Genomic DNA, 72089 nt, shown 5'->3' with positions numbered 1-72089 from the left:
AGAACTAAGGTTAGCGAATCTTCCTTTCCTTGATGTCCCTCAAACTCGTACAAAGGCACCTAACGCTCCCGGCCCGATGATGGTCGCTCCTCCGGCGACAACCTCCCGTAAACTCCATCATCGTCGTGTGGCTGAGAAAGACACGATGTTCCCGGCCTCCTATCTTGATTGAAAGCGAAGCTATCTTTGCTCGAATGAAAGAAGGGAATAGCGAATAAGAATAAAAGAAGATAAATGAAAAGAGTGATGAGTTCAAATTACCAATCTCTTCCGTCCTGTAGGACAAGTGACCCTCAAAGCCCGGATAGGGTGTACGCGATCCCACTCTCGGCCCGCTCGGGTGCTCTCTCGGTGATGACCACCTCGTCAGCGTTGGCTTGCCTCTGGCCTCCTCCTCCTCGACAACCTCCTCCTCGGCGACCTCGTCCTCAGCCGAAGTGCCACTACGACGGTAAAAAAGCATGCTCTAACGCCTCCTCGAGTGTCACGAGAAGGTTAAAACCGTGTCCACGTCCATGGGACCCCTCACAGCGTAGAAGCCTCGTCACTGCATAATTAAAGTGAATTTGGTGCGCGTCAAATGACAAGCCTTAATTAAGGATTTCGAGCTTTCAAAGCTTGATAATCGCTCTTTTTCTCGCCATCTTTGGCCATTTTCCTAAAAACCCGACCATTCGTGGTAATATAGGTCAATTGATTAAATCTAAATTGAAGCCTAGTCATGGGTTTGAGTCGAATTTAAATGCATTCAGTTATAATGATGATTATGCCTAGAAAAGTGTCCTGAAAAAGCCGTCACAAATCAAAATTCTGAAATAGTAGGAAGTTTGCCCATCGTACAAAGGATTAAATATCAAGTTTCGCCATAAAATGGGAAATCCTAAGGCTATTTTTTGAAGCAATTTACGTTGGTTGTGGGCGAGTCTCAATTTCACTTAAATGCTCAAGACTAAATGAAAATTCGAAATGAACATATGGTTATGATCATATATTGCCAATTATCCATATACCATGTCATTTTTGCAAGACAAAATCGTTTGGGAAAAGCCCTTTAAATTTTAGAGCATTTTTTAGGGTTGGAAACCCTAATTTGTCAATCCAAATTGATCAAATATGGAAGATTAATGCAAAGATAATACACATACCTCGATTAGTCATGGCAAATGCAAGCTTTTGATCAAATTTTGGCGAGTATTGTTGGAATGAGGGAGTATTAGACGAATTTTGTTTGAAATTATGAATAAAACAAGACTTTATGGGTTTTTACCCCAGAGGCAGAAGCCACACTCGGGAAAGGGCCTTGCGGAGTGCTGCGCTCTTCCAAGAGATGCAGCTCTTCTGCACCTCTTCCTCAGTTTCCCTCAAAATTAATTTTTCGAAGATTTCATTATAAGTTCGTTATCTGTGGGCCATTTTTGGTGGCCTCTTCCTCAAATACCATATATCATATATTTGGTCCGTTTGATGTTTCTTCTTCTCCAGGACCATTTTTAAACCCAATTTGTGAAGCTGTTGCGATAAACATCAAGACCTCGCTTGCCACAACAAGCGAGTACCCTCACAGTGTTTGACACACCTGCAATACATTCCCCCAGCGAGTTACGGGCGGACAATTGTCCCTCTCAAGGCGCGGAGGTCGATTTGATTATGTTCCCCCCAGCGAAGTTCAAGGCAGTAATTTTCCCTCTCCAACACGTGGAGATCAACATCAACATCAAGTTTTGCCCAAGTTTGTTTAAAAAGCGGGCGAGCAGATTTCCCCGGCGAGTTCTGCGCGTCTGCTTTGCACTCTTCGATTTCACGTTATTGCCTTCCTTTGGAGTCTCAGGAATCTCAGGTATAGTCTCTTCTTGTGGGTGGCGAGCCTCATACGTGGTCTAATGGACTTTAAACGACCCTCCCCGTGTGAAAGACTACAAAATGTTCTAGAGCAGTCGGGTGTGCTCGAGACCCCCTTGAGGCCTCGGTCGCCATAGTCGTCAGGTTGTAATCTTTGATTGACTTGATGGCTATATTTTGACTTTAGCCTTGTCAAGCCTCAATCAAAGTGGGGGCTGCTGTAGATACCTTATTTACGCACCTCACATGAAGCCACCGGTGATGATTGGGCGCGTGTTTGATGCGGGCGATTTATATGTGATTCGTAAGTTTGTCAAGTAAGCTCAAACACTTGTGTCTACCTCATAATGTCATCTATGGCGCGTCGGTCAATTGTGATGAATTAGAGTACATTTGGGTCGAGGTCAAAAGCGTCTTCATTTTCTAATAACTTAGTTTTAAAATCAGGAGTGAATATTACGGAATGTTCCGGATACTTCTATTCCATATTTTCAATCTTTTTTAATCTCTTTGGCAAATTATATCCGATATTATATAAAATATTAAAGAAATTGAGATCAAACCGCAATTCCATAATAGAAACGCGGAAATCTTTCTTAGTAGGAGAAAAAACCACTTAGGAAAGGGCCGCGGCCAGAGTGCTCGCCTCTTCGAAGAGACGATGGGCTACTGCGCCTCTTCCCGATTCCTTTACGCATATTTTCAAATCTTTTGAGATTCACTTCAATGTTTCTCCAAAACCCCTAATGCCTCCCGTGATTAGTATAAATAGGGACCTTCGTTCCTCATATTTCTCAAGAGTGTCAGCCCTTCTCTTCTCCCTTTGCATTTTCTAGACCACGCTCTTGCTTTTTTGGCGCCTCATGCTGAACTTTCGACCCGTAAGCTTGGATCTTCGGAGTATCAGCCTGCGTTTTGCATGACCAATTTGACCAACTCCACATCAATCAACCTTAATCAATCTTGTTTAATTTCAAATTAAGGCACTTTAGTAAGTACATTAGTGTTGAGCATCACTAACGCGTTAACTTAGTCAATCTGTTTAAGTAAAAAAACATGAGAAGTCAGGGTATAAATCCCTTCTTTTTATTAGTGCTTTATTTTTGTAATCATTATTGTAAGATTTAAGTCGGCTTACATTGAAGCCGATTAATAAAACCTTGTTTTAAACCTTTTTCTACGGAATGACGGAGACAAGCGTCGAGAAAGGGCGACAACTGCTGCGCCTCTTCAGGAGCGTAGCACACCTTTCGCCTCTTTACGAGGCTACGCGATTCCTGCTTCCTTTCTTCTTCCTTAAATCTTTGTTTCTCTGTTCGTTTGATTTGCCTTCAATTGCTCAATGTTTTATTTACGATATTTTCTAGCATAATAATTTTGACATGTAAATCATTAATAATTAATTCATCTTTTTAAATTCCCGACTTAAATCACTTATAATTCATATTTGCGGTTTCGTCATTAAAATCAATCCGGGTTTTAGAAGGTTCGATTCATCAATATTGAGTCTCTCTTGGAATTCATCGTTGATATATTTGTATCTGTTATTTGTCGTCATTATCATTGGTTCTTAGTTAATAACTTTGTTTAATCTATTTAGTTTAATTCACTGTTAATCTTGTTATTAATCTTATAATTCATTAATATTGTATTGATTTGTCTCAATTAATTTTACAAGTCTCTTATTGTTTTTATGACCAATTCATATGTAAATAACTGCTAAATCACTTCTATCCAGTCAAATAATAATCAGCAGATTAAATTACCAATGAATATTAACAACACGCAATTCGGCCACTGCGAGGTCGGGAAACGAGCAGTGTAATGACTGCTGCGCCTCTTAAAGGGCATGACTCTCGTGCACCATTCAAGTTGAATTATCTCTCGACCTTCCGTTGTTTCTTTGACTTAGTTATTAGTTTTTATTACTTAACTATTGTCGTATTATCACCACTAATCTGTTTATTTTCTAACCTAATTTATTTTCTCTTGTTTTTCTCAAATTATCCGTTTTAAATGTATTTTCAACGTAAATCAATTAACCTAATGCAATTATTGTAATTTTCTTTATTGTATTTTTATTCTATTCTTTATTATCATATTTTTGTGCTCTCATGCCGATTAACCTAAATCTCTCCGACATTATTGTATGCTAATTTCATGTTCACCGACTTAGTCTAAAATTCATGTTGGATTAATCTAATGGATGTTGCATTGCCATGCATATAACCTTGAACATATCAAGTATAGATGATCTTCCTAATCATTAGTAGAGGCAGCTATCGAGGCGGGCGGGATTAGGTGTTCGATCAAAAAGCTTCCTAATACGTACCCTCACCCCTTACTCAAGATCTCATGAACATCGTGTTCATTGGCATCCCAAGTCATTCTCGACATAGAATGCTAAGGGTAACGAGTTCTTGGTGTTCATGTCACTACTTTTGTGTCTTGACGCCTTTTGAGGTATTGAGCGGTTTCCAATTTTCCTGACAATAAATTGGTGGCGACTCCTAAAGTGTAAGCTTTCAGCACTTCCTCCCGAGGACCCCCATGGGCCAGCGTCCACAGAACATGTTTGTATGATCTACTCCAGCATGATCCCCATGAACCCATGATATCCTAGCACTTTTAATCATTTGTTCACATCCTCTGTTTTACTTTATTGCTTGCATTAGTTTAGACTCACCCAACTACAAACCCTAATCAATTGTGACATTATAAATTAAAATAGATAGACTTAGAACCCAAAGCACACCGTCCAGGTGGATGAAATACCGACTTAACCACTAGCTGGTTGTTTTGTTGAAATATAAATGTGTTTGATGGAGTGAACAACGACTCAAGCTCACCGTCCCAGTTTGATAAAATTACGATTCCTTATTAATCGGGAATGGGGTAATCGTTTCTACGATATGGCTACCCTATTTCCATCCTTTGGGTGTTTGATCACAGTCCTTGCACGTAAATTAGCCATAATAGTTAAAAGGAATCATTAGAAGAGAGCGAAGCTTTAAATACTTTAATATGTGAGGTAAAACTCCTTCATTTCTTGAGAAAGTGCGGATGGTTTTGAAACAAGACTTTCCAGGTCATAAAATGTTAGGTGTGGTTAAAAAGTTGAAATCTTTAAAGCCGAGTTTTGAGGAGATAAATAAAGAATGCTTCTACGATTGTGAAAATGCTCTTTGTATTGGCTAAGAAGGAACTTCATGATGTGACTTTAGTTGAAGCAGGATCCTCGAATGCGTGCCAATTCGAGGAAGGGAAATATACATACGAGTCTGCGAAGAGTTTATCGAAGCAGAAATAGTTTTAATCCAAAAGTTAAGACAAAAGTGGCAAAATGAGGGATAGTATGTCGTGTATTTCTGGACTTATTAAGAAGAGATGTATTCGAACAAGATGATACAAATTGATGATCGATGCCGAACACTTGCATTATGATGTCGAGAAATTGAATGTCTTTTTGAATTGTGCTCGAATCTTTGCTAAAAGCGTGGTAAAAGCTCTGTGTGATGGAAGAGATCAAGTTATTAACAGAAGAAATGTTTATTGCGATCTCATGTTGATATCTTGAATTCTCCCAATTTAACCGAGAGATTAAACAAATTTTCTATGCCACTCCCATTGATAAATTTCCTGGCCACGATGGGTTCACTAGTGGGTTCTTTAAAGATAGTTGGCAAATTGTTGGTGATGATATATGTGCAGCTATACAAGACTTCTTTCACGAGGCAAGCTTCTTACCGGATCGAATGCCGTATAAATATTGATAGACCTACTTTAATTCCGAAGCCAATTTAGACCAATTACATAGTGTAACATGATCTATAAAGTTATCTCTAATTATTGTGCAATAGATTGGCTGCGTTCTTGCTGACCTTATCGTGAGAATCAAGGGGCATTTATCCTGGGGAGATCTATTATTGAGAATGTGCTCTTCGCCGATATTGTTAAACTTTATATGTAGGCAATTTCCACTAGATGTTTATTTAAAATTGACCTTCGTATACGGCTTATGACACTGTGAGTAGGGTTTTGTTGCTCAATTATTTCAGAAGATAGGTTTCCCTGAGGCATTCACTCATAGGGTAATGACTTGCGTGCATACTACATCTTTCTTCTTTGTCAAATAAGAAAAGTTTTGGGTATTTCATAGGTAAAAGGACTCAGCAAAGAGGACCCTATATCCCCTTTAATTTTTACAATGTGTATGGAGGATCTTACCGAATGATCCATTTATGCCAATTGACCGATGGCCATTTCAATATCACTTACTGTGCAAGGGTATAAAGTTGAATCATTTGATGTTTGCGTGATGATCTTTTGATGTGCCGTAAATGCAATGCTCAATATATTATGCTTTGTTGATCAAAGCCTTCTCTCTCATTCTCAAAAGTTTAGCCTGACAATGAACAATACTAAATCGTAGGGTCTATTTCAATGGTGTTGCACAAGCTTTGAAGAATGACATACATCAAGTCATTGGTTTGGTGGGAGGGAAGCATGCTCATTGTGTATCTTGGGGAGGTACCTATTCGGGCAGGAAATCGACCAAAATAGATTACAATATCCCGACCGAAAGGATGTTTAACGAGGACTGTGGAGTCTAGGACCAAAGAAATGTCCTATCTGGGAGGATAGTTCTAATTAACTCTGTGTTAAATACTCTATATTTATATTGGACATGCATCTTTCTTATTCCTAAAGCCGTGATTAAGAGGATTGAAGCAATTTGTATAAAGTTTTATGGGATGGGAGTTCGATTTTGCACAGCCTCTAATTGCTTGGGATAAAGTCACTTTGCCAAAAGTGGAAGGAGGCACAGGTATCAAAAAGTTGAGGACTGGAATGTTGCCATTGTGGCTAAATTGGTGGTCCTGGATCTATGGTAGGGTGACAGGCTCTAGATTAGGTGGATTGACTATATTTATTTGAAGAATGAGAATTGGCAAGATCAACCAAACAAGATCTGTCGAGAAAAAAAAACCCTAGAGAAAGCTATGTTGCGTAGAGAAGCGAGTTTGACCTGGGTTTTCGCGCCCATGTGAGAAGTCTAACCTTCAAAGACATCGGGAGATGTCTTTACGGGGGCACATCCTGCTTATCAGAATGATATGTCGTAGAGGCTCGGAAGTGGAACTGTCTTTGAGGAAAACCCTCTGGAAATCAATGGTCAGGATGTTGATGAAGGAGGAAAGATGAAAATATCAATGAAGTTGTGGGAATCCCGTAGTTGATAGTTGAAAACTGAAAGTGGGGATGATTTTGATCATGATGAGGAGGATACGATAGTGGCTGGGGAATGCGAGGGAAATGGAGATTCGGGAGAAGATGAAGAAAAAGCAGTATGATGATATGCTACAAATTCAACCGGAGGATGTGGAGGAAGAGATTGAATGTTGAGTGGGCGGTTATATGCTTCATCTAGGAGCTAACCCACAGCAGGGAAGTGATTGAGATTCATCGGGTGCATTTGGACAAAGTTTAATATTGATAAGAATTTCAGCACTGTAGATAGATTTTTCTAGTTCGATTTAAAACTATGGAGATGAAGGAAAGTGATACAATCTAGACATTTCCTTTTTGATAAAAGCTTATGATTGTTAAAGAGAATTGGACAAAGGATTTGATTATCGAAAGCAAAAGTGAAATACGACCCTACATGGATAGAATACGCCAACACCGCCGATCAAGTGCAGAAGGATGAGGTTTGCCAAAAATTGCGAGTTGGTTGGAGAGTATATCAAGAGTGATCAAGCAACGAGAGGCGAGATTGGGGTTTACGGTGATGGTAGAGATGGTGGTGGACCCGGCATCTTCCGAATCGCATCTCATGAAGATGAAAAAGGAGTATGGTCCAGTGGAAATAGAATATAAATGGCGGCCTGTCATATGCTCCAAATGCCATGAGATGGGTCATGAATTGTACAAAGATAAGCATGGAGATCAAAAAAAGAAGGGACCAGTGGTGACTAAAAAAAGTATGGCGGCCAATAACTAAGAAAGTCTATTCAGAGCCGGTGGTGGCATCTACTCTCGATGAAGTTAGGTTGCTCACTTACAGGTAGGGATTCCATTAGGAGTTCAAAATCTTAGAAATCCCCATAAGAGATTGACTATTTTGACTAGGAGAGTTGATGAGGCTGGTGGCTATAGCAATGAGGAATTTGGAGCACATTCATATAAGGAAATCGTATCTTCTCCCCAAAGAAGCGGATAGAGCTCATGGTAATGCATTATCTCCAATACATTCATGGATAGTATAGGTTTCTAATATCACGGGGCATGAATAGAGAAGGAAAGCGAAAATATTAATTATTTCTTAGAATAAAGGTATTGGTTTATTTGGTCTATTGAGACAAAGATAAAAATAAAGTCTTTCGAAAGTACATTAATAGTTTTCAATAATGGGTGAATGTATTTCTACAAATAATGGATATCATAGTGGGGGAGGATTTGGATTTTGTGCCAACCTAAGATGTTTTAGAATGAAATTGATGTGACTCATATTTGTTTTAGTCTGAATTAACCTCGTTCCCATGCTTTATAGTACATAATTGGGTCATTTACTATCTTTAGTTTCCCATTTGCATATTCTTTGAGGTTTTGTCTCACTGGTAGGAAGGATTGCTAACCTTGCATTTACAAGGCGAAATGGAGCTAAATTGATTCAAATCTAATGACGAGCATCAAAGAGAAGACCAACACTAGAAGCCTAAGTAGATAATAAAGTAGTGAAATGCAGGCGATGATGAAGGATCCTTGCATTCCCGAGATGATCATTGCGGATTGTTAAGGAGGAAAAGAAGAGAGAGTATCTTCCCAGGAATCCGGGCGGATCGGCCGCGATGGGCGTCTCTATGATGTAGTCAGGCGTCTTGTGCCCAGACGGCGGCATGCAGCAAAGTGAGCATCTTCCCTGGATCCGGCGGATCCTAAGATAGAAGAGCTCGTGCCTTACTACCAAGACGCACAGATCGTGGCAGGAACTATGCAGGAATATGCTCATTTCCTTCGAGGAAGACATTTCCTCAACTTTTCTTAAGTCGTAATAGTCATTTTAAGCCCTTAGTAACCCTAATCTTTGTACCTAATCTTTAGTATAAATACCCCTTTGTATTACCTAGATTACTTGAGCTCTCTGAGTGATCTCTTAATCCATTCTTAATCATCTCTTAATACTCTCTAATTAGTTGTAATACAATTTATCAATATTAATCATATCTTAATCTCTTCTTAATTTCTCTATTGTTCATCATTTATTTTGGGTAATTAGAAGATTATTTGGGTTTATTTGTGAGATTGACAACCTTCCATCAATCATCAAGTACTTCTATTATTCTTTGCATTATTATTTGGAATCATCTTCATAGGTATAATTCCTTTTACCCTTGTTTTAATTATTGTTAATTACTTTCATTTATTCATCATGTTTAGCCTTGTTAGTTTGATTAGGCAATCTTATTAGCATGTTGAATTTGATAATGAGTGAGTAGTCTTCTAGCTAGGGTTAATGGGAATTAGGAAACAAACATGGGGAATGATTCATGCTTAATCTAATATGTTTTCATAATTTATTTGCTTGCTTTTTGTGATTTCAACTCATGCACATGTTATGTTTGATGAAATGCGAGCCTATGAATCCTTGCAATTTTTGATCCATCACCTATCTCTTCAATGAGGCTTGTAAGCTTATACACCAACTCGGGCCTCATTAGACCATGCATATAGTTGAATAGGAAGGATTAAGTTGACTTGTAGGTGTTGTACAATCTAATCGATTTGGCCCGGACCCCGACCTTCCCCTGGGATTGTAAGTTTATACACCAACTCGATCCCATCACAATAATAAGTGCTTGCATATGATTGAGAACATGTTTGTATGATCAACTCCCATGAATCCCCTATGAACCCATGACACCCTAGTGCTTTTTATCAATTGTTTACGTCCGTTTAATTACCTTGCTTGTTTTCATTGCTTTACTATTATCTCGTTGATTAGTTTAGTGTATCTCCTATCTCAACCCAAATTGTGACACTCTAAGACACAACCATTTTGCAATCGAAATCCTACATCAATACCCGCCCTTGGGATCCGACCTTTACTTACCTCTTTACTAAGAATAGTTTGTGAAGTTATAAATATTGTTTTGGTTGGTAGCTTTTGATGATCGGTTGAACCGGACCAAAAAATGGAGTCATTGGCTTGGGACGTTGTTAACTTGATTTGATTTTTATTAATTGTTTTTAGTTGTGTCTTTCTTCACCTTGGGGAAGTAAAACTCCTCAAGGTAATTCTCACTTTTTTCTTAGTGTACTTTTGCCGTATGGATATTATATATTATTGTGTTGACCATATGAGTATCACTTTCCTAAAGATCCTTTTCAAGCATTGGAAGCCTTAGAAACAAGTGAGGCCAAAAATAAGCATTAAAATCGAAGTAGATCTCCTTGAAGCCGTTCTAGCCAACAAAGAACTTACATATGAGCAATCCGTGTTAATAAATAACATTCTCGAGGAAGCATCACAATCCACTAATGTGGAACGAGCAACCGAAAATCATACCATACAAGCCGAGGAGCTAGAGGAATATGTCATGGAATTTGAGTATGATGAGCTTGAAGAACAAGTCGAATATGCCACGAGGATGGAGTGCATAATGGAGATGGAGCATGTCCTTAATGAACCTTCAATGGTGAAAAGTGAGGTACAAACTTCAACTCTAAAGCCCCTTCCCTCAAATTTGAAATATGCTTACCTTGATGAATCTAAAACTAAACCCGTGATTGTTAATGAAAAACTGGATGAGAATCAATTGGAAAGTTTGCTTGATGTGTTAAAAGAACATGAAAAGGCTATAGGTTATAGTCTAGATGACCTTAAGGGGACAAGTCCCAATTTTTACATGCATAGAATTCATCTAGAAGAGAACCATAGGCCTACCATCCAAGCCCAAAGAAGACTAAACCCCAATGCAAGAATTTGGCAGGGGGAGGTTATGAAATTACTTGATGCGGGAATCATTTATCTTATATAGGATTCTTTGTCGGATTAGCCCCCTTTCAAGTGGTACCCAAGAAAGGAGGTACCACGGTGACAAATGATAAAACGACTAATACCCACAAGGAAGATCACCGGTTGGCGTATGTGTATTGACTATCGTAAATTTAATTCCGCAACAAGAAAGGATCATTTCCCCTACCATTCATTGACCAAATGCTTGAGAGTTTAGCCTCTAACAAATTCTTCCTTTCCCATGACGGGTACTGGAATACTTCCAAATCGATACACCCATTACCAACACAAGACAACTTTCACATGTCCCCTACGGTGCTTTGCATATAGGAGAATGCCCTTCGGGCTGCTCAATGCTTCATACTTTTCAAAGATGCATGATGAGTGTCTTCTCCGATTATCTAGAAACCATAATGGAAGTTTTCATGGACGATTTTACCATTTATGGAAAAGATTTTGACTCTTGCTTGCATAATCTTTCTCTTGTATTGCAAAAATGTGAAGATGTTAGCCTTGTCTTGAATTGGGAAAAGTGTCACTTTATGGTCAACGAAGGTATTGTTTTGGGTCATTTAATCTCGGAAAAGTGCTCGAAGTTGACAAGGCTAAAGTTGAGGTGATAGAGAAACTCCCACCTCCGAGTGAATGTTAGAGGAATGAGGAGCTTTCTTAGTCACGCGGGTTTCTATCGCTGTTTCATAAAAGATTTCTCAAAAATTGCGAAACCCCTCACTCAAATTTTGCTTAATGATGCCCAATTCCAATTCACTAATGAGTGTGTTGAAGCCTTTGATAGAATCAAGGAAGCACTTATCTGGACCAATCATCCAACCACCCAATTGTGAATTACCATTTGAGATCATGTGCGATGCGAGTAACTACGCTTTGATTGGAGCGGTTCTTGGCCAATGGGTAGGAAAGGCCTTGCATGCTATCTATTACATAAGAAAGACTCTTGATGCCACCCAAGTAAGTGTGATACTACGAGAAGAACTCCTTGCCATTGTTTATGTTTTAAACAAGTTTCGTTCCTATTTTCTTGGATCAAAAGTGATTGTTTTCTCGGATCATCGTGCTCTTAGACATCTCTTGATAAAGAAAGAAGCAAAACCAAGATTGTTGAGGTGGATTTTGCTACTCCAAGAATTTGATTTGGAAATAAGAGACAAGAATGGAGCCGAGAATGTGGTAGCGGATCACTTGTCAAGGATTCGATTCCATAGTGATGAGGGAGAGACACCGATCAATGACACTTTCCCCGATGATATCTTGATGGCCATCCATTCACAACTTGAGAGGCACACCACACCATGGTTTTCCGACTATGCCAATTACATTGTTGGAGGAGTTTTCCTCCAAACTTGAACTACAATCAAAGAAAGAGATTCTTGTTTGAAGTGAAGAGATACTTTTGGGATAATCCCAATCTTTACAAAGAATGTAGTGACGCACTCTACCGAAGATGCATACCCCAATGGAAAGTCCAAGGTGTCTTGGAGGGATGCCATTCATCACCTTATGGAGGACACCATGGAGCACGAAGAACTATTGCTAAAGTCCTTCAATCGGGCTTCTTTTGGCCTACCATGTTTGAAGATGCTAGAGAATTTATTCTCCATTGTGATCCATGCCAAAGAACCGGAACATTTTTGGAGAAATAAGATGCCTGACAACGAGGAATATTGGAGGTGAAATTTTTGATGTATGGGGAATTGACAAGGACCATTTGTATCATCTCGAGAAACAAGTACATTCATGTGGCCATTGATTATGTATCAAAGTGGTAGAAGCAATTGGTACTCAACGATGACGCCAAAACGGTTACTAAGCTTCTCAAGAAAATAATCTTTCCAAGATTCGGAGTCCCTATAGTCTCATTAGTGATGGAGGGACACATTTCCATGAAAAGAAGCTCACACTCTCTCTTGGAAAAATATGGTGTTAAACATAGAACCCCAGAGTTTAGATACCATCCTCAAACAAGTGGTCAAGTTGAAGTTTCAAATAGAGAAATAAAACAAATTCTTGAGAAGGTTGTTAACAAGACTCGTAAGGATTGGAGTATGAAGCTTAATGACACTCTTTGGGCTTATGGACAGCCTATAAGACTCCCGCAAGAGCCTCCCTTACAAGCTAGTCTATGGAAAGGCATGCCATTTGCCAATCAAGCTAGAATACAAAGCCTTTTGGGCAATCAAATCTCTCAACTTTGATCTCAAGTTAAGTGGTCAAAAGCGGATAATGCAAATTCAAGCGTTGGAGGAATTCCGACTACAATCCTACGAAAATGCAAAGATCTACAAGGAAAGGACAAAGTTACTTCATGACAAGAGAATCAAGCAAAAAGCCTTGTACAAGGGAGACAAGTCCTTCTATTTAACTCCGAGATATCGACTCTTTCCCGGGAAGTTAAATTCAAGATGGATGGGACCCTATGTGATCACCCCGAAGTGGGAAACATGGCGACTTTGAAATAAAGTCAAGATGGAAACAGTTCAAAGTCAACGGCCAAGGTTGAAACCATATTACGAAGGGCATTCATCGAAAGTAGAGGTCATCCGCCTCGAACCTCTCCCACCATGAAGAGACCATCAAAGAGAGAGTTTGGTTGAGTCCTCTCCAAACCACCACTTGTAAATATACAAACTCTTCTCACTTTTAGTTTTTTTTTTAACTATATTGCATTTATATTTAATTTCAATAAAGCATGATTTTTGACATGAGAGTTGGTGAGGGGTTGTTCTTGACTCTTTTGATGAATGAAGGATTTAGCAATTCAAGTGTGGAGAAGCACTCTTAATGAACGAAATGAGAAAGAAGAACAAAAAGGGAGGAAACCCCCACGGGGACCCGAGCCCGCGAGGAATGAAGACAATCGGGCGTGTCCCTCGCAAATCCGGGCGTCTCCGAGAGAATCGAGCGCCCGACTCTAACACGCCGTCTTGGGAATACTAAAATTGAAAAATTGGGTCATTTTAAAATCTGAAAGATTACAAAGAAGAAGCCCGTATCCGTCAAAATAAAAAAGCCGCTCGTCTCAAGAAAAATCTTCGCGTCTGGTCATTGGCAAAATTATCATTCCACACCGACTATGAATCGGCGTCCTGGAAGGATCCGCTCATCTCCAACAGATCCGCTCGTCTCTTGGAAGGATGCGCGCATCCGCACGGGTTAGAAAATCTAGACTGCATCGGCTATGGATCCGAGCATCCCGAGCTCGATCCGCCGCCTCTACTGCTCCTACGTTTTTCGAGCAAGAATCCGCCCGAGTCTCGGTACCACTGACCCACGCGTCTCCCTCCCGTGCTACTCTTCTATTTTCGACTTTTGCTTCCTTCAACCCACCACCCATGTTATGACACCTCATCCTTCCTTCCTCTATAAAACATAAAATCCCCTCCCCATGACTCAAATCACATCAAAAACACTCATTCACTCTCTTAATTAAAAACCTCCAAAACCTAGGGTTTCAGGAAGGATCTCAATCACAAAGAATATCTTCATCTTCAACAAGCCAAATTCCTAAATCTACCTTTAAGATGAGATCAAGAAGGTCCTTCCCTAGAGAAAGAAGAAGACCAAGAGTAATTGAAGCTCCTCACATCTCACCTCAACACATTGAGGAGAGAGCATGAAGAAATAGTTGATCTCTCAAGACTTAATGAGTTCTCCAACATAGAATTCGTCAATGATGTGCAAAGACTCGTCTTTCATCGTCTCCTCGGTAAGACATTCTTTCTACTAAGTTTATGTGCCATGACACATTGAGGAAACTAGGCATCTATCATCAAACCGAGGCACTTTTTGACTTATTTGGTCTATCAACTATGTTTCACATGCATGAACTCACTTATCGGTCTTTAGTTCTTGAATTCTTGAGCTTTCTAAAGATTTCTACCTTGAACAAGACAATTTATGTGGAGTTTAGACTAGAGAACACGACTCGAATGATGACTCTTGTGGAGTTTGCTAGTGTGTTGGAGTCTTGATGTATCGCCTACCCCGTACATCAAAGCCGCGGAATTATAAGATAGCACCTCTATGGCAAGCCATGACGGTCGATTTCTCTTTCATTAAGGAATGCCCGGCTTCTCGTATTCAAAACCCCATTATTCGCTTTACTTACCGATTTATCACCGGGCACTCTCTTGGCCCACCTTGATCCTTGCGATAGTGAATGAACTCGATCTTGTTTTTATGGAGTCCTACCTCAAGATACAAGGGAGGAGCGGTTATCACTTCAACGCCTCCTTAGTACTTCTTGAAAGATGGGCTAAGTTCCGGAATAGAGATGATGATGGTATGATCCACATTGTCAATGGGGGATTAATAACAAAGCTTGCAAAATTCTTCAACCCCAATTTCAACAACAACAATACTTATACATCTCTTCTGGGCAACACCAAGATCGATGAAATGTGGATCCTCCGAAAACACCATTGTATAGCCCTTGAAGGCTATGAGAAAAGGATTAAGTGGATAACCAAGGAAGAACCCCATCTATCTTCCAATGGAAGGCTTAACAAGGATATCACCTCGAAAGGGGTCCTCTCTCTGGTACCATCCTACCTCATCCCAACAAATGCAACCCAAGCAAACCAAACCCCACCTCCAACTCAACCTCAACAACATGAACCTCAAACAAATGACAAAGAGAAAGTTGTTATCCCGCCTTACCCATTTCCATATCAACCGTACAATCACCCAAATCCCTTCATTCTCCCGAGAGACGACTTTGTCACGGGTCTACTTCAAGACATGCACCAAAAGCAATATGATGCAAGGGTAGACAATTACTTTGCTCTCTATCCATAATTTCACCGGTTGGCCCACCAAGGGCATATTGCGAGGAGGGAATGCTTCCCTCTTTGGCACAAATGGATATCCTTTTTCCGAACTCGGAACATGCCTATGGTGGAACACATGGAGTAGGAGAAGAAGGAGGGTCAAGTGGCGGTGATACGGTGGAGGTTAATAATGAGGGGGACGAATTCATGGACTTTTATGAGAGTGATGAAGTGCAAGAGCAAGAGGATAGTGATCTTGGAGGGGACGATGGTAACTATTGAAGATCTTCATGAGCTAGGTGGAGGGGGCATGAGGCACCCACCAAAGCCAAAGTGAAATTTTTCTTTTCCCTCTCATTCATTTTTCTTGACAAGAATTTCATGCTTTGTTAACTTATTTTACAATTGATTGTTTCATTTTAGTGGTGTCCTTGTAAAAGTGAAGGACTATTATTTCACCTTGGCAACATCTAGGTGATGACAAAATAATTGTTTCCAATTGTGAAAATCCAAAATGACAAACTAGTTTCATGCATTGCATTTTTGTGCATGAACTCCCCCATTTTTACACTAGCAATAGTGTCTTACTTGGTTTGGGGAAGTTTAAGCACAAGCATTGGGAGTCTATTCAAATTGTGCTCTCCAACCAATAAATTCATGCATCATATAGTGTAGTAAAGAATGCATCACTTGTGTATATGTAGTTTGCATTTTAGTGTAGAAATCATGCATTCTCACATTAGCTTGCATAATTTCCTATCGTATTGGCCATGACACGTATGTCGCGTGCCAAAAAATACGAACTGGCTCTAACTAATATAGCTAGGGAAGTCGGGTCAAATCCACAGAGAGGTAGGAAATTGTCTTCTTAATCTAAGTTCGTCAAGGTAACCAAATTGGGGGGGGGGGGGGTTTAAATGTGAAATTCTAAACTAACAGAATGAGGGAAAGAGAATAAAAGAAAGGAATTAAATGACAGAGAAAACAGCTAAGACAAACGTTTCACCATAATCATTCAAATCAAGTAATCTAGGTCTCGTGTCAATGCAAATACGGTCAAGGAGCGGTGAATATCTCCTTTCGGTCTCACCCGCCCCTAAAAGCGTAAATAGCTTAGCTTTCGCCCTCACTACAATACCCTATTGTTCGCTACTAGTCTCGCCTTTTCCAACCTTTCGGTCCCAGGTCAAGGATCACTAAGAAATAAATGCGGAGGCTTACGTGACTCAATTAGACGGATACGCTTAATTGTAGCATTTAACCAACAAAGACTATACTAGCATTAACCCAATAAATCGATTATTATTCCCTCATGATTATGGATCCCCTATAGTCTTAGCATAAGGGAATTAGCTACTCATTACCATTGAATTAACAATAATGATAAATAGATAATTGGAATTAAACATTATAACAAACTAATAAAGATCGAATTAAAGCAATTATTACGATAACAATAAAGAGAGAAGAATTCAAAGCAGTAAATATGATTAAGGATAAAAGAAGAATAATAATACCAATCGCAAATCCGAATCCAAGTAGCAAAATATAGAAGAAAGACAAAAATCCAAGTAACAGTATCAAGAACTAGAGTAAAAATGAATGTCCCGTGCAAGAGCAGAGCCCCGAACGTAGTCCCTCTCTCTTTCTTATACGAAAAATCCATCCTAAAACCTAATCTATGGACTAATTACAAAAGCCCATAAAATGATTAGGCGGAACTTAACTAAGGCAGGAAAAACCACTCGATCGAGTAGAAATAAACTACTCGATCGAGCAAACCAACACCAAACCACTCGATCGAGTGGAAATAAACCACTCGATCGAACACTTCTTGCAAAATCTCCTCGATTGACTCCTTAAACTACTCGATCGATCAATCTTGAGTATATAAAGCATTCGATCGAGTAGAAAACTACTCGATCGAGCTATATAGGCACGCTAGACTTTGAAATGCCTTCCGAAACCAGCTCACGCGTCTCCAAAATGTTAGACTCCAAGCTCCTGCTCCTTATTCTCCATGAATGCATGCAATTGGGACAAATTAGGCTCGATTTAACTCCTCTTTGGTTAATTTCTGCAAATTACATAAAACGAACCAAAGTAGGATATTCGGGGCATTTGTAGCTAGATGCTACATAAATAGTACAGAAATGCGTGTAAAAATGAGGTAAAACCTTATATAAAAGACATGCATCAAATCTCCCCAAACCAAACCTTTGCTTGTCCCCAAGCAAATTATGAATGCAACTAAGAAATAACAAGGCAGGACCAACGCATCAGCTAGTTATCCACTAAAACCAATTTAATGCAATAACTGACAAAGTGGCAAATGAGAAGTGAAAACGAGTTAAATCTATGTTTCAAACTTACTGAACCGCCGACCTTGCAAGATTCAAAAGATATCGGACTCTCACGGGTCGCTCTTCACTCAAAATTAGGCACAAGGTAAGTATGTATGTGAAAGATAGAAAGAAGTAGAGACACTCACCTAACTCGACCTATAAGAACATGCATGCAATTAACATGAATAAAGTCTCTACAATCTGGCACATATGCATTCCAACCATACTAATGACCAAGACACATGCCGAGGACTTACATTTGGGTAAGTGAGGTAATGGGTAAGAAGGGCTAAGATGAATTTGGATATGTGGAGTTAATAGCCCGGCTAGCAAACAACGAATCCAAATATAAATCGCATCCCACTTCGTACTAATATAACAAGATGGAACGGTGCAAAAATTTATGCACTAAACTCACAAAACACCAAGAATCGTCAACTCCCCATAAGATATAAATAAGACATGGGAGTGTGAATCATTATACAATTCTCATTTTTTTTCTTTCTTCACATATGATTTTTCTTTCTTTTTTTTCTTTTCCGTTATTTTTTTTTTCTTTCGTTCTTTTTTTTTTTTTCAACAATTCAACATTCTTTTATCTTTCCCTTCAATTCTTCCACCATCTTCCAAATCGATAAAATAACCATATTGCAATAAAACATTCCAACAACTACTCGTCACTAGCTCAGATAGGGTAGGAAGTATTATAGAAAGTAGTTAATAGGACAAAAAGGCAATTTGGCTATGTGGGGCTCATGGGTAGAATGAAATAAAGGGAATTGCCTCTCCTAACATGTGTCACCATCCACAGACCAAATGCATACAGGTATTAAGAAGACTAGACTCATGCTTATGCAAATTGATGTGACATACCTTAAAGAGAGTACTACTCACATCCTAAAATGAAACCTGGTCATGGATGTCACCATTTATAAAGCTCTAACCTCAGAATGTAATGTAGCTTGCCGATATAATGAATCAAGTCTATTCGTTCGTATAAGAAAGAAACAAAAACTCGTAGATTATGCACCTAATCATGCCAACTAAATGTCAAGAATATGCAAGGCTCAAGTAAGGGTTCAATGTAGCGTCAATGTTCAAACGTTCCGACTCAAATTAAACGTGAATTTCTTGAATTTTGAAATTTTCCTAATTTTTTTGAATTTTATGACTTTTTTGAATTAATTAAACAACAATGCATGCAACAATAATTAAACGTGTAAGTGAAAATGCAAGAAAACATGCAGACAGACTTAGATATGGATGCATACCTCCCCAAACCAAACCGTACAATGCCCTCATTGTACCAAAAATAGGGAAAGAAATGCAAACTAAAGAGAAAAGGAGAAGTGGAGTCGGAAAACTTACAAAACGTCATAAGGAGGGACCTCCCAAACCGACCATGAACATGGAGGTCAAAGAAAGTCAAGCAAAGAGCTCCATAGGCGTAAAGCAATGAAAATTGGAAAGATAATCGCCGATCGAGCACTTGGAACAAATCGATCGAGTGAATGAACGTGGAAGGACTCGATCGAGTGAAAAACCACTCGATCGAGTAAGCGTGATATTGACTTTGGTCGATCGAGGACAATTATCACTCGATCGAGTGAAAACTTCTCCAAAAAGTGCTTGATCGAGCATAAAACCACTCGATCGAGTACTTGATCCCGCAAAACACGTTCCAAAGCTAGAAAAGCATAAGGAGTTCGTAAACAAATCTAAAGTTCAAAGATAAAGCTAACGAAATAAAATGTTCAACAAAAGTACAATAAAAGTCAAACTTTGCCACCCGGAGAGCGCTGGTTTAAGAGGTCCCGCACGACCTTTCGGCATCAATTAATCAAGCGCGTCAAGTGTGTCGAAATACAAGACTTCAACACGATTGTCTGTTTCGTTACCTGCGTGGTAATGCTTCACATATTGGCCATTCACCTTGAACCTATGACCTTCGAATCTTGAGCTCCACGGATCCAAATTTGGTAACAAACCACACCGTATAAGGACCACTCCACCTGGACTTGACTTGCTGGGAATAATCTCAATCGGGCATTGAAAAGCAGCACCTTTTGCCCAACATGAAACTCACGAGGTAGGATTCTCTTGTCATGCCATCTCTTCGTCTTTTCTTTGTAAATGCGCGAGTATCATGGCATTAAGCCTAAACTCTTCTAACTCATCTAGCTGCAAAAAGACGATTCGATCACACAACTTAGGATCATAATTAAGCTCACGAATTGCCCACCAGGCCTTTCATTCCAATTCAACAGGTAAGTGACACGTTTTCCCATAAACTAGCCTATAAGGTGATGCACCAATTGGTGTCTTAAAGGCGGTTCTATAAGCCCATAATGTGTCATCTAGCTTAAGACTCAGTCCTTCCGTGATTTAGAAACTACCTTAGACAAGATCTCTTTCAACTCGCGATTAGAGACCTCTGCACTCCGCCACTAGTTTGGGATGATACCCCAAACCACGCCTGTTGGACACCAACTTTAAGCATTTAATTGAAGTTAGTTTCTTTTCTTTAAAATGCATTCCCCCATCCCTAATGACGACCCTAGGGACACCAAATCGGGGGAATATAATCTTTTTAAACATCTTTATCACGGTCTTAGTATCACAATGGGGTGAGGCAATTGCCTCAACCCATTTTGACACATAGTCTACAGCCACTAAGATGTACCTGTTACCTTTACTGGATGGGAACGGTCCTTGGAAATCAATGCCCCAGACATCGAAAACCTCAACCTCTAAGATACCGTTCTATGGCATCTCATGTCTCTTTGAAATGTTCCCGATCGTTGGCAAGCATCGCAAGTGAAACAAAAGACTTAGCATCGACAAACAAAGAAGGCCAAAAAAAACCAGACTGAAGTACCTTAGCCACGGTGCGCGATGGGCCGTGGTGACCACCATATGAAGAGGAGTGACAGCCTTCCAGGACTATTTTGGTCTCCCAACTGCGAATACACCGTCTGTAGAGACCGCTCGCACATTCCTTAAACAAGTAAGGATCATCCCAAAATCTTGCTTAGCGTTATCTGAAAACGCTTCCTCTGCTGATGAGAAGGTCGGTGGCGCTTGCCACCGACAACGAAGATAGCTATATCTGCATACCAAGATTCTTGGTTAACAATAGACGATATAACAGCAATTAAAGTATCGTCTGGAAAAGAATCATCAATAGGTAGAGAATCTTCCCCTTCTTGTCGCATCGATCGCGACAAGTGATCGCCTACAACGTTCTCGGCTCCTTTCTTATCCTTAATCTGCAAATCAAACTCCTGAAGAAGGAGTATCCATCTCGATAGGCCGGTTTAGCCTCCTTCTTAGCAAAGAGATGCCTCAAAGCCGCATGGTCGGTAAAAACGTGGAAAGCCCGTCATATACATTTTTAGCGGAATTGATCGGACCACGAGTTAATAATGAGGAGAAAGTGGAAAGCCCACTCCCTCCTCCATGAGACCCGCGACGAGCAACAAAAGGAGAGGCTCCCTCTCCTTTTGACCTAAGCATTCATTTTACATGAAAATTAGGGTTTTGAAGAGCATTTTTCTCTGAAAACCTCGATCTCACATCGAATAACCTCACAATAGCTCTCTCGATATTGCAAGTCAATTAGAGAGTATTTCTAGCACAAGGGCATAGTCTCGGACGGTCTTGGGTGCAACGATTAGGAGGAAATCTCTCTTGATTTACTTCTTTTACGCCGCGCATCAAAGGACCCGAGGTTGATTCTTAATCTTTATCGTTTTTCTATTGTATTTCGTTTATGACCATATTTCACATGTTAAATTTACGTTATAATCCTTAAATTTAAAGGGTCTTATACGGATATTACCCACAAGTGGTATCAGAGCCAGGTTTGCACTACGATGAGATTTTTGCACCCGTAGTCATGCTGCGTTCCATTCGGATTATCTTAGCGATCGCCGCTTTTCATGACTATGAAATTTGGCAAATGGATGTGAAAACCGCCTTCTTAAACGGTTTTTGGAGGAAGAGTTGTACATGGTACAACCCGAAGGTTTCATCGATCCGAACATCCTAAGAAAGTGTGCAAGCTTAAGCGTTCCATTTATGGACTTAAGCAAGCATCTCGGAGTTGGAATCATCGCTTTGACCAAGTGATTAAAGAAAATGGATTTACTCGATCGGTCGAGGAACCATGTCTTTATATCAAGTCGAGTGGGAGCAAGATTGTCTTCCTAATACTGTATGTCGATGACATACTCCGATTGAAATGACATACCTCTCTTAACTTCGGTGAAAGTATGGTTGAAAAACCATTTCCGGATGAAAGATCTGGGAGAGGCACAAAGAATTCTAGGCATCCGTATCTATCGAGATAGATCACGGCGGATGTTATCTCTCGTCGAGAGTCTAACATAGACAAAGTCCTAGAGAGATTAAGCATGACTAACTCCAAGAAGGGGTTTCTTCCTATGGCTCCAGGGGGTGCATTTGAGCAAGTCTCGGTCACGGAGACAGGAGAGAAAGAGCGCATGACACGGATTCCTTATGCCTCGGCTATAGGATCAATCATGTATGCCATGATATGCACGCGTCCGGACGTGGCATATGCATTGAGTATGACAAGTCGATTCCAACAAAGATCCAGTGAATCACATTGGATGGTCACAAGAACATTCTTAAGTAACTACGGAGGACTAAAGATTGGGCATTGACTTATGGAGGCGAACAAAAGCTATGCGCAACCTAAGACTGCAGATGCTAGCTTCCAAACGGATCGTGATGACTCGAAATCTCGATCGGATTCGTTTTTACTCTTAATGGCGCTGCATCACCGGAAGAGTTCCAAACAAACATTACAATGATTCTACGACGAGTCCGAGTACTATGCCGCGTCCGAAGCTACAAAGGAAGCGATATGGATGCGTCAATTCTTACATGGACTATCTATAGTGCCTAGTTCGAATGACCCGATCACTATCTATTGCGACAATAGAGGTGCCATCTTCCAAGCTAAGGAGCCTAAGTCTAGCAACAAGTCTAGACATGTATAACGGAAAGCTCATCTAATCCGAGATTACGTGGAGCAAAAGGAAGTAGTGATAGAAAGATTGCTCTGATGATAACATAGGAGATCCTCTCACTAAACCATTACGACAAGATAAGCATGAAGGGCATGTTAATTCCATGGGAATTAAACGTGTTCCTAAGTTGTAGTACTCTTTTATGGATTAGATTCATTCTCTCTTGTACTCTATACGACATCATCGTTTTGATAATTTTTATATATTTTGTTTTTCATGTGGTTTTGTACGACAAATTTGAACACCACAAAGTGAACCCGAACAAACATAATATTTTTGGTCCTTAATTGCCCACGTGAGCTGATAACTCAAGGTAATTATTTTGTGACGTTGGTTGATGGTGGGTTCAACGAGCCATAAGTCAACAAAGGTTGGTGACCAATCACGAGGCGATTTATACGGATATCTCGTAGGACACAATTGTGACATCGACGTGGAGTCCTAAATGTTTTACAACATTCGGTGCCCGGTCGTGGATAGGACTTCCATGGTGATCCTAAGAGTCGATTCTTTAGACTATCGACTGTCTCTTGAGACTAAGGCCGATTTTGGGTGACTTTGGTTTCTTTCTCACGGTCATCCGTAGTAAGGGGGCCAAGTAGATTGTTTCTCGGTCATTTCATGCGTGCTTAGATCGGAAGGAGTTCGAGTTGAAGGAAATATTCAGCCTTTATCGTACTCGATATTTCTCGGGGCCACTCGAGGAGTCAGAATCGAAATGCATGGCCATGCTCGGATACGGATTCGTTTTATCGCTTAAGTTACTCTCTAGTCGGGAAACCACTGATACGAGATCGATTGTAAAAATACGACCTTTGCGGATCCGGATCTGCAAATTGTTTTACATTGAGTGGGAGAAATTTTAAATGAATATGAGAATCGGTTATCGCACATACACTTGTACGGACAAGTGGGAGTTTGTTGGAGCTTGTGTCCTCCGGTTAGTGCGGATAACGTCATTGCACATACACTTGTACGGACAAGTGGGAGCTTGTTGGGGCTGGTGTCCTTTACAATTAGTGCAAGGACTTATAAATCTCTAAAAGGATCAAAGGGTATACTTTTGTATCATAATCAGTTGATCCACGTTTATCAATAACGATTGGCTTGCTAGATAAGTTTGACGTTATTGTCATACAGATGGCGGTGATCAGCTGGTCCCTAAAAGTCACACCTATAGGATACGTTTGAGAGATATGACAAAGATGAAAATACAGGTCATGTTGATGCCAATTATGACTAACCATTAGTGGAGTTATTGACTAGTAATTAGTCAAACGCGATGTTGAGACAAATATTTAATACGGATTAAATAATATGGGCTAAGGCGAATTAAACAAATAATTCGTAAATTAAATATAAACGATTATATTTAATTAATGTATATTGAATTAATTATACAATATTGTCTTTGTCGGACATGTATTAATATTTAGACTAATCCGTGTTATTAGTCGATGTATTAATAACCGATAACCGATGACAGTTTATAATAAAACCCGTCATATACATTTTTAGCGGAATTGATCGGACCACGAGTTAATAATGAGGAGAAAGTGGAAAGCCCACTCCCTCCTCCATGAGACCCGCGGACCGAGGCAACAAAAGGAGAGGCTCCCTCTCCTTTTGACCTAAGCATTCATTTTACATGAAAATTAGGGTTTTGAAGAGCTTTTTCTCTCGAAAACCTCGATCTCACATCGAATAACCTCACAATAGCTCTCTCGATATTGCAAGTCAATTAGAGAGTATTTCTAGCACAAGGGCATAGTCTCGGGCGGTCTTGGGTGCAACGATTAGGAGGAAATCTCTGATTTCTTTCTTTACGCCGCGCATCAAAGGACCCGAGGTTGATTCTTAATCTTTATCGTTTTTCTATTGTATTTCGTTTATGACCATATTTCACATGTTAAATTTACGTTATAATCCTTAAATTTAAAGGGTCTTATACGGATATTACCCACAAGTGGTATCAGAGCCAGGTTTGCACTACGATGAGATTTTTGCACCCGTAGTCATGCTGCGTTCCATTCGGATTATCTTAGCGATCGCCGCTTTTCATGACTATGAAATTTGGCAAATGGATGTGAAAACCGCCTTCTTAAACGGTTTTTTGGAGGAAGAGTTGTACATGATACAACCCGAAGGTTTCATCGATCCGAACATCCTAAGAAAGTGTGCAAGCTTAAGCGTTCCATTTATGGACTTAAGCAAGCATCTCGGAGTTGGAATCATCGCTTCGACCAAGTGATTAAAGAAAATGGATTTACTCGATCGGTCGAGGAACCATGTCTTTATATCAAGTCGAGTGGGAGCAAGATTGTCTTCCTAATATTGTATGTCGATGACATACTCCTGATTGGAAATGACATACCTCTCTTAACTTCGGTGAAAGTATGGTTGAAAAACCATTTCCAGATGAAAGATCTGGGAGAGGCACAAAGAATTCTAGGCATCCGTATCTATCGAGATAGATCACGACGGATGTTATCTCTCGATCAGAGTCTAACATAGACAAAGTCCTAGAGAGATTCAAAGATGACTAACTCCAAGAAGGGGTTTCTTCCTATGGCTCCAGGGGTGCATTTGAGCAAGTCTCAGTCACCAGAGACACCGGAAGAGAAAGAGCGCATGACACGGATTCCTTATGCCTCGGCTATAGGATCAATCATGTATGCCATGATATGCACGCGTCCGGACGTGGCATATGCATTGAGTATGACAAGTCGATTCCAACAAAGATCCAGGTGAATCACATTGGATGGCTCACAAGAACATTCTTAAGTAACTACGGAGGACTAAAGATTGGGCATTGACTTATGGAGGCGAACAAAAGCTATGCGCAACCGGTTATGCAGATGCTAGCTTCCAAACGGATCGTGATGACTCGAAATCTCGATCTGATTCGTTTTTACTCTTAATGGCGCTGCATCACCGGAAGAGTTCCAAACAAATCACATACAGAGATTCTACATACGACCAGTCCGAGTACTATGCCGCGTCTGAAGCTACAAAGGAAGCGATATGGATGCGTCAATTCTTACATGGACTATCTATAGTGCCTAGTTCGAATGACCCGATCACTATCTATTGCGACAATAGAGGTGCCATCTTCCAAGCTAAGGAGCCTAAGTCTAGCAACAAGTCTAGACATGTATAACGGAAAGCTCATCTAATCCGAGATTACGTGGAGCAAAAGGAAGTAGTGATAGAAAAGATTGCTACAGATGATAACATAGCAGATCCTCTCACTAAACCATTACGACAAGATAAGCATGAAGGGCATGTTAATTCCATGGGAATTAAACGTGTTCCTAAGTTGTAGTACTCTTTTATGGATTAGATTCATTCTCTCTTGTACTCTATACGACATCATCGTTTTGATAATTTTTATATATTTTGTTTTTCATGTGGTTTTGTACGACAAATTTGAACACCACAAAGTGAACTGAACAAACATAATATTTTTGGTCCTTAATTGCCCACGTGAGCTGATAACTCAAGGTAATTATTTTGTGACGTTGGTTGATGGTGGGTTCAACGAGCCATAAGTCAACAGTTGACCACCAATCACGAGGCGATTTATACGGATATCTCGTAGGACACAATTGTGACATCGACGTGGAGTCCTAAATGTTTTACAACATTCGGTGCCCGGTCGTGGATAGGACTTCCATGGTGATCCTAAGAGTCGATTCTTTAGACTATCGACTGTCTCTTGAGACTAAGGCAGATTTTGGGTGACTTTGGTTTCTTTCTCACGGTCATCCGTAACAGGGGCCAAGTAGATTGTTTCGGTCATTTCATGTCGTGCTTAGATCGGAAGGAGTTCGAGTTGAAGGAAATATTCAGCCTTTATCGGTACTCGATATTTCTCGGGGCCACTCGAGGAGTCAGAATCGAAATGCATGGCCATGCTCGGATACGGATTCGTTTTATCGCTTAAGTTACTCTCTAGTCGGGAAACCACTCGGATACGGTCGATTGTAAAATACGACCTTTGCGGATCCGGATCCGCAAATTGTTTTACATTGAGTGGGAGAAATTTTAAATGAATATGAGAATCGGTTATCGCACATACACTTGTACGGACAAGTGGGAGTTTGTTGGAGCTGTGTCCTCCAGTTAGTGCGGATAACGTCATTGCACATACACTTGTACGGACAAGTGGGAGCTTGTTGGGGCTGGTGTCCTTTACAGTTAGTGCAAGGACTTATAAATCTCTAAAAGGATCAAAGGGTATACTTTTGTATCATAATCGATTGATCCACGTTTATCAATAACTATTGGCTTGCTAGATAAGTTTGACGTTATTGTCATACAGATGGCGGTGATCAACTGTCCCTAAAAGTCACACCTATAGGATACGTTTGAGAGATATGACAAAGATGAAAATACAAATATCATGTTGATGCCAATTATGACTAACCAGTTAGTCGGAGTTATTGACTAGTAATTAGTCAAACGCGATGTTGAGACAAATATTTAATACGGATTAAATATTATGGGCTAAGGCGAATTAAACAATTAATTCGTAAATTAAATATAAACGATTATATTTAATTAATGTATATTGAATTAATTATACAATATTGTCTTTGTCGGACATGTATTAATATTTAGACTAATCCGTGTTATTAGTCGATGTATTAATAACCGATAACCGATGACAGTTTATAATAAAACCCGTCATATACATTTTTAGCGGAATTGATCGGACCACGAGTTAATAATGAGGAGAAAGTGGAAAGCCCACTCCCTCCTCCATGAGACCAAGGATCGAGGCAACAAAAGGAGAGGCTCCCTCTCCTTTTGACCTAAGCATTCATTTTACATGAAAATTAGGGTTTTGAAGAGCTTTTTCTCCGAAAACCTCGATCTCACATCGAATAACCTCACAATAGCTCTCTCGATATTGCAAGTCAATTAGAGAGCATTTGTAGCACAAGGGCATAGTCTCCGACGGTCTTGGGTGCAACGATTAGGAGGAAATCTCTGTTGATTTACTTTCTTTACGCCGCGCATCAAAGGACCCGAGGTTGATTCTTAATCTTTATCGTTTTTCTATTGTATTTCGTTTATGACCATATTTCACATGTTAAATTTACGTTATAATCCTTAAATTTAAAGGGTCTTATACGGATATTACCCTACACTCGCATCACACATAATCTCAAACGGCAAGTCCCAGTCGGGAGGTCGATGATCGGCGCAGAGACTAAAGCCCGCTTTAACTGTTAAAAGCGAAAGACAATCATCGATAAACACAAAAGGGGCATCCTTAAATAGCAACTGTGTAAGTGGTTTAGCAATTTTGGAGAAATCCCTGATAAACCGGCGATAAAAGCCGGCGTGACCAAGGAAACTCCTCACCCCCTTAACATTAACAGGAGGTGGTAATTGCTGAATCACTTCCAACTTCGCTTTATCAACCTCTATTCCCCTATCATAAACTAAGTGCCCTAAGACAACTCCCTCGTTGACCATAAAGTGACACTTCTCCCGATTCAAAGACAAGATTAACCTCAATGCAAAACGCTAACACTTTCTCAAGGTTAGACAGACAGTTAGAAAAATCACTTCCATATACACCGAAATCGTCCCATAAAAACTTCCATGATAGACTCAATATACTCTGAAAATATCCCCATCATGCACCTTTGAAAGGTGGTAGGGGCATTACACAAACCAAAAGGCATCCTGCGATAAGCAAAAACGCCCTGAGGACAAGTGAATGTAGTCTTAGCTTGATCGTCTGGGTGGATAGGGATCTGAAAGAACCCTGAATACCCGTCTAAATAGCAGAAAAATTTATGAGAGGCTAACCTTTCTACCATTTGATAATTAAAAGGAAGGGGAAAGTGATCTTTCTTGGTGGCGGCATTCAGCTGTCTGTAATCTATACACATCCGCCAACCAGTCACTACTCGAGTAGGTATTAATTCATTCTTTTCATTCTTAAATACAGATTGTCCCTCCTTTCTTCTGGGACTACCCGACTGACTCACCCATTTGGAATTACCGACAGAACAAATAATACCTGCGTCTAGAAGCTTCATTACCTCACCATCACAACATCCTCGCATCTTCCGTTCACCTGGCGCACCTGTCTCGCAAGGTTTGTAATCTTCCTCCAGCTCTATCATGTGCATACAAACATCGGGACTAATCCCCTTGATATCGTCCAATGAATATCCCATTGCTTTCCTGTTTTTCTTAAGTACGGCTAACAAAGAAGTCAGCTGATCATCATTAAGCTTAGCACTAACAATGACTGGATATTGCTCTGTATCGTCCAAGAAAACATATTTAAGATGAGAAGGGAGAGGCTTACGTTCCGGTACCTTTACCTCAATGGAGAAAAGAGTGCTAATCATTTGTTCCACTTGCTCTCCCTCGCCTTCTAAAGTTCAGGCTCGTCTAAATCATCAACAAGCAAATCCAACACAAACATCATCGTCGCCTGGGCTATCTCGCACACTCATCAAAAGCATAAGAGCTTCTAGTGGGTCCTTCATAAAAGAACCCGACCAGAAGTCATAAATAGACTCGTCAATAATATCAACCAAATAGCAAGTATCCTCTATCATTGGTCGAGCCAAAGTACTAGGCAGACCAAAGTGATAGCGTCATCCCCTACCGCAAGAGTCAAACGCCCTTGTTCGACATCAATAATGTACCCACTGCATAAAGGAATGGTCTTCCTAAGATAATTTGGGTCTGGGTGTCCTCAGCTATATCTAAAACAATGAAATCTACTGGGATAAAGAGCTTGCCTATTTTCACAGGCACGTCCTCTAAGACACCTAAGGGCTTCCTAACAGATCTATCAGCCAGGTAGGGTAATGTTAGACACTTTAAAATGACTCATATTCAGTTTCTTGCAGACAGGAAGGGGCATGACACTAACACTGGCTCCTAAATCACAGAGAGCCTTATCAATAACCATGTTGCCTATAATAAAGGTAATAAAAAAGCTGCCCGGGTCTTTCATTTTAGGTGGACCCTTATTCAAAAGCAAATTGCTAGACTCTTCCATAAATGAAATCGTCTCAAATTCACTTAAATTTCTCTTACGCGTCACAATATCTTTCATAAATTTAGCGTAAGTAGGTACCGAGTAACAAGTTCGGAAAAAGGGACAAGATTACTGGAGGTTCTTCACAACGTCCACAAACTTACCGTCATCGTCGCCGATCTTTGCTTTGCGTCCTTCGACGGCCTGGAAAGGGTACCCTGGTAGCAACGAGTGGACCCGCAACTTTTCCTTTACCTTTATCAATGTGTGACGTCTCCACAGCAAAGGAAGATGACACTGTAGCGGCATTAGATAACAAAATAGGATCTCCGCCATTTAAAGTACTCGATCGAGCACTTATATCACTCGATCGACCATTCTCTTCTCCCCGTTTCACTCGATCGACGGTTTCATCACTCGATCGAGTGATTTCTTCAAAGAAAGTTACTCGATCGAGTAAGTTTATCACTCGATCGACCAACATCAAATTGTACACTTCTCGATCGACCATTATTTTCACTCGATCGAGTGATGGGACTAATAAATACACTCGATCGAGTAGATAAATCACTCGATCGAGTGTCCGCATTGCACGCAAGTATTTCTTCCAAAACTCGTCTAAATCATCCTCCGGGTATCATCAGCTATCAAAACCCCGTCTTCTCGTTACTTTTTGGCCCTTCATAAGTAAAGCCAACTTGGAAATTCGTTGCACCAACTGAATTGCATGTCGGTAGAAGCTCGGCTTGGTCTTTCGCGAGTGTTAACTGCGCGACTTGTTTCCTCAATTCCGCTATGACCGTGTCTTTCCTATCGCACATGCTCATCACAAAGGATTTTAATTCAGCAACTTCTTCATTTGCAGAAGGAGAGACCGGCTGCGGTACTGGCGTAGAAGGGGTAGAGACATTCTTTATTTCTTCATACAACTGAGAAAAAGGAACTCCTTGCTTGTATTTCCGATAAGCAAGGGCACGCTCTACACTTGCCATGCATTCAATAGGGTCATGCCCTTCCTCGCCACATCTACCACATGGCTCTATATGCTCAGTAATCGTAGGCATCCTGGCAAATAGACTTACAAAGCAACGAACAATCTGCAAGACTAATCAAAACTTTGCAGAAATGAGATCAGCCTCAAGGAATAAATTCCTTGAGACGAGAGACAAACTTAATTAAAACAACAAAATTGCACCACCTCCCCGGCAACGGCGCCAAAATTTGATACCGTCGTCAGGTACCAAAAATAAATACCTAAGTTACTACTAACAGAAGTCAGCGGTAAGTAGGGTCGATCTCCACAGGGAGGCAAAAATGAGATTTATCTGTCTAATTTTAGTCTATGAGTAACGGGTCACAATGTGGGGGGTTTGAATACGATTTCTGACTAAACTAAGAGATTAAGGCAAGAGAGAAAGAATTAAGGGAAATTAACAGAAGGAGAAGGGAACTAGGATTTCGGTCATCAATAAACGCTACCAATTGCGGCTAAGGTCACGAGATCGGTCGATGTGTCGGTCTAAGGGGCAACGAATATCTCCTTTCGGTCTCAATTCGCCCTAAAATGTTATTAGCTTAACTTTCGCCCTCACTAAAGCATCCTATTGTTCACTGCAGGTCTCACCTATTCCAACCTTTTGGTCCAGGTCAAGGTTTACCAATATTAAAAGGCTAATTGTGTCGACTCCACTAGCAGGATACAGTTAAAGCAGCGATTATCAACATAGATTAAAACAACAACGACCAATCTATAAACTAATTAGCAATTAACATTAGTCTAATGAATCATCTAATCCTAGCAGAGTAATTAGCTAAACATGAATAAAAGAGAAAGAAGGAATAAGGGAAGAATAATAAACATTAAATAATTAAGGAGAAAAAGGGAGAGAAAGAGTTACAAAGAGAAATATCCGGAAATGAGAAAGTAATATTCAACAGAGGAAAAAGGAAAAAGTAACGTATGTGGTAAAATTCCAGAGGAGAAGCCCCTAAAACTGACGTCCTAACTTCCTATTTATAAGAAAATAGGAATTATTTAACCTAATGACGGAAATAAACTAAAAAGACCAAGCCCATAAGAGAATCCACTCGATCGAGTGATTTAAAACCACTCTGAAGAGTCTATGGATCCAAAATACTCAAGAGGGGGGGGGGGGGGGTGAATTGAGGATTTAAAACTTTTCAAAGCTTTTTCGATTATGCGTATGTAATTGATTATTTAAAGTTTATTGATTAAACTTTAACTAATCAACTAATGATTGTAAGCAAAGTAAACGAAAGAACAAAACAAGAAGAGACACACGGATTTTTGAAGTGGTTCAGTTTCACAAGTCGAAACCTACGTCCACTATTCTCGATTAATAAATTTAGTACCTTTCTACGGATTACAAATTTACTAACCCAACTCGTACAACTAACTCTAGCTGTAACTCAATGAGTACCGTTAAATACTCGAGTGACTAACTTACGCTAATAAGAAAGCACTAATGATTCTAACAAAGGTCCACGTTAATGAACAAGTTAAGAATTCAACTAAGCACTATTATCTTATAACGATAAATGAAGAACGAATGCACAAGTTTATAATTCACACGACCTTTTTTTTCGAAAATAAACAAAACGGTTTTCTTGCTTTAAAACACGGTTTTTGTTTTGTGAAAATATATGAAAGTTATGCTCAAATGTCTTAACTTTAATGATGTAAAGTATGGAGTATTTATAGTAAAAGAGGAGCAAGGGTTTCGGTTTACTACAACCCTAGATGCCGTGTGGTGTCTTACAAAGCAAGAAGGAATTAGGTTAAATCTTTCCTTAATTCTTTTCCAAGACTTGCCTTAATAAATAATATTTTCCTATCTTAACAACTCACCAATATCTTGGAGATTAGGAAAGATAATAAAAGGAGATAAAGAAATCTCTAACAAATATTATCCTAATACCTTAACCCTTATCCAAGTAAAGACTTATTGTGCAAGAAGGAAATTACTATTCACGTTTACTATTCACGCGGCACTATTCGCGGGTACTATTCACACAGCACTATTCATCCCTAATATTTTTATAAGATAGAAAGGAATAAATCAAATAATAAAGAGATAACAAATCTCTAACCAAATATTATTTTAAAGATTTAATCAATCTTTTCCTTCTATCTTTACAAAAATAATATCTTATAAGTTAGGAAAGAATAAATCAAAATAATATAAAAGAGATATTAAATCTCTATTCAAATATTATAAAGATTTACCTAAAACCCTAACTTGTGCAAAGAGTAACCATGTATGAGGAATAAACGACTCATAAGCCCAATCCTCTTTCACGAAAACCCTAGGTAAGATAAATTAGGTTTAGGGTTTTTTAGAGTATGTAGAAACTAGAAACCCTAATTAGCAAGATGCCTCAACTCATAAGTTGATTCAATCATAATTAATAATTATAAGCTAATAGTAAAATCATTCTCAATATAAAAATAAGCTCCCTTGTAAAATAAATACTTTTACTAAAACATTCAAAACGGTTTTCCAAAAACAATTTAAAAACTATTTTGTCGTGTGTTTTATACACTTCACATCTCAATGTTATAGTAGAAGAGCTATAACATTGAGCTCTTATATAAGTAATGTTATAGCTGTGAGGCCATAATTTTACCAGTAAGAAGTCCATTCTTACGTTACCATTACGAGATAATCACCTACACTATTCTAATCTTCGTTAGGAGATCTTCGAGTGTAGGCTACTTCATTATCCAAGCTTGATCAATCTTTAATTGAGCTTTATCTTCTCATGAATGCTTGAATAATTCTTCCATTATCTTGCAATACCTTGATCCGTAATTGAGGGCTTGATCATGACATAAACTTATCATACTTCCATCACAATTCCTTAATGCTTGCGATTAGTAAGTCCAATCTAAAAGACTAAACAAATAATTACGCGCAACGAGTATATAGAATATAAAGCACTCTTGACATCATCAAAACATAAACATATATACTATATGGTTCAACAAATTCCCCCTTTTTGATGATGTCAAGTCTCCTAAAATTGTGACTAAGTAAAAAGTTCCCCCTCAATATAATACCGTTATCTTTATAGATAAAGATCAACGCAAGATCAAGACAATTTTTCAAAACCGAAACTTTAAGGACTTTAAGAGACAATTGGTCTTGACAAGGAGCAAGCTTAGGCAAATTCTAAATCATGGTTATTTCTTCCCCCTCTTGACATCATCGAAAAGACGAGAACAGATATAAAACGACTAGAATGATATCAACCGAGGCAAGAAATATTAATCAAAGCACATATTATAGTATAAGAACGATTTCAACATAAGCAAGCTCTAAATATAGAGTGTGCAATACAAACCAAGATGAATAGAGATTTTGTAGGAGAGAAGAAAAATAGTCACTCACCTAACTACGACCTACAAAAGCATGCATGCAATCTAACATGATAGATTTCTCTACTAACCGTACATATACACTCCAACCAATCGAGGTCCAAAACACATGCCGAGGACTTACATATGAATGTGAGGTGAGGTAATTGGGTAAGAGGGGGCAAAATAATTTGGATATGTGGAGGTAAAAGCCAAGCTAGCACCGATCACAACCAAAAGTAACCATATTCCACTTTCTACCCCAACATGAAAGATGATACACCATGCCAAGTATGGCAAACACTCACTCACATCAACAAGTACTTCTCCTCAAGTAATATGAAAATGAATAAGAATAGGAGTAATAAGAGATTTTTGCCTTTCTATCTTTTATAGTATCATTTTTCTCCTTTTTTTTTCGTATATTTTTTTCATTTCATTTTTTTTTTTTTTTTTTTTTTTTAGTTCATGTTTTTCTTCCTTCCTTCCAATATTCATCACAACACCAACCAAATTGACTACAACAAAACTTCCAAAAATACCAACAAGACTAGCTTGACAAGGGTAGGCCATATGGAATGTAGTTGAATAAATGGGTCAAAACAAGGCAAATTTGGCTAATGTGAGGTTAGTAGGTAAAACGTAAAGGAAGGATCGCCTCTCCACATGTGTAACCACCACAAACCCGAGTGTATACAGGTAATAAGAGACAAATTTCATGCTTATGCAATTTGATGTTACATGCCATGTAAGGAGTACTACTCACATCCTAAATGAAACCAATCATGAATGTCATTGGTTTATGAAACTCTAAACCTTAGAATGTATATGTGATGAGCAAGAGTTATGGTTTGTATACAGCACAAAATATAATAGACTAGCAAACGGAATATTCTCATAAAATAATAAAATACTATATAAGAATGTACTTGCAACGGAAAATATGAACACAATCATATAATCTCATCTTAACTAGCCAGTCATACGGTTAGGAAATAATTATGATAGTTTAGGTGCCACCGATTAAACCAATTTCCAACCGTAAAGTCTCAAATCATTCTCTAGCTAATGATTTTGTCAAAATGTCTGCCCATTGTTTTTCAGTACTACAAAATTCAAGTTTTATATTCCCCTTCTCAACATGGTCTCTAATAAAATGGTGTCTTATTTCAATATGTTTGGTACGTGAATGTTGTGCGGGATTTTTAGAAATAATTATCGCACTAGTATTTTCACATAAAATAGGAATACATCCTACGTCAACACCATAATCACGTAATTGTTGCTTAAGCCATAAAAGTTGAGTACATACCAGTCCTGTAGCAATATATTCGGCTTCAGCAGTTGAGAGAGCAACCGAATTTTGTTTCTTCGAACCCCACGTGATGATACATGGTCCGATAAAGGTGGCGACACCCGACGTACTTTTCCTGTCTAGAGAACATCCTGCGTAGTCGGCATCTGAATAACCGACTAGGTCAAAATTGCATTCCATAGGATACCATAGGTATAAATTAGCCGTTCCAATCAAATAACGTAAGATCCGTTTTACTACGTCATATGCGATTCTTTGGGAGACGATTGATATCTCGCAAAACGCATACGCTAAACATAATATCGTGTCTACTTGCGGTCAAATATAACAGTGACCCAATCATCCCACGGTAAGTAGTTTCATCAACTGATTTACCGTTTTCATCCAATGTCAATTTCTTGTTCTCGACCATTGGAGTAGGCATAGCGTGTGAATTTTCCATCCCGAATTTCCGAATTAACTCTTTGATGTATTTCTGTTGATGGATCTTAATGCCTTCATCTCTGCTTGTTGTATTTGCGACCTAGGAAGAATTTCAATTCTCCCATCATACTCATCTCGAACTCGGAAGTCATCAACTCAGAAAAGTATTTGCATAGACTTCGGTTGGTCGATCCAAAGATGATATCATCGACGTGAACAACCAAAAGGTCGAACCCTCGCTTTTTAGAAATAGGGTTTTGTCGACGGATCCTCTACTAAATCCACTGTCAAGTAGAAACTTAGATAATCGATCATACCAAGCCCTAGGTGCTTGCTTCAATCCGTATAGGGCTTTATCTAATTTGAACACGTGATCCTCAAATTTCATATTCTTAAAACCAGGGGGTTGTTCAACGAAGACTTCTTCTTGTAGATAACCGTTCAAGAAAGCCGTCTTGACATCCATCTGGAAGAGCTTCATTCCTTTGTGTGCGGCGAATGCAATCAGAAGTCTAATAGCTTCAAGACGTGCAACAAAAAAGCGAAGGTCTCGTCATAATCTATTCCTTCTTGTTGATTATATCCTTGGACCACCAATCTTGCCTTATTTCTGACAATGACTCCGACATCATCTAATTTATTCCGGAAGACCCACCGTGTTCCAATAACTGTCCGATCTTTTGGTCTAGGAACTAAATGCCAAACCTTGTTTCTTTCGAACTGTTGAAGCTCTTCTTGCATAGCTATAATGCAATCTGATTAAGCAAGAGCTTCATTGATGTTCTTTGGTTCGATCATGGATAGGAAAGAGTAGAAAGAACAGAAGTTGTTTAAGGAACGTCTTGTTTGAACACCCTACTTAATATTCCCAAGAATATTGTCCATGGGGTGTGAGTTCTTGTATTTCCACTTTGTCGAAGTACTTGGTTCTTCCTCGTTAGTTGAGCTTGACCCGACTTCATTTGGCTCGGAATTAGAGGAAGTTCCCCCTGAATCCAATCCGGGTGTTGTATTTGAGCCGATTATAACCTCGGGCTCTCCACTTTGATTTGGATTCAATGTTACAAAGAACATCATCTATAACATTGGTTTGGGAGTTCTTATTTTGAGTCGATGTTATAGTATCATCAACTATAACTTTGTCCTTCTCCTTTTTGTCTTTTGAGGAACGATCGAGTTCATCGTTTATTCCCTCAATTTCATTATCCTCTAATTCCAAATCCGGGGGATCGTCTCTTGAAAGACGAAAGTCGGGTTCATCCAAGTCTTCTTCCTCATCCTGTAAAGGCTTATCGAACATGTTATCTTCATCAAAGATAACGTGGACACTTTCTTCAATACAGAGAGTTCTCTTATTGAATACTTTGTAAGCCTTGCTATGATCTGAGTATCCTATAAAAATCGCCTCATCACTCCTAGGGTCGAATTTACTCAAACGGTTTTTACCGTTATTATGTACAAAAAATTTACTCCCAAAACAACGAAGATGGGAGATATTAGGTTTTCGACCTCTAAGGAGTTCATAGGGGGTTTTCTTAAGGATAGGTCGGATCATAGCATGATTATGGATGTAGCAAGAAGTACTTATGTCTTCAGCCCAAAAGTTACGAGGTAAACCACTACACAGAAGCATTGTACGTGCCATATCTTCTAAAGTTCTATTCATACGTTCAACAACACCGTTTTGTTGTGGAGTTCTTGGTGCAGAAAAGTTATGCCCTACACCATTAACTCTACAATATTCTATAAAGGTTTGATGATCAAATTCGGTGCCATGATCCGTACGAATAGATACTAGATTAGTCTTATATTTATTTTGAACACGTTTCATAAGACAATCAAATTCATCAAAAGTTTCGTCTTTTGAATGAAGAAAGATAGGCCATACATACCTTGAGTAGTCATCTACAAGAACAAAGACGTACCTTGATCCTCCTCTACTCCTTACCTTCATAGGTCCACATAAATCCATGTGTACTAGTTCCAAGGCTTCATTTGTGCTCACTACTCTTTTAGGTTTGAACGATGATCTTACTTGTTTACACCTAGCATATGTGTCACACATCTTTTCTTGGTCGAACTTGATCTTAGGCAACCCTTCAACCAAGTCCCACTTCTTGAGTTTATTCAAGGTTAGCGAGCTAATGTGACCGAATCGTTTATGCCATAAACAAGGATCATCAAGTGTAACTTTCATACATGAAAAAGAGTTAGTAGGCACAGCATTTAAATCTACCATATAAACATTCCTTTTTCGGTGGCCTTCAAGAATAACGTTGCTAGTTCCTTCAATAATAATGCGACAACTATCAGTATGAAAAACTACTTTGTTACGTTTATCACATAGTTGAGATATGCTTAGCAAGTTGTGTTTTAGGCCGTCTACGAGATAAACGTCACTTATTGCGTGAGACTTAGAGATTCCGATTTTTCCAACGCCGATCACTTTTCCCTTTTTGTTGTCCCCGAACGTCACTTTTCCTCCGTTGAAGGGTTTAAGTGAAAGAAACAGATTCTTATCTCCGGTCATGTGTCTCGAGCATCCACTGTCGAGATACCATTGATTGTTTTCTTTCACCTCTTCCTGCAGAAAGGATTAGATACAGTTTTTAGGTACCCAAGCTAAGTTGGGTCCCTTATGATTAGTTACTCTAAACACTAAATCCTTTCGAACCCAAACACGTCTAATGACCGTTTTTCTAACTTTAGGTTTGTTTGGCTTGGGAGGAGTTCTAGGGTTAGGGTTTTCTCTAGGTCTCGGAACTTCTCTAGGTCTCGGAACTTCTTTAGGTCTCTCTGGACTAGTTGCCTTGTGAATAGGTTTACTGGGTTGAGATCTACAAGGGCTTTGTGAGGTGCTAGGTTTCTTAGAGTAGTCAAAGGCCATGTCATAGAACCAACGAAATTTATTGTTCCTTTCTTCGTTAGGTTCGTTAGTGGGGGTTTCCTTATCCTCGACAACTGTGTCAACAGTTTTAGCATGTTCGGCATTCTTTCGTAAGTCATGAGCCTTTTTGACACAATTGATTTGGATGTGACCCGTATGACCACGAATTGCAAATCAAATATTCAGAAGATCAAAGATACTTCCTTTTTCTAAAATCAAAATCTGAAGGTGTTGATTTGCATTTAGAGTGATCTCTACGGCTGTAGCACTCATGTCCTAACCCCATCTTCATATTATTGTCAGATTGTTCGGTTAGGAAGTTTAGGACTTTTGTGCTACCTTCCCACTTGTCATGGACTTTTGTAGCGTGTAGAAGTAGGTCTTTTAGGGTCTTAATTTCCTCTTGACATTTCGTGTGATCTACATCATTGTCCTTTTTGAAGTTATCACGAAAGTCTTGGAATCGTTTATTAAGAATGAACACGACATCAGTGTGTTGTTTCTTAACGTTGATCATATCGGTCTTAGATTCTTTCAGTTGCTTCGAAAGAGAATCTATCTCTTTCTTTTGGTCTAGGATCACTTCATCATTAGATGTGACCTTAGTTTCCAAAAGTTCTTTGACTTTTCTAAGTTCTAAAGTTATAGCTTCATTAGCTATAACTTTGGCTTGAAGATGCTTGATGTTAAGCTTTAGGTCAGAAGTTATAGCTTCATTAGCTATAACCTTGGACTCTAATTCCTTCTTTTCAGCCTTAGTAGAGTCTAATGTTGTAGCTTTCTCAGCTGTAACCTTAGATTTCAACTTCTTAGCTTTAGTCTTGAGAGTGTGATTCTCTTCCGCAATTTCGAGAATCTGTTCCTTTAGATCTTTCAATTCCAGATCCTGTTCGTGACACTTATCAAGAGATTGTTCAAAGAATTCAATTAAAGCACTTTTAGACAATTTCCTAACACGTTTCTTAAGCTCAAGGTAACTTACCTCTTCATCATCGTCTTCGTCTGATTCTCCAAGAAAGCAATAGTTTGAGTGAGAATTTGTGCTTTCATCGTCACTGTCGGAGATTAGGTCAAGACTAACACTGCTGAGACAAAGGTTTGCTACTTCGTCGTCTTCAGATTCCTCGTCATCTTCTGAGTCAAGGTCTCCCCAACACGAAGCCATCATAACTTGCTTGAATTCTCTCTTTGTCTTCTCATGTTTCGTCTTGTCCTTTATCTTCTCCCATGTTGGACAATCTTTGATCATATGAACAGATTCTCTACACTTGAAGCAACCTCTATTTGCGAAGGACGCCTTTGAGTCATTAACCTTTTTGTTGAATGACTTGTTGTTATTGTTGTTATAGGATGATTTTGTTTGTTTATTTCGAAAAATTTTATTTTTAAAACGTCGTGCAAACAAGACAGTTTTATCCTCTAGGTCAGAGTCCACTTCTTCGCTCTTTAAAGCCATACTCTTATTGCGACTTGGTTCAGCGTCGTCTTTGTTAAGAGTAATTTCATGGGCCATGAGAGCACCAATGAGTTCTTGATAAGATAGTGTTTCAAGATCTCGTGATTCCTCCATTGCAGTGACCTTAGCACGCCACTTTTTAGTCAGGCTCCTAAGAACCTTTCTAGCAATGTCCTTAGTACAGAATTTCCTACCTAGGTTTTTTAATTCATTTATTATACTTGAAAACCTTGCGGACATACTATCTAGAGACTCATTAGGCTCCATAATGAATAGCTCATATTTTTGCATAAGCAAATCAATTCGGTGCTTCCTAACAATGGAAGTACCTTCATAAGCTAATTCGAGCCCGTCCCATATCTCCTTGGCCGTGGAACATGAAGAGAATCGATCAAACTCAGTGGAAGTCATTCCGTTTTGCAGAAGACTTATTGCTTTGGAGTTTTTCTCGGCTTTCTTGTAGTCGGCCTCGACATAGTCCTCTTCTTTCTTTTCATAGGTAGTGCCTTCCTCGGATGCCACAAGAATTTTATGCGGTCCGTTTTGAATAATCCTCCAGCACTCCCAATCGTGTCCTTTCACATAGTGAGTCATCATGTTTTTCCACAATCCGTAATTCTTCCCATCAAAGACGGGACACTTGAGATATTTGGAATCCATTTATCACGTGATAGGCAAATGGAATATAAAACAATAAGATAAATGAAAAACAAGATAGATCAGCCTCTTTGCGGTTAGGCAATCAAGAGCACGAGGCTCTGATACCAATTGAAGAGTCTATGGATCCAAAATACTCAAGAGGGGGGGGGGTGAATTGAGGATTTAAAACTTTTCAAAGCTTTTTCGATTGTGCGTATGTAATTGATTATTAAAAGTTTATTGATTAAACTTTAACTAATCAACTAATGATTGTAAGCAAAGTAAACGAAAGAACAAAACAAGAAGAGACACACGGATTTTTGAAGTGGTTCAGTTTCACAAGTCGAAACCTACGTCCACTATTCTCGATTAATAAATTTAGTACCTTTCTACGGATTACAAATTTACTAACCCAACTCGTACAACTAACTCTAGCTGTAACTCAATGAGTACCGTTAAATACTCGAGTGACTAACTTACGCTAATAAGAAAGCACTAATGATTCTAACAAAGGTCCACGTTAATGAACAAGTTAAGAATTCAACTAAGCACTATTATCTTATAACGATAAATGAAGAACGAATGCACAAGTTTATAATTCACACGACCTTTTTCGAAAATAAACAAAACGGTTTTCTTGCTTTAAAACACGGTTTTTGTTTTGTGAAAATATATGAAAGTTATGCTCAAAGGTCTTAACTTTAATGATGTAAAGTATGGAGTATTTATAGTAAAAGAGGAGCAAGGGTTTCGGTTTACTAAAACCCTAGATGCCGTGTGGTGTCTTGTAAAGCAAGAAGGAATTAGGTTAAATCTTTCCTTAATTCTTTTCCAAGACTTGCCTTAATAAATAATATTTTCCTATCTTAACAACTCACCAATATCTTGGAGATTAGGAAAGATAATAAAAGGAGATAAAGAAATCTCTAACAAATATTATCCTAATACCTTAACCCTTATCCAAGTAAAGACTTATTGTGCAAGAAGGAAATTACTATTCACGTTTACTATTCACGCGGCACTATTCGCGGGTACTATTCACACAAAGACTATTCATCCCTAATATTTTTATAAGATAGAAAGGAATAAATCAAATAATAAAGAGATAACAAATCTCTAACCAAATATTATTTTAAAGATTTAATCAATCTTTTCCTTCTATCTTTACAAAAATAATATCTTATAAGTTAGGAAAGAATAAATCAAAATAATATAAAAGAGATATTAAATCTCTATTCAAATATTATAAAGATTTACCTAAAACCCTAACTTGTGCAAAGAGTAACCATGTATGAGGAATAAACGACTCATAAGCCCAATCCTCTTTCACGAAAACCCTAGGTAAGATAAATTAGGTTTAGGGTTTTTTAGAGTATGTAGAAACTAGAAACCCTAATTAGCAAGATGCCTCAACTCATAAGTTGATTCAATCATAATTAATAATTATAAGCTAATAGTAAAATCATTCTCAATATAAAAATAAGCTCCCTTGTAAAATAAATACTTTTACTAAAACATTCAAAACGGTTTTCCAAAAACAATTTAAAAACTATTTTGTCGTGTGTTTTATACACTTCACATCTCAATGTTATAGTAGAAGAGCTATAACATTGAGCTCTTATATAAGTAATGTTATAGCTGTGAGGCCATAACTTTACCAATGTAAGAAGTCCATTCTTACGTTACCATTACGAGATAATCACCTACACTATTCTAATCTTCGTTAGGAGATCTTCGAGTGTAGGCTACTTCATTATCCAAGCTTGATCAATCTTTAATTGAGCTTTATCTTCTCATGAATGCTTGAATAATTCTTCCATTATCTTGCAATACCTTGATCCGTAATTGAGGGCTTGATCATGACATAAACACATCATACTTCCATCACAATTCCTTAATGCTTGCGATTAGTAAGTCCAATCTAAAAGACTAAACAAATAATTACGCGCAACGAGTATATAGAATATAAAGCACTCTTGACATCATCAAAACATAAACATATATACTATATGGTTCAACACACTCGATCGAGTAAACTAAAGCTTAAACCACTCGATCGAGTAGAAAATATACTCGATCGAGTAAATCAATAAATGCAACTACTCGATCGAGTAGAAAAAGGACTCGATCGAACAAAATTCTACTCGATCGAGTACTTTCCAGCAACGGTTTTCTGCTTTGCGCACTGAACTTCAAACGGCTGCCATTTCTTCGTTACTTCGGCAAACAGGGTGATTCCGGTGGCGTTGGAAAGATAAGAGGACACGCTTTCATCTTCAATTAGAATCACCTGAATATCTGTTGTAGAACTCGAGATATGGCTCTCCAAATTAGGCACTAGCAATTTGAAGTTCTTCCTTTGCTCCCCTAGCTATCTTTCTTCTTTGCGCATCTCAAAATAGCTACATTCCCGCTCCAAATTCACTCTTCCTCCAAATGCATGCTAAACGGATGGTAAAAGGCTCGATTTCACTACTTTCTGGTTCATTCCTGCAAATAAGACAAAACAAACAAAAGTAGCATATTCGGGGCATTTCGTAGCATAAACTACGATAAAAGCATGGAAATACGTGCATGGAATGGCCTAAAAAGACTATATAAAATGCACATATCACCCGGCATACCCGTCCATGAATGATAGGAGAGCATGTTCGGCGGTGTTGTCTACCAGAATGTCAACATGCGCCAAAGGGAAGTCGTCTTTTGGACTCGCCTTGTTCAGATCCCTGAAGTCGACGCAAACCCGAATTCGCCCGTCTTTCTTTGGTACCGGCACAATGTTGGCCACCCAGTCAGAGTATTCAGATACTTTCATGAACCCAGCCTTGAACTGTTTGTCCACCTCTTCTTTGATTTTTAAGGCCCACTCAGGACGCATCCGGCGTAGCTTCTGTTTCACAGGTTTAGCCCCAGGTTTAATGGGTATCCGGTGCTCCGCAATTTCTCTGTCAATCCCAGGCATATCTCTGTAAGACCAGGCGAACACGTCCTTGTATTCGTGGAGGAGGTCAATGAACTGCTGTCTTTCCGAGGGGTCCAGGGTTGTCCCTATCCTAAGTTCTTGAGGTGTATTGTCGGTTCCTACGTTAATAGGCTCGGTTTCCTCAATGATGGGGGTTCTGGTTTCCCGTTTGTCAAGTTCTTTGGCTAAGTGAGGCGGGTAGTCACTCAAGTCAAATTCCTCATAATCATTCAGAATTGCATTGCAGTTAAAATGTGACGAGTCATAAGCAAACTTAGCGTTCATTAAGTTGACACGAGCGAAAAGCTCGGAAAGGACAGACGTCTCGTGGTCATCGGAGGCGACACAACAGAGGAAGTGGCCCCCGGAACAGACTCCGTGTTGTCACCTTTCATTGGAGAGGGGGTGACCTTAGTAGACTCGGCCTCTCGAATCGGCCCACGACTTTGTGATAAAACAAAGGGAAGGGGACCTTGACCGGGACTTCCAGTGTTAGGAGCTATTTACGACTCGACTCCGACTCGGACTCAGACTCGGATCCTTCAACACTTTCCTCCTTGAACATAGGGCCTTCTCCAGTTGTGATCTTGAGAATGCGGCCTTGGCGATCGGTCCACTTGATGGTTTTCCTCCACCTTGGGTGGCTTTCTCCGGTCGAGATCGGAGATCAAAGGCGATTGGATCAAACTGATTGTCTTTCAGGACGATGTTGATGATGTCCTCATAGTCGAGGCGTTTGATGTTATCTTCCCCAAAGAGTAGTGTGACAGCTTGTCCGTCGAGGCATGGTGACGGTTTGGACTCGGTTGATGCGGCTTCGATGTTGTCGGGAATAAAGTAGCGATCCCCGAAGACTTCCACTCCCAGGTATCTAGCCTTCGCCACAGAGTCATAGATAGGCTCCGGAAAGCCGTGGTAGAGTTCGGACTCTCCCTCGGGGACAAAGTATCCGTTGAGAGTTAGGTGGTAGGGACGGAGGATGACCCCGTGCTTCTTGCGTTTTCGGATTAGGAGGTTCATCTCCGGATGTCTTTGTCGAGGGTTCGTATCCCAGCCCAAAGGGAATGTTGGGGACCTTAGCCTGCTTCAAGGGAGGCAATGGGTCCTTTAGCGGATTGAGCGGCAAACCCGGGAAATAACCCTGGCGCATCATGATACGGTTGATCGTGAGGCTGGCGAACGGGTCACATTCAGAGGTTGTTAGTTCATCAGTTATGGCGTTCACGGCTTGGAAACCCCACATTTCATTGTCGTCCTCCTCAATGGCTTGGGAGGCTACCCCTCTTCTCATGACTGCTTTGATTGGGGAAGCGGGGATCGTGATCGTTTTCCCGTTGAAGGGGACCCTGATCTTTTGGTGAAGCGTTGATGTGACCGCCTTGACGGCGTGAATCCAGGGACGTCCCAGGAGCATGTTGAAGGATGCGTCGATGTCGACCACTTGGAAACTGGTTTGTCTTTCTAGTGGCCCGGTTGCGATGGCTAGAGTTATAAGCCCAGCGACCTTGCGACGAGTGTCGTCGTAGGCGCGTACTCCTTGATTCGTTGGGATTAAATCAGATTCCTTAATACCCAGCCTGTGGGCAGTTTTGAGAGGAATGACATTCACGGCGGAGCCGTCATCCACGAGAACCATTGGTATATTCTTTTGGAGGCATTGCACAGTGATGTACAGGGCCAGGTTATGGTTGTCTCCGAACAGGGGGATATCCTCGTCGGAGAAGACGACCGGGTTGCTCAGATGAGGGGCGTCTCTTGTCATGTGTGCCACTATTTCTTCTGGGGAAGAGGTGGAGGGCACAGTTAATTTTCCCAACGCCTGCAGCAAGGCCTGTCGATGCTCAAAAGACGTTGCGATCAGTTGCCAAATTGAGATCTTGGCCTTTGCTTTCTGGAGCTGTTTCAGGATTGAGTTCTCGGGAGCCTTTGGTTGAGTGTCCACCTCTGGGATGATTTGGTCATTCGTTGTTGGAACGATCGCTGGGTTGCTCGGATTCTGATAGGGACGTCCGGATCGGGTGAGGTGTCCGATTTCCTTCGTCCGCTTTTCCTTCTCCGGGATGATATAGACATCCTCAACATCATCCCGCCATATGCCGTTAATTTCAGGGTCTCGAGGATACCTTGGAGGGGTATTCCTCGGTGGGTAGTTCTTGTGGGGGATATTTTTGTGAGGGCGATTCTTGTGAGGGTAGTTATTTTGAGGGTAATTCTCGTGAATGTGGTTATTTTGAGGGTGATTTTCGTGGGGTCTATGCCAGAATGGCCGCGGGAGCAATCCATCCTGGGGTGGGTAGTTTTGAATGCTTGGGGAATTCTCCCTCGGACGTGGTGTCGGGGGGTTGAAGATGAGTCGACGGTAGGCGTCGTCGAGTCGGGTGATTCTCTCAGAAAGGCTGGCAATGGCCTCCTCAACTTCTTTGAAACATAGTGAGCATAGTGGCGATCGAATACGAACACTCCATCTGAAGGGTCCTTTTCCAGAACATTCATCTCATCGTCAATTGGCAAGATGAGATAAGAGCAGTCTAGGGTCGGCTCATCGTCAGAGATGGCGTGAATTCCCAGAGGATTCGTCTTGTTGTTTGGCTTAGTTGGTGGGGGTATAGCAAATCTCCCTTCTCAACCATGTCTTGAATGAGGTGCTTGAGTTTGAAGCAATTTTCGGTATCATGCCCTTTCCCTCGATGATACTGGCAGTAGGCGTTGGGGTTCCAAAATCGGGATTTCTTGGCGTCGGCCGGGTCCGGGGTGGGCCCGATCAGTTGTAGCTTCCCTTGGTCCATGAGCCTTTTCAAGGCACTCGCATAAGTTGACCCTATGTTGGTGAACACTCTCTGGAGGCGTTCAATTTTCTTGGCAGATGGTTCGACGAGGTTGACCTCATCAATCTTGTTTGTCTGATCGTAAGGGCGAGATCCGGTTGAGGTGGATCCTTGATAACCCCTGCCTGTGGTCTTTGCTAAGACACCCTTTCGGAGGTCGTCTTCAATACGTGTCCCCAGAATCTGCAGATCTTGAAAAGTTTTGATATTTTGATACCTCAGCAGGTTGGCATAAACCGGGCGGAGGTTGTTGACAAATTTTTCCACCAGAGTTGATTCACTCGGCTTACTAACCAACTGAGTACTCACCCTCCTCCAACGGGTTAGGAACTCAGTGAAGCCCTCTTTGTCGTTTTGGGTTAACACCTCGAGAGTACGGGTGTTGGCCTGGATCTCGACATTGTCGGCATACTGTTTGGCAAACTCAACTGCGATCTCATCCCAAGTGGTAAGGTTTTTCGGGTCCAAGGAGTAGTACCATTGGCTAGGAATCGGCTCCAGAGAGGATGGGAAGATCCTGGTAAAAAGTTCCTGTTTGACCCCCTTAATGGCCATGTAGTCTTTGAAAGCACGGATGTGGTTGAGTGGGTCCTCCACTCCCTTGAACTTAGGCACATCGGTCGGGGAAGTTGTCGTAACTGGTCCCAACAGTTCGAACCTTCGGTTATTTTCAAGGTGGATGTTGTTACACCGGGCTAGGAGTCGTTCTTCCGAAGTTTCACCTCTTCTCGCTTTCGATCGAGGTGGGGTATTATGTTCCCCAATTTCCTTGTTCTCCAGGGCGTCGATACGGTCTCGACGCGATCCAGGGTGACCTTAAGAGCGGTAAGCAGGCTGGCTAGCTGATCAGTTGTCACATCTCTGTTGTTATCGTTGTTGTTGTGGTTGACAGACGAAGTTGAAGACGGGGCCATGGCTCTGAGGCAGAAAAACGGCTCACATTACAACTCAATCCGACACGGCTCCAAGACTGAACGTAAACAACACAGAGGACGAGACCAAGATCAACTCAACAAGACGGGGTGACCGTGTGTGGTCCCTCGGTGCTGACTCGATTTATAACGTGATGGTGTTTGACCGAACCTTTGACACGAGTCCAACATGACGGCGTGACGCCATTGGACGGGTCTCGTGGCGAGACGACTCATAAGTAAAGACCCATAAGTACGTTTGCTTTGACTCGATAGACACGAGGCGGAATTGGAATGGTGGACTGAAGTTTTCGAAAATAGGAATTTTCAAAAGATTCATTTGTCGCTTTAATGGGCGGCTTCCGAAGATAGAAATCTCCGCAAGTCGATCAGTTGAAAAAGGGTTGTCTTAAGTTTATTTCCAAAAGACGGTTTGAGTTTGGGTCGGCTCGGAAAACGGTGTGTTGCTTCCCAAGACGGTTTTGAAATTCAAAATTGTATGTTTTGAAAATCGAGTTTGAAATGTTTGAAGAGGTCTCGGGGACGGTGCATGGTCCTCGGGATCCCGAAAGTGTCTCGAGAAAAAGGGCGTGTGCTTTTCTCGGGTTTTGGAAGAGCCATTGTCGACGCGAAACGGGTTAAAATCCATGTCTAGACGCGGCGGTTATGACGGCGTAAAAAGGTGATTTTGAAATGGTTGTACAAAATCGGTTTTGAAAATCGTCATTACGACGGCCTAGAAAGGCGTGTTGTAATGGTTATACAAAACCGAGTTTGAAAATTGTCATTACGACGGCCTAGAAAGGCGTGTTGAAATGGTTATACAAAACCGAGTTTGAAAATCGTCATTACGACGGCCTAGAAAGGCGTGTTGAAATGGTTATACAAAACCGAGTTTGAAAATCATCATTACGACGGCCTAGAAAGGCGTGTTGAACTGGTTATACAAAACCGAGTTTGAAAATCGTCATTACCACGGCCTAGAAAGGCGTGTTGAAATGGTTATACAAAACCGAGTTTGAAAATCGTCATTACGACGGCCTAGAAAGGCGTGCATCGGTCGGCGAAAGACCGAGGTTTGAAATGGCCATTATAACGGCGCAAAAGGTGATTTTGAAAGTTTGCAAAATGACACGGAAGGACTTATGATCAAGTAGCACATAAGCACTCACAGTTTCATTATATTATGCATCATGTTGACACGGGTTTTGGCTTAAAAGGGTGGGTTACACACCAAGCAATCAAACCCCGATTTGCGAGAGGGATACCAATCCAAACAAAATGTGTAAGGAGGGTGCCCTAGCCTCGTGCTCGAAAATGATGAAAGCTCTTTGACGAAACAAAAATGTGTAACGTCAATGGTATGCTTGACTCAATCGGGATTCGAAACGCGGGGATGAGATAACTCTTGCCGACGAGACGAGCCAATTGGTCGATAAGGGTTAGGTTGTGGGCCCGGACAAGGAACCCGACCGTGACCGTAATATCAATTAATGCATTCCAACCAAGAACTCGTTCGAGTCTCACCATCTAGGGATCACAAAGACGTAAGTGTCCTAGTTTTCCCCAGCGGAGTCGCCAATCTGTGGACATGGCCCACCTGCGGGTCCGGTTCGATCTGCGGACTCGCAACGGTCTTTTTGAAAGCCACGCTCGGCGGCGTAAAGGGTGCTTTCGACCGGATCATTTTAGATCGGTCGGTTTCGTCTCGGTAAGGGTCTCGAAACGATTAGAGATGTTCGGAGTCGCCACCAAGCATTTGTGGGATGCCTGGAACACGTTCGAATTCCACTTTATACCTCGGTCAAATCGAAGCACAAAGCAGCGTTTGACATAGGTACTAAAGATAAGGAAATCGTCCCTCTTTAGCATCCTATCTCTAGAATGACTCTCGTACGCCCTGGATAAGGTCGTCCACTATCCAAAGTTTCTGAGTAAGAGGTGAAGGTACGTATTGGGTAGCCCTTTAATCAGACACCCAGTCCCGCCCGCGTTTAGCGGCCTCTACTGATCGATCTTGGTTGGTTGAATGCAAAAGTTGATAAAACGGTTTAAATGCATGAATGCGCATCCAATGTTTTAAACCTAACATGTGAGAGCTTTCTAAGTCGGTTGGTTTAATCCAAGTATCAAGTATAAGATGTCGAGTTGGATTAATGATTGATTTGCATGCAAGACGAAAATTAAACATCCATTTACCGTATTAGGTTTAGGGTGCATAACATGATCCATTTGTCTTAGTAAGGCATTTTGCAAATGTGATTTGAATAGTCATCTGATCCGTCCTATATCCAGGTTAACCGGAGTCGGGATCGTCTTAGACTAATGCTGGAAGGGAACAGGCCCTGTACCAGACGGTTATAAGAGGCACGAGCCAGCCGGCGGTGTAAGGGGCCTCCCTCTGGTTTTGAAAATGAGAAGGAAAAGGCCTGCTTGAGGTGCGGGTTAGCCAACGGCTGTATGCCGTGTTCTGACTGTTTAGAAAATGTTATGAAACGTGTTAAAAGTGGGTATTTGAACTCGGTTTGATTTTGAAGGGGTCGTTTAGACCGCATTTGTTGATTTGGAGAACTAGACTCGAATAATCATCATTGTTTGATAATATTCGGCGTCGGGTTCGATTTTGACAAGCTTGACATGAATAGTTTTGAAAATGATTATGGACTAATTGATTTGAGTCCATTTTGAATGTAATTAGTCGGTACTCATCATCGTACCCGGGTTAAAATCCGGCATGGTATATAGAACCAAGGATGATTTCGTGTTGGTGACTAATATGTTTGTTTGAAAATGTAAAGAAATGAATAAAAGGCTTTAAAATACCTCTTAAACGTCATTAACCAAATATTATCACCGAAACACGGATTTAACCGTCATGGTATGAAGAACCAAGGGTGAAGAATGCTTTATGGTTAAAACATGTGAAATGAAACAAAAGGGTTTCGAAAACATTTGAATTGGTAAAAACCGATTACAAATATGAAAAATGGATTAAGGGAAATGACGAAAACAAACACGGTTGATCTCTGGTCTGAGCACCCCATTTAGGCGCGAGCCTGTTGGCGACCTAAGGGGCTTCTGTCTCAGACCAAAAATCAGTTTTGGCTCGTTTATTCCATGTTTTGGTTCATGTTATGCATGTTTTAGCATGTTAAAGTCATGAAACAAATGAAAACATAATAAAAGAGGATTTTTACACCCTCATACTTACATGTTTGGTTATGGCGAGAGACCGACGTAAGTGTAACAACTTGTTTGATCGGAAAAAACTCGGTTTAAAACCGTTTTGGTAAGTAAAAGAGTGTTTTAAAAGTTTAGTGATGGTGTAGTGGTCAAAGTGGTCGGACAAGTGATTTAATGCACGATGACGGGACCAAACAATGTGTAAGGCTCGTATTTACGATCGGTAGGTCGTAAACACGCGTCGGATTGTGACTTTAGAAGTCGAGTCGAGAATTTTAAGGGAGAAAAGAGGGGGCGGACACTCGTGTAAGTCTCAAATGGGTGGCATTTGAGTGGTATTTATAGGAGAATGAGTGGTTGTGTGAGTTTTGAGCGACGTGGCCACCTGGGCTGCTCAAAGAGGCGCGAGCCACGTCGCGGCACTTCGAGTTGTGTTGTCACTATCACAACAAACGCAATCATGATTTGTTCTATCCTAGGTTTTGTAGTCACATGTTTGGTACTTGACCAACATGAATCCAGGAAAACTTAGTATAGAAGGCTTGAAGATATTTTGTTTTTGTGGTTGACTCGGTTTGACTCGTTTTTGGAGTCGGGATTTGAATTTTTGAGTCGGTTTTTGGTCCGGTGTCGGTTTTGACTCTAGTTAGTGTCGTTGCGACCCCGTCGCCGTGAATTAAACACTCCAGGTATTTTTGAAATGTTTTAAAATGTTTTGTTTTCAAAATCGTTTTAAGTTTTCCGACGTAAAGTTGTACACAAACTATCAATCAAACGCTGCGATCCCAAAACATGTTGTAGTCCGATAATCATCGGGTGTTTGTTGGAGTCTCAGCAGATACCGGGTATCTACAACTGTATAAAAGACCTTCTACTTCTCCTAAGTGTATGTTCAAGATAGATTTACAGAAAGCTTATGATACAGTGGAGTGGGAGTTTGTGGAAAATCTTTTGATCATGCTGAACTTCCCTGTGGGTTTCAGAAACATGGTCTTGCAATGCATCACTACACCATCTTTCTCTATCACTATGAATGGTGAGATGTTTGGTTTCTTCTCAGGGAAGAGGGGCCTGAGACAGGGAGACCCACTCTCACCTCTCATTTTTACCCCCGTATGTAATACCTTACTAGAACGCTTAAGTATACAAACACAAATATGAGTTTGGGTTTCATCCAATGTGCAAGAAGTTAAGACTCACTAATTTGATGTTTGCTGATGATGTCCTTATATTCAGTAGAGGAGATGCAGAGTCTATGATGCTATTACTGAGGTCTTTCTCTACCTTTTCAAAAGCTACTGGACTGAAGGTTGGTGCATCTAAATCAAATGCCTACTTTTGTGGGGTTCCTGATCAACTCAAGCAGGAGATATTGAGTGTCTCTGGTTTCAGTGAAGGAGAGCTGCCTTTCAGATATTTAGGGATGCCTATTCAAACTACTAGGCTACAGAAAAGGGACTGTGAGTGCTTGGTTGAAAAGATATGTACCAGAATTCATAGCTTTGGAGCCAGGAAATTTTCTTATGCAGGCAGGTTGATTTTGGTTCAGGCTGTTCTAAAGACTCTATGTTCATACTGGGCTTCTTTATTTATCCTTCCCAAAAGTATTGTTAATAAAGTTGAAACAACATGCAGGAACATCCTATGGGATGGAAGTGCTGATTATAGAAGAGCTCCCTTAGTGGCCTTGTAACACCCCCATACTCCAAGTGCCTTACCAGGACCACTCAGGTATAAGGATACTACCATCTCGGTTGCCCGAGGTACTGAATATCATAAGACAATAAAGAAACGTACTTTTAAAGTAATTATAGATTAAGTGATTACATGTTCAAACCAAAACTAATAAAAGGAATTACAAGGTTCTCATACGGTCTACAGCTAAAACTATCAAAGCTACTAGACTTCGTCCGACACAAATGAAGACTTCTAACCGCCACGTGATGACTCATCCCAGGCTATCCCATACGCGTCATATCACACCGCTCAATAATCGCTCACCACCCCCGAATGGATCACCACAGTTTTTAAAACATTTAAACGGGGTCAGTACTAATCACACAATTCAATACATATATCAACAATAAGATAAACAGACAGCTGAACTGTCACACACACACACACACACACCACCAACTCCCATCATCTCAATACGACCGTCCACTGACCCACCCACCGATGGGGGACCGCAGCCGTTCCCACCTAAGCCCCGCTCATCGTACGAGCGATAACCCCGTCCCATTAATGTGCACATCCCCTTTCGTGGCGGGTTCCACGAAGGGCGAAACTAGGGCGTGAGATCACTCCCGCAAGTGACCCCACTCGGTAGAACGCATCTCGAGAACCATCAACAAACACAACCACAATCACAAACACAATTACAATTACAATCATCATATCAATCACTAACTACAACACATCACCAATATCCCATTATGGGACTAATACCGAGTAGGAAATCCTACCGGATAGCACAACACGCAGACGGTATCTACAAAATGTCTCAAAACGCCTCTTCTATGAACTCTCCTCCTACCATACAACACATAGATACTACTATTCAATTACTATTCATAAAAACCCCCAATTCCTAAATTGGGGTTTCACTAATCTTAACAAAACATTATATAAATTACATTAAAAGCTTACCCTCGACGCAAGGAATCCAACGACACAAACTACGATGCAAACCGACCGTCTGAACTCCGGGAATTGTCAAGAACGCGATTAGGAAGAAGACAAGTTGCTTTCTCTCTTAAACAGGTTTTAGGTTTTGTAAAAAGTGATTTAGAACAAAGACGAATTGGTTTAAATACCTTAATCGCGTAATTAACAAAACCCGAGAAAACTCCCCGTAAAACGGGACACTCGATCGAGTACCCAAGGTACTCGATCGAGTACCCCCTACTCGATCGAGTACCCCACTACTCGATCGAGTACCCAACAGTCGAAACTATTTTATTTCGCAACTTGCCCTTACTCGACAGAGTAAGGGCTACTCGATAGAGTACCCCAAGACTTATAAATACGGAGTATTACGGTCTTCCCTCCTTAAAAGGAACTTCGCCCCCGAAGTTCAACCCATACATAAAAACAACCATACTGACTCGACCAAGACACAACAACTTAGCTAAGGACTCGAGAACTCGACCGAACATAGAACATGAACTCTTAACCCCCATTCTACCAGCTATGTTTACTTCCACAACATGACTCACTATATCGTATCTACCACATATATATCTTTCACGACACCAACTCCATACATAACCAACTACCATCCTCTAATGCCGCTAGCTCCATAATATCATCAACTATCAAATCCAATACCAAGACACTCATAGACATCAAACGGAATGTTACATTCCACCACCCTTAAAAGGAACTTCGTCCTCGAAGTTTACTCACACTCATAACATCATCCTCCAACTGTTAACATTATATAAAATATTCCCCCACTCTGAAGCATCACACTACTACGAGCACGGCCATGGCCCTTTTATAAGTATTGTCCACAAAACAAATCCCTCCTTTACGCTACGCTAACACTCTACTTCCAATTATATTACCGCATGCACCACCATGAAACTCTCTTTTATTGCATCCTACTCCTCTTAAGACAAATGTTACGTCCTCGTAACTCGCTAATACTAAACCCTTAGCTATATTATCTCATTATCCTCATCACCACCCTATGTCAAAGATAACTCGCCTATAACCTCATTTCCATAATCACTCCTATTTCTCAAGGCTCTCTTACTTCAACAGTTCTCATACTTCAAATCAATCTGCACACCCCTAACCTATACCATAAGGCTCGTAGCAAAATCACCATACTAACTCTCCATTATCACTGCAAACCAAATACCTCGCTATGTAAAGCACTTATCTTCCGTAAGCATAACTCACGATCCGCACTCGTTACGTACACGCACACTAGATCCTCAAGTTCTTTCTTTCATTACCGCAAAATTCATACACAACTTAACATGACACTAATTTCCCCAACACCCCACACTCACTGTCTCAACAAAAGATTATGAACTACCTGCCGCTTTCAGCTCATTACAACACATGATCCACGAATCATTTCCCATTACCATGTCTACCGATGTCTCATCTGAAAACAAGATCAACATTACCGTAACAACCTCTCACAACCGCGTCCCATCAACAGATTATCACTGTCCCATGACAACAACGAAACATATTCAACTCCATTTCATATCATACTCTACCTCATTCTTAACTTAACCTAGTAACGAAAACATAAATAAGCAAGACAACTGTCTATCAGCACAAACTGAAACTCGTAGAGAGCAACATCAAACAAAACAACAATCCATGTATAACTGGTATGTACTTTCGAAACTCGAATCATAATCACCCCGCCTACTCCACCACAACCGGTGACGGCATCACAACGCCGCCACCAACAAACCTACACCGTAGTGCGAAAATACCCGCATCACAACACTAAATATCGAGCCCGGATCACCACCCGAGGCACCACAACCACATCGATAGACATCACAACTACATACGATTCCATAAATACTGCCTCGGAAATAACCTTTCGGACAAGGAAACTTACTCCAATCCACTTTACTCTATCACAACGCAACATATTATATGAAATAACAGATAAGCATCTCATGAACATCATCTCTACCATTTCACGGAATACACGTGTGTTATTAATACACATAAAATTATAACTAGCCATGTCAAATTAATCAAATTATTACCTTTTTGGATATCATTCAATTAAACTACCGTGTCCAACATATATATATTACAGAACATTCATAAAATAGCTTTATAATTATCACACCATACCACTTCTTGTGAGGTCCGAACCTCACACAAACATTTACACATATCATAGACCCGTAATCACAACCAACTAGTCAATCCCGACCACGTAAGTTACCACTCAACAAAGGTTACCTCTTTGTCCGAGCTTAACTCGCATGCCCCTCATCACATTCTTCCATTCGCATCACCAAAGACCTTCGCCATACATAACCATACAGATAACACTCATTATGAGAAACCACCTCCTAAGACTATGTCTTATACTTCCTGACAACCATACTTTTATCAATTCAGTCTTTACAAAATCAGCCTCTTTAGAATTGCCACTTTTCTAATATACACTTTTCCTTAACCACTAGTCAAAGACCATAACACTACCACCTGTTTCGGACATCAAACCTCTTCACTCATCTCTAAATATCATGATTTCTTTTCTATCTTTGGTTAACATCCCAAACAACGAACATCGAATCCATGAACAAAATTATCTCAACATTCTTCCCAATATTTTCCTTAATTGAATCATCATCCATTTCTCCACCAAAATCTCATATCATGCAGATATTCTTCTAACTTCTTACTTTCCTTAATTCCTCGAAACTCATTATCAATCATGTTGTCCTGAAACTCCTATATAACCTTCAGCTAACATCTTCGTGATACTATCACACATTTCGATGATTCCTTACCTTTACATCACATAACTCCGGTGAACATTTTCCTCAACTTACTTTTATCCTTCTTTTCTCTTTACACTCAATAATACCAATTTAATAGCTCAACTCCTTATTACTTCTATCTAACCCTTTTGTGCACCAATTACCTTCTCATCGCTCCAAAACTCAAATCCCATTATTTTATATCGATATCATCTCCCTCTTTCTTACCACAAATATTCTCTTATTATGTCATCAATCACCCTTGCCACTAATACATCCATAGAATCAACGTTCTTTGTTCAACAATTGCATCTCCTTCTTACATCTCTAGAAATCAAAATTCCTTTCATACCGCCAATTACCCAAGGAACTCACACAGTAGTTTCATCTTTTAATAAACCAAACCTCCCAAACTCACTCATTGTCTATAAATACACCTCGCGACATGTCTCCACAAAGTTCACTATATATTACTCTTCTCAACCCCTTTAAACGAACTTTCACTACCTAAATCCATAACCCACACGACTCCTAACCATTTCCCTCCTTAACTCTTTACACATCTCAAGCTGCCACTATCCACATTCTTACTTTCAATCTTTTCATTCTCACGTTCATTATACTCACATCATCCCTTGTCTATATTCACTTATTTCTACATTACTCAACACACAATCATATCACTCATCCCGTCTCGCAAAACGTGCGCCTTGCCTCAATAAACTATACCAATCTTCCTTTTCTTTTTCCACCATCTATCATAATCACTCATAATTCATGTCCTCCCCACCGAACTCATACTCATCATAGTGCCACTCTTTACAACATAAGATTGGCTAACTTACGCTTCAGGACCAACACATACGTAAAACAATGCATAAAGAAGTAATACAACACCTTTGAATTAAACGTAATATGCAACGAATGTCAAAAGACAAACATACGACCCGAAATACGCATATGACCAGATAGACCCCACTCGATCGAGTACCCGAACCTACTCGATCGAGTTGAGGCTACTCGATCGAGTGCCCAACATGCTCGATCGAGTGCCCCGACTCCGAACCCAAATAGACCTTCGATCTCGACTTACTCGACCGAGTAGCCCGGCTACTCGATCGAGTGACCCCATACTCGATCGAGTGCCCGAGGTACTCGATCGAGTGCCCAGAAACACGATTCTGGTCAAAATAACGACAAGTACCCACTCGATCGAATCAAACCCACTCGATCGAGTCATGCAGACTCGTGAATACTACCTGCATGTTATCTCACATACCCTAACGTACTATGCATTCATTATTATTTCAACATTATGATTACAACTACGCATTCAAATCTGCGCGACTCCTCATACAATCAACAAAATAATCTACTTCGTGTTATTAAGTGCCACGTTATAAACAACCATCATGCTTTTCATCCAATTCGTTATACAAAACACATATCATTGAACCTCTATTCTTCATGTTACTACTTACCAAAAGTCAAACATTACCACCTATCATGCTCATATAACATTCAACTTTCAATCATGTATTACTCGCATGTTTTAAATTTTCATAACTTTTCATAACACAAACCACACCCATACACTACAAATCCTATTTCCATGTTGCTAATACAACAACATTACAAATCCACTTCATCACACATCATCATATACGAACTACATTCTTTTTCTACCATATCATTCATCATTCTCATATACTTTTTCAACGATTCCAACCAACATGTCAACCAACTATCATGCAACATACTTTCAACAAACCATATACAACACAATTAACATACACGTCACACATATACCCACGGACTCCACGTTCCCATACCATGTGACTGGCTTAAGTATCATGGGGCCAAGATTTTGAAGTGAGGGCGCCTACTCACCCAAAACCTAGCATCACCGGCTCCCATTACACATACACCAGGTTCATTTTATTAGACTCCCTATGTTCATTATGTTCATTTGTTACAGTTCCAAGAACCTGGCTCGATACCATTTGTAACACCCCCATACTCCAAGTGCCTTACCAGGACCACTCAGGTATAAGGATACTACCATCTCGGTTGCCCGAGGTACTGAATATCATAAGACAATAAAGAAACGTACTTTTAAAGTAATTATAGATTAAGTGATTACATGTTCAAACCAAAACTAATAAAAGGAATTACAAGGTTCTCATACGGTCTCTGACTAAAACTATCAAAGCTACTAGACTTCGTCTGACACGGCGGAAGACTTCTAACTGCCACGTGATGACTCATCCCGGCTATCCCATACGCGTCATATCACACTGCTCAATAATCGCTCACCACCCCGAATGGATCACCACAGTTTTTAAAACATTTAAACGGGGTCAATACTAATCACACAATTCAATACATATATCAACAATAAGATAAACAGACACCAATGTCACACACACACACACACACCACCAACTCCCATCATCTCAATATCTTGATCGTCCACCGGACCAGCCGCGCTGGGGGACCGCAATGCCGTTCCCACCTAAGCCCCGCTCATCGTACGAGCGATAACCCCGTCCCATTAATGTGCACATCCCCTTTCGTGGCGGGTTCCACGAAGGGCGAAACTAGGGCGTGAGATCACTCCCGCAAGTGACCCCACTCTCGGAGAACGCATCTCGAGAACCATCAACAAACACAACCACAATCACAAACACAATTACAATTACAATCATCATATCAATCACTAACTACAAGACATCACCAATATCCCATTATGGGACTAATACTTTGAGTAGGAAATCCTACCGGATAGCACAACACGCAGACGGTATCTACAGATGTCTCAAAACGCCTCTTCTATGAACTCTCCTCCTACCATACAACACATAGATACTACTATTCAATTACTATTCATAAAAACCCCCAATTCCTAAATTGGGGTTTCACTAATCTTAACAAAACATTATATAAATTACATTAAAAGCTTACCCTCGACGCAAGGAATCCAACGACACAAACTACGATGCAAACCGACCGTCTGAACTCCGGGAATTGTCAAGAACGCGATTAGGAAGAAGACAAGTTGCTTTCTCTCTTAAACAGGTTTTAGGTTTTGTAAAAAGTGATTTAGAACAAAGACGAATTGGTTTAAATACCTTAATCGCGTAATTAACAAAACCCGAGAAAACTCCCCCGTAAAACCGGACACTCGATCGAGTACCCAAGGTACTCGATCGAGTACCCCCCTACTCGATCGAGTACCCAACAGGTCAGAAACTATTTTATTTCGCAACTTGCCCTTACTCGACAGAGTAAGGGCTACTCGATAGAGTACCCCAAGACTTATAAATACGGAGTATTACAGGCCTGGGATAAAATATGCAGGCCAAAGGAGGAAGAGGGACTAGGGCTTAGGGATATGGAGGTATGGAATAAAGCCCTAGTAGGCAGACTTGTGGATTGGATTTATGAAAAAAAGGACACTATTTGGGTTCATTGGGTGGAATTTAACTATCTGAGAGGGAAGGTCTGGTTGGATTATAAACCTAGTACTAATTCTAGCTGGGTTTGGAGACGTATTTGCAGGGTTAAGTAGGAGTTAGCAGCAGGATACATTACTGGCAAATGGCATGAACAACCTGAAGGATACTCACCTGCTGGTGGCTATAAGTGGATGAGAGGGCTAAGGCCTCAGGTCAGATGGACGAATGTGGTATGGAACTCTTGGAGTATTCCTAAGCATAGTTTCATGGGATGGCTATAGGCTCATGAAGCAGTGCATACTAAGAGCAAACTTCTACACTATGGGATAGCTACGATGATAGTTGTCTCTTGTGTGGACACGCATCCGAAACTCGGCACACTTATTTTTTGCTTGTCCATATAGCAGAAAGTTCTACGTTCATGAATCGAGTATTGGGGGAGCCTTTCCAGTCCATGATTTAATGGAATTGTGTCTACCTAGAAATGGAACTAAGGTCCAGAGAGGTGTTCAATTTGCTTTGGTTATGAGTGCCATATATCATGTATGGCGCGGCGGAATAAGAGTAGAATGGAGCTGGTTCTTCTCCGACCAGAAAAGGTTACTCGGATGATTGTGCGGGAGGTGAGGGTCAGGATCAAAAGTAGGGACAAGAAGCATATGAAAACTGATGATCTCGAATGGCTAGATAGCATGAACTTCTTATAATGAATATATGATCGATGTAATATGATATCCATTTTATAATATACTTACATTTCACCAAAAAAAAAAAAGAATTGGCAAGATTACGTCCACTTGCAGATCTTTGCTTGGGCATGGAAAAGTATATGTAAGGTCCAGGAAATGATGAAACATGCCTATGTGAATGATCAATGGACTCCTCATTCAGCAGGGTATTATGTTAAACACGGATATGAATGGCTCAGGCACAAGCAACCTAAGCAATACTGATATACAGTTGTATAGAATAAGTGGAATGTATCCAAGCATGCTGTTATCACTTAGATTACTCTTGAATAATAGGCTCAATGTCAGGGAAAAACTATTCAGAATTGGCTACTGCCAGGAAAGAAACTGCTGCATTTGTGAATGTGCAGCTGAAACTCCTGAGCATTTGTTCTTCAATTGTGTTTACAGTAGACAAGTGTGGCAGAGTATTAAAAAATGGTGTGGGTTTAGAATTGATGTGACCATGGCAGGTTCAGGTAGGATAAGACTGATGTTTTGTGTGCATTCAATGATCTGGAGAGCCTGCTACTACTATATATGGTACCAAAGAAACAATGCTCGATTGAATGCAGTCCTGATGAAGCCTGAAAATGTGGCTGATTGTATTAGGAAGGAAGCTAAGCGCAGGATACGACTCATGATTGGCAAGAATCTGAGTAGAGGTGGCATGGAATGGCTTAGGAGATGGGGTTGTATGGCTCCTCTTGATGGCCAAGTATAAATAACTACCTTCTTTTGGTTATTTCTTGTCTTTTTGTATGAGTATTAGCATTTTATGTTAGTACTCGAGATGGTTATAAACTTGGTTTTATATTCCCACGGTTTTTGATACATAATATATACTCACCTTTTCACAAAAAAAAAAATATGTATATTCTTACACTTTAACTTAGTATCTCTTATACATAGTGTGTAAATATTTAAATTCTTTTTAAATTTTATCATATTATTTTTTAAGCTTTCAAACATCCGAATCTATAAAAAACGGTGCATTTACGCACGGGATTTACACTAGTTGGCACTAACTAATTTCAACACAATTTCTAATTCTGTCCAACTCAAACAAAACAGCTGTATAGACCAAACCATATATTGAAATGTTCCCAATTTTTTTATACAACTTCTAAACTTAAATATCTAAAATTTTATCTCTAATAGTCATCCCGCAATTATGCACCGATTATTAATTAAAAATCTTGCAAAGTTACAGCAATTACATCGACACTAAAAATTCAATCAAGCATGCTTTTAGCTCAGTCAATTAACCAAATTTCATCCTAATCAATCACTATTCAAAATCAACAATTAAAAACCAGAAATATAAGACTAATTCATATTTATTATGGATTTCATAATATCATTAACAAAATCATCACAAAAGCCATCCGATTGTAAAGTTCATAAGAATCACAACAATGATCAAAATAAATACAATTTCTTGCTTTTGTTGAAAAATACTACTCTAACTAACTACAATTAACATAAATAAGTAATAGATTATGACTAACTTACAGAATTAGAGAAGAATTGAGAGCAAAATTGACATGAAGCGATGAATTAGGGTTGTTTTCTTCTTCTTTTGCCCCCTTTTCTCTTTCTAATCTTCTTAGCGTTTTTGTGTTGATAAGTATGTGTGTTTTCTTCAATTGCCGGGAAACTCCAGGCCCAAGACACATTTGCATGATTTTGCAGTGTAAACTATGGGGTCTTGATAAAAATGAAGAATTCTAATAAGAACTCAAATGACACTTCTTCACAACACAATGAGCTTTTAAAAATCTGGATAAAATAGTAAATGAACTCCTAAAATCATGAAATTTGGAGACAAATTACTTTAATACCTTACCTAAAAATTGACAAAGTTAAAGGATTTTAGGATGATCAGAAGTATTTTTAACAATTTCTGCAAGACAGACTATCAAATCTGATGGCAGGAAAACTGTTGTGATTTTTTTTAGGTTTTTGTGGCAGAAATAAAATGAGAACTGGGATATAATTAACAAACTACTTTCCAAGCAAGTACAAGAAACCAATCTATTAATTTAGGTGCTTAAACTAGACCAACTGATATAGAATTCGTAGGTTTGGAACGAACGAAATAGAGATTGTAAAACTGGCAGCGGAATAATATTAAAAGCGAATTGAAAATCTTGAAAACTAACGAATAACAAGCTGTTTATGTGAGGATTTTTGTGTGAATAATTGGAAACAAGAATTGGATTAAATGATGTGCGTGACTTGGAATAAGGTAACTGGATAGTGGATCTCGTTCTAACCTCGCAAGGTTATAGCTCAACCTACTATAACTTCAACCTCTCAAGGAAGAAATAAAAAATATCCTCGCAAGATTAATTTGACAGCTCACAATATATAAAATTTTATTAAAAACTCATATCTCAATACAGTGAAAAAAAGGTCATAAATCGGCCTTATTTATAATCCTACTCGATGTCACAATCTGACTCGAGATCTAATTCCTTAACTTTTCTAAAACGTTATCCAACTCTTTTCCTAACCTAACTAGGAATAGGAATATTAAACTGAAATTAAACTAATAATAATATAACTAGAATTAGGAAATAACAAGTTTCCTAACTTGACTAGGATAAATTAGTTTTCCTAATCTTATTCGAAAATAAAATAGAGTTGATTTAGGAAAATTAAAACATACTCGACCTAGGAAATACTAGCTAATACTCCTACACATCTTTGGAATCCGTGTAAGGCGACCTTGGAGTTCGTGCTATTCAGCTCCGTTGTCTTTGTCCTCTTCATTCCATAATGCTCTGGCATCACCAACTCAAGCAAGCACAGAGCCAAATCTAATTTAAACAAACAATGTGACTCAAAACAGTTCAAGCAAGCACATACCTATTATAAGACACACCACAGATCCTTAATCACCTTCTAAGCAAGCAAAATAAGATATTAAGTCTGACTTATAACTAAGACTCGGCAAAGTTAATAAGATTTGCAATTTTTGAGGGAAATCTCAAGGTTTTTTTCATTAATCAAGTCTAGTTGTTACAATTTCTGGTTGCTTGGTTTATATAGACCAAGGCTTCTAATCTGGGTCGTTCAAAGTAACATATAAGGCCACAAATGGCTCACAAAAGAGTACAAGAAAACAGCTATTTTATCTTACAAAAACTAAACACAAAAAACAAAAAAATAAAAAAGGATAAAGCATAAAGCATAAAGTAATAAAGCTGAAATCAGATTTGTTTGCTTGAACAAAGTCAAATAAGATGTGTAAGGCCTTGGATAATGGTCCTTGGCAGCTCAAGGGCTCTAAGAAGACCTTATAAGTGAGGACTTGTTGTGGCTTGGGGCAGGTACAGATCTAAAACAAAGGGAAAGAAGCAACAGTCAAGGAGGACCACAAGATGTCATTTTCAGATATCAGAGATTGTTGTTTGCTTTCCTCGGGCTAAAACCTCCTTAATTTGAGAACCAAGCTTCTCACCTCCTATCCCATGGCATAAGGACCATATTAGGATCATCATCCATCTTAGGACGTACTAATATTGGCAGGTGAAAGGACTAAAAATGCCCCCGACAGAATTGCATCAAACGAAACTTGATTTGCATTTCGGAATCAATCGTTTTTGTAGATGCCACCATTTGCTACTCAAGATGAACTAGGGTGCCTGCCTTATACCAATTGAAAACGAAATGAGTTAGCTTCCTCCTCCAATTATATTCACACAAAGTAATGTCATGGAACTTGAAATATAGAGCCTTGAGTAAGTTCGAGTCGGGATAGGGAGTTCAAAGAGTTTTCTGTGCGTGTAATGAATTTGAAAACTCATATCCCTAAACTCAGGTTGAATAAAAATGCCCAAGATATCTTAATTGAAAGCTAAGTAAGTCATATTTCACCTCAAAAAAATAATGAACCCAAGTTATTGAGTAAATCTTCAGATATTGAATTTTAAACACTGACAAGTCATTTCTGAAATGACAGCATTCTTCCTGCATAGCTGCTGTAACTTTGAAAATCCATAATTCTTTGCTCAGGAAGGTTCAAAATGCCCAAAATCTATCATACGAAAGATAATGATGTTATATTTGATCTTCAAAAAGAATTACCTAAAAATAGCCAGTAGATTTTGAGTTATTCAAGTTTGAATATTGACAGGTCAATTTCAGAATCTGAGTTGCATTCAATCGTGACAGTATTTGAAGCTTTATTGTGGGAAATCTACACATTCAAATTTGTTGATTCCAACTACATGAGAAAGTAGACTTCTTCAAGATATTATCCATGTAAGAAACAAAAATTTTCACCATCTAAATCTTGAGATATGGCCATCTGAATTCAGACCACAGTTAAAATTGTTGATGCATATCAGATTGTCTGTCTCATTTTGAAATTGCTTTTCTCACAAAATAAAATAGCTTTTGGTCCTATTCCAAAGCTCATAGTTATATAACATATCGGGCTTTCTAATGACATAAGAATCATAGGGTTTGCTTGAGTAGAACTTTGGATATGAAGCTTCAAAGTCAGGCATGTTGTATGGATGTTTTAGAATGCAATGTAAAATCTCTTTCAGTTTGTGGCATTTCTTTGGGCAGTCCCATGGACTGTTCTTTTGGCATTGAAAATGAAAGGCCCCTTGCCTTATCTCCTTTTGCAGATTCATTTTTTATTCTTATGGTTTCGATTAATACAATACGGGTTGCTTTTTCGATCCGAGTTAATAACTTACTTACGTCACTTTTATTAATAAGTTAGTTTCATGTAGTTTACAAAAAATATCTCATTTATTATTTATAACAGTAACTGTAACACCCCCTTCTTAGCCGGCCGGCCATTGTAATTAGGATACGTTACCGTCTCGGTTTCCCGAGGCGGTGAAATCGGAATTACAATTAAGAAAACTCTTTAAATAAATAATAAGTTTAGTGATTACATAAATGCAAACAAATGATAAATGTGAAGTCTACAAATTACAAGTCGACTGCCATCTATGTAATCTCTGCTATGCTACCCGACTCCGAGTCCAAGATGCGACCCAGATCCGGATCACGTCAACAAGCAAAACCCGTACTCAACCTGCTCCCCATATGATCAGAAATATCATATGGATTGACACAAGTCACCCTGAAAATAGATGACAATTACACACACACACAAACGTCAATTTCAATAAATAATGCGTGACACAACTCAAAGGGTGTGAGTATGCGACATGACTATAATATTAATGAAACGTTATCACACAAACACCACGCCGATACCGGGACACACCCAAACGTACCCACAACCACCGGTGCCAGAAACACACCCACAACACCAAAACTCATAAACAGGTACCGAGACACGCCGGCCGTATTGGGCCCGGAAGCCAACCAGGTCCCCTGCTAGACGTCGTGTCTCAACTACACGAGTCCCTCAAAACTCAAGTCATTAATGTGCACATCCTTCTTGGAGTGGGAAGCTCCAAGAGACGACTCAAGTGCAAGACGGTCTCTCAACCGCCTTCCGTCTCCATACAACAAGTAACCAATCAAACCTCAATGTCCTCCGACATACAAGTTAATACAATAAACGGAATATATCACACAAGATGTCAATTACCGACTCACTCAATGCAATTAATGACAAATGATTCATTTAAAAAATAGACACAATAATAAAACTGAGTAGGATAAACCTACCTTTTAGCAATCCCGTCAAATAAGCAAGCAAACAGATACAAATGTGCTCCTCCATAAAATCGGCACTTAATTACGATAATTAAATATAATTAATAACTAATCTAATTAAATTTAATACACAATTACTAATATAATCTAAATACTAATATAATTATATAACTCAATATAATTAAAATAAAATCCCGACTTGATTCCCGCTAATTATATGGTTTGAATCCCGACTCATACTCATTATTTAATAATTAAAACTCGACTCACTCACACCCATACTCCCTCCTTAACCACGGCTGCCACCACCTACACCACCACCCGCTGCTGCCATCGCGGCCACCACCACCAGCCATGGTGGGCCACGACCAGCAGCTCCCCACCACCTATGACATCCCCACAACAACAACACAACCGACACACATACACACACATAAAACACCGCCCAAAACCGCCACTATAACAACCACCACCATGGGCCACCACCACCACGGTGGTCACGGCTTGACCCCTACACCCTTGGTTGCCACCAGTAGCCACTACCAGCAACGATATTTGTAGCCAACCGCAACAACAACCACACGACACAACAAACACTCCCAACCCGTATGCCCCTTTTCAACCCCATTTTATACCACCCGAATGCCACCCATTCCACCACCCATGGCCACTAGTAGACCCCCCTCTCAACGCACGACCATATCCACCCAAGGCCAGCCCATGTAGTCAACGAAATAGGGGTCAAAAATCCGTCTTAAGACGGTGGAAAAATAACAACAATAAACCCCTAAAAGTCTCGGTCAAACCCAATTATGGGTGGTCAACGGTGGTCAAATGACGAGTCAAAGACTATCAGAGGTGAGTCGGGGCCAAGGCAACGGTGTAATTAAATTAATATATAAACTAGTTTAAGACGGTATTACCTTACGTTCTCGAGGCGGAGGCCAAAATCTCCATTTTATTTTCTCCCTTTCTCTCTTCTTTCTGTGTTTAAAATGATGGATAGAGTTTGTGTTGAGATTGTGTTAGGATAAGGTGGTGGATAAGGGTAGGGTAGATTATATAAGGTAGTATACATATATGTTTTTTTTTTGGTAAAATGCGAGATATATATTATATATCATAAAGAATAATAATTAAAAACATATTGGACCCAAGGTTTTAGGTTCAACACTCACTATGAGCAAACCTTACATATCATATTTCTAGACTCAAAAGCCAATTCTTCTCATCACTGGACATGTGATCATCACGTTTATACCCGGTTTGGACTATCAAGCATTGCATTCATCCTCGCATTATTTCTCTGTGTCCAAACATGGTAATAACTAGCAGCCAACACAAGAGCATACACATTCTTCTGCACTTTTGATTTTGCAGAACTCACACCCCCTACTGATGGGATTTTCAATCTACACCAGTCAGTGATCTGTCTCATAATAAGCTTGCTATACACCACACTCAAAGAACAGATGTTCCTGAGTTTCCGGTGCAGCTTCACAGACACAACAACTATCAGAACTGCAGCAGCCAATCCTGAATAGCTTCTCTCTCGTATTTATCCCATTATTCCTTATAAGCCATGAGATCAAATAATGTTTAGGGATATTCCAGCTGCACCATACAGTCTCAAACCAGACAAGTTTGGTTTGGTGAGGTCTCAGCCAGTCATATCCCCTACTAACAGTATATTCCCGAGCATCAGGCATCCATTTTCCTTCAGAGTAAGCAGTTTTCATGATTTCCTTAACTTTACAAATATTTTTCCAAGTCCAAGTAACATCTGCAGCTGGTTTATAGTCATGCCAGGATTGTTGTTTTATATATATCTGATTCACCCATTTGATCCCAATCTATCAGCTTTACAATAAAGCCAGTCCACAAGTTTGGCAACAGTTGCAATGTTCCAGATTTCTGCATTCTTCACCCCAAGCCCTCCTTCATTCTTTGGTAGTGTGATAGTGTCCCATTTAACAAGAGGCACTCTGTGGTATTCAGTACAACCATCCCAGAAGAAATTTCTACACACAGCTTCAATTCTCCTTATCACACATTTTGGAAGAATGAAGATGTTAGCCCAGTAGGTATAAAGAGTGTTAAGAACTGAATTGATCAGGGTCAACCTGCCAGCATATGAAAGTTTCCTGGCTCCTAGACTCTTGACTTTATTCAGAATCTTCTCAGTGAGCACATGGCATTCTCTTTTAGAAATTCTCCCTGGCTGAATAGGAAATCCAAGGTATCTGAATGGCATTTGGCCTTCCATAAAACCAGTAACCTGCCTGATATCATCTTTCAGCTCATTTGCCATGCCATTAAAATACACCTCAGACTTACTATTATTCATACTCAGTCCAGAGGTTTTTGAGAACGTAGAAAAAGCTCTGATAAGAAGCATAATTGACTGAGCTGTCCCTTTGCAAAACATGAGCAGATCATCTGCAAACATCAGGTGGGTCAGTTTAAGCTCTTTGCATAGGGGATGATATTGGAAATCCCATCTCTCTGTGGCAAATTTGATTATTCTAGTTAAATACTCCATGCATATAGTGAATATTGAGGAAGAGATATGGTCCCCTTGTCTAAGCCCTCTCTTCCCTTTAAAGTAGCCAAAATGGTTTCCATTAAGAGCTAGGGTAAAAGTAGTAGTTTTGATGCAAGTCATAATCTGCTGGGTAAAAAGATCAGGAAAGTTTAAGCCCAACAACATTTGCTCCACAAAATTCCATTCCACAAAATCATAGGCCTTCTGCAAATCAATCTTGAATAAACATCTAGGTGAAGCACTCTTTCTGTTGTACATTTTAACAATGTCCTGGCAAATGAGCACATTTTCTAGAATAGACCTTCCTCTGATAAACGCTCCCTGATTCTCATGGATAATCTCAGGTAAAATAAGAGAAAGCCTGTTACAAAGTAATTTGGAGATTACTTTGTAAATCATGTTGCAACAAGCAATTGGCCTAAATTGCTTCACAGAGGTAGGTCTCTCACATTTGGGAATCAAAGTGATATTTGTAGCATTTAACTGGTTCAGAAGCTTACCAGTAATGAAAAATTATTTGATGGCACTACAGATATCAGTCCCCACAACCTCCCAAGCATCCTTGAAAAATCCACTAGTATACACATCTGGTCCTGGTGACTTGTCAATAGGAATTGCAAAAAAGACTTGTTTAATCTCCTCATTTGTGACAGGCTTGTTCAGAGTGTTCCAATGATCATGGGTACATAAGTTCCCTCTATTTAAGATGTCCATTCTCACATGCTCAGTCTCTTTAGTACTTCCTAGCAAGTCCATATAATAGTCAAGAAAGGCTGCTTGAATGCTCTGGCTATCCTGGCATAACTGTCCCTGCTGGTCTTCAATATTAGCCATGTATCTCTTTTTAATAGGTCCATGAAACAAGGCAGTATTCTGATCTCCTTCCTCAGTCCAATAGATCTTGGCTTTTTGTTTCAGGAAACTATCCCTTGCAACTGTAAGGCTCCTAACTTCAGAAAGCAGCTCAATTTCCTAATCTACCATCATAGAATTAGTAGGATCCTGAGCAAGATGCTGCTGAAGTTTGTCCAGTCTTTGAACCGCCATTGCAGTCCTGGTTTCAATATCAGAATAACATTCTGAATTTAGGCCTCTGAGCACAGGTTTTAAAGCCTTTAATTTTTTCACAATTCAAAACATTTTATGACCCTCATAACATCTTTCCCATTCCTCCTTTACCCTATCCAAAAAAGTAGGAGCCTTTCCCCACATATTGAAGTACTTAAAACTGGAATGCTGAGTAGCTCCAATCTTGATATTACTTACAACACAGGGGCAATGATCAAATATTCCTTCAGGGTAAAAATGAGCTACCATATCAGGAAAACAGTTCATCCACTCTTGATTGATGAGAAACCTGTCTAATCTACTGTTAATCCTGGTAGCAGACTCTTCCTTATTATTCTAGGTGTACCAGGCACAAGTAGCTGCAATATCAGTTATACCACAGATGGCCATACACCTAATGAAATCATCCATGTCAGCTGCTTTTGTGTTACCCCCAATCTCTCATCAGGGCATAAGACAGTGTTAAAATCTCCCGCTAAAGCCCATGGTCCATTACAATTATTAGCAAAACCTCCCAATTTAGTCCAAAGATCCACCCTATCACTACCCTCATTGAAGGCATAAATCATAGTAAGATAGAAAACTTTATTAGTGATCCTGGACTGGACTCTGGTATGGATAAATTGGGCATCATACTGCAGAATGTGCACATCAAATAAGCTAGGTTGCCACAGTATCCACACTCTCCCACCTTTATGGTACCTACTATTCGTAGTGACACTCCAACCATCCAACATATGAGAAGCAATGTTGAAGACATTATTAGCATTTATTTTGGTTTCCAATAAGCCAAAAAGGCCTATCCCTTTATTAAAAATAAACCACTTAACTTCTTTCTGTTTATGTACATTATTGAGCCCCCTAACATTCCAAAAGCCTATATTATTCATAGGTAGTATTTGGAGAGGGGTTACCTATTCCAATCCCAACTTTTGGGTTTACAGATCCACCTAAGGCTTCCAGATAGGTCTTACCAGCTGATCCTTGCGGGGTGTTACATCCAGTCTCAGTCACCTGCTGGTCCTCCTGATCTTTCTGCTTAATAGGAGTGTTTATTTCAATAACAACTGCTTCTGATTTATCCTGGTCTTCTTTGTATCACTTTGGATTATCCACCGTATCGGTCTCATCACCACGGTACTAGTCTATCCAGCTTTGATAACAGGTTTCCAGACTTTTTGAGTCACAGGTTTCTTCTTGGTCACCTGGTCAGTTCTCTTACATTGTCCACCATCATGACCAATACCTCTACATTTATCACAAATTACTGGTTTCCATTCTTATTCAATATCCAAAGTCATCACTGAACCTGCCTCAATAGTATACATATATGTGTACGTGTATCGTATTATTATTATTATTATTATTATTATTATTATTATTATTATTATTATTATTATTATTATTATTATTATTATTATTATTATTATTATTATTGTTATTATTATTATTATTATTATTATTATTTTTATTTTTATTTTTATTATTATTTTTATTTTTATTATTATTATTATTATTATTATTATTATTATTATTGTTATTGTTATTGTTATTGTTATTGTTATTGTTATTGTTATTGTTATTGTTATTGTTATTGTTATTGTTATTGTTATTGTTATTGTTATTGTTATTGTTATTGTTATTGTTATTGTTATTGTTATTGTTATTGTTATTGTTATTGTTATTGTTATTGTTATTGTTATTGTTATTAACAATTATTGTTGTTATTATTATTATTATTATTATTATTATTATTATTATTATTATTATTATTATTATTATTATTGTTATTGTTATTGTTATTGTTGTTGTTATTGTTATTGTTGTTGTTATTGTTATTGTTATTGTTATTGTTATTGTTATTGTTATTGTTATTGTTATTGTTATTGTTATTGTTATTGTTATTGTTATTGTTATTGTTATTGTTATTGTTATTGTTATTGTTATTGTTATTGTTATTGTTATTGTTATTGTTATTGTTATTGTTATTGTTATTGTTATTGTTATTGTTATTGTTATTGTTATTAACAATTATTGTTGTTGTTGTTATTATTATTATTATTATTATTATTATTATTATTATTATTATTATTATTATTATTATTATTATT

General features: G+C 39.6%; 1 protein-coding gene across 1 annotated transcript; it reads left to right on the top strand.

Annotated features, from left to right (window-relative positions):
- The first annotated feature begins 15735 nt into the window (after window positions 1-15735).
- On the top strand, window positions 15736-52737 carry LOC141613813 (uncharacterized). The gene is made up of 3 exons (XM_074432558.1): window positions 15736-15916; window positions 51883-52087; window positions 52281-52737. The coding sequence occupies exons 1-3, from the start codon at window positions 15736-15738 to the stop codon at window positions 52735-52737; spliced, it is 843 nt and encodes a 280-aa protein (XP_074288659.1).
- Window positions 52738-72089: the final 19352 nt, after the last annotated feature.

This window comes from Silene latifolia, chromosome 11 (assembly GCF_048544455.1).
Source record: "Silene latifolia isolate original U9 population chromosome 11, ASM4854445v1, whole genome shotgun sequence".
Lineage (NCBI taxonomy): Eukaryota > Viridiplantae > Streptophyta > Magnoliopsida > Caryophyllales > Caryophyllaceae > Silene > Silene latifolia.
The sequence above is the reverse complement of the archived record's forward strand: the minus strand, read 5'-3'. Positions and strand labels throughout refer to the sequence as shown.

Excerpts from the sequence above, each read along its gene's own strand:
- LOC141613813 (XM_074432558.1), top strand. The coding sequence starts at position 15,736 with ATGGATATCCTTTTTCCGAACTCGGAACATGCCTATGGTGGAACACAT. Across the intron at positions 15,917-51,882 it reads TGATCTTGGAGGGGACGATG|ATACCGGGTATCTACAACTG; the intron begins GTAACTATTGAA and ends GAGTCTCAGCAG. Across the intron at positions 52,088-52,280 it reads ATCACTATGAATGGTGAGAT|TAGAGGAGATGCAGAGTCTA; the intron begins GTTTGGTTTCTT and ends CCTTATATTCAG.